General features: G+C 44.2%; 1 long non-coding RNA gene across 1 annotated transcript; it reads left to right on the top strand.

Annotated features, from left to right (window-relative positions):
* Window positions 1-29819: 29819 nt before the first annotated feature.
* On the top strand, window positions 29820-59294 carry LOC131511744 (uncharacterized). The gene is made up of 2 exons (XR_009261708.1): window positions 29820-30026; window positions 58219-59294. It is a non-coding gene; the product is annotated as an uncharacterized LOC131511744 (long non-coding RNA).
* The last annotated feature ends 12795 nt before the right edge of the window (window positions 59295-72089 follow it).

The following is a 72089-nucleotide window of genomic DNA, read 5'->3' as shown; positions in this document are numbered from 1 at the left end:
GGTGATTAAATAAGGTAATTCAGGCAAGCATCTAGAATACGGCTTATAGGTGTGATGTATTATCATTCCTTATAACAGCAATAATAATAATGAACAATGACACTGGAATTAAAAATTCTTTCTCCTTGTAAAGTTCATGTTTTTCTCACCAAGCTACAGTTCTCCCCTTCTTTAGAGAAAAGAGGTCAGACATCTCCTTCCCAGCCCATCTTGGAAATAACATATTTAGACTGTCACATGAACTAAATCATTCCTTATTCCTTACTTAAACAAAACTTCTCCAGCTCAACAGATTTGTCAGTTAAATGGGAACTCGCCAAAAGAACAAAGTGTACTGTTTTCCTTTCAACATCTCAATGCCAGACATGATTCTATGTCTTTTACCCAGCAGGGACTTTCTGGAACATCAAGTGGCAAAGCAGCCAATGAGAATTCAATGTAAATCATAGTGATTAGTATTTAAATGATAGGTGTTTGTCACAAGTCCATTATCAGAAACCAAACATTCATTAGGCAATAGATATGACCTTTAGAGATTCTAAACATTTGTGACCACTGCTTGAGATGTTCTCTGTCTGCCAGTGCTTAGAGAGGCACCTTGTATGAAAGAAATGATTGTGTAGTCCTTAAAAATAGCCAGAAAATGAAATGTGGTTCTCAGAAAAACTTCCAGATCATTGTGACATAAATAATATACTGTGTGTGTGTGGACGATGAGGATGAGCTAAGGAAAGAGGTAGAAAAGCTGTGGAAAATTAAGGGGTTTTGGGTGACTATGGAAATAACTTGAGCTCATCCTGCTCTAAAGGAGCTCTGCCCACCTTCCCGGACATTTTCCCTACAATTGTCTCCTGACCTCCCTGGGGTTCAGAAAGCAGTTGATTAAAGAGGTAGTGCCTTTTGTAACCTGCCTAGTTGGGGGAAGGGTTCCATCACTGAAATAATTTTAAATGACCACACTCCAGGTCACAATTTCTTAGTAGATGAGTCATGGACAAGAACCTAGTACTGGGTGTAGTGGCAGCAAGGTATAACAAAGAACATAGGCTTTGAAGCTAAAAAACCTAGGTTAACATGATTCTGGCACTCACTAGCTGTGAGTTCTTGAGCAAGTTACTCAGCCTCTCCATTCCCCTTTTTACGGAGTAAAATGAGGGTAACAGTGCCATTTATGAAAGTTGCTGTTAGAATCATATCAAATTTAGGAATGCCACGCAACACATAGTATAGATTTAATCAATAATAACTATTGTTATGCCAAGAAAATAACAGAAAATATGAGCAGAGCTGGCATGTGAGTAGACTCCATGGGAAATCGTTCATATACTACTCCAGAGCACCAACATGGGAACCACAACACCAGGATTCCAGTGTAATCACATTGCCAATAACTTACTATGACCTTGGGCAGGTCACAGTATTTTAGATGATAATGAGGGCCCTTGAGCAATTCGTAAAATTTTGGAGAGTCCAGTAGAGAGTATCTGATTGTTGGAGCTGAGGAGGCACATGCTCTGCCTTTGCTTTCAGAAGGAATTATTTCAGAGTCACATAACTGCCCTCAATATTTTAATTTTGATCTGTTATTGTAATTGACATTAGTACCTATGATTTCAATATAACTAAGAAAAATCAATGAATTGTTAGTGCCTGTCATCATCCATAGATAAACAAGGATATGAGGTATTGACTTATTCCTTCAGAGAAAAAAAAATGAGCACATACTCTGGGCCAGGTACTGTTCTAGATAATGGAAGCATGACAATGAACACAACAGAAGAGCTCCCGTCCCTTACGGAGGTTACACTGTAGTGGGAAAAGATAGGCAATGAACCAAGTCACCAAACAGATGGATTGTATGTTAGCAACAATCTCTTGAGGAGAAAGCAAGCTTTGGTAAGGTTAAAGGAATAAGGCAGTTGAGGAAATGTACAGTGAGAACGTGAAAATTAAGTCAGTACTTGCGGGTGAGGGACGGAGACATATGGGTAGCTGGGGAGAGTGCTTGGGGTAGAGAGCAGAGCTGGAGTGGGAGGGAACTTGGCACATCTGAGGAGCAGTTGGCCACTGTGGCTGGAGAGGAGCCAACTAGGCGTGGGTGGCAAAGGGAGGAGAGAGGCAGCCAGGAGCCAGACCCTGTGGGGCCTTGTGGACCATGGACAAGACTGTGGGTTTTATTCCAAGTGTGTGAGGGGAAACCATTGGAGAGTTTTGTATATGGAAGGGGCATTTTCCAAGGATCTCACCAACAACATGCCTGGGGCAGGGACACCAGTTACGTTCTGAACCAAATAATTGTAAAAATGTGGGACTGCCCCAGTAATGAAAAGCAGCAGAATCTGCTGCCCTCGCATCCCTGGGTTTAAACAGAATTCTTCCCCAAACAAAACAGAAGGAGTCTTTGCCTTGCTTGAAACCTTAGTTCTGTTCTTCAACCCTGGCAGTGGCCCAAAGTAATTAAATGTAAAGACCCATTTTTAATGTGAAGATTAAAATGACAGCAAAGAGTATTATGGGCAAATGCAAAACCCTTCACAGAACCACACAGATTTTAAACTAGAATAGTGAATATAACTCACAGTTTATCTATTTCTCAATCTCGGCATGTCTAGGTTTGCCAGCATTTGTGTGTTGGCTGGAATAAAGCCTCTTTGCTCAGAAGCAATGATGAGGGATGCATGCATTTAACAACAAAATCTCATTTTTCCTGCCTGTCTGCTTGAGACAAGGGCACGGGCATCCTTTCTCAATCTACAGTGTCTGCTTTTCACATTCTTATTGGGGATCCTAATTTTGAATTGTCAACCTTATAGATCCTATTAAAAGTCTCATATTTGAGAAAGTTTTCAGATTTTGCTTTCAAATCATTCCTAGTGTCAGCAGAGAGCAAATATAATTATCAGACAGTCTGGGGGTAATAGCCTGACATGTCCTGCTAAGTAAAGAAATTTCTTTAGAGATTTCATCATAAAAATATTACTGTGATTTTTTTTTGGTTATATACCATGCATCATAATATGTCATGTGTGTTTTAACAAGTAATATTTCAAGGTATCAGTGAAACTTCTCAAACTGCTGGTCCCCCCCCCCCACCCCGCACACCCCCATATTTGAATTAAGTGAGCATCCATGGTTGTGCTCTCTGTTTATCATGGGACTTTGAGCCCCCCCCCCCCCCCCCCCGCCATCCCAAGTTAATACCTGGAAGAAATGCCTCCTATAGAAATGCCAGTCACTCCTGCAAGTCAGACCAGACTATACTGCTAAGTTCCCTTAGCACTCCTTCACACCTCTGTAAATGTTGAGCCTTTTTATTAAGAATCAATGTAAAAAGTAGCCATATTTATAGTTGGTTGTCATATAATAACCCTTACACCAACTTCCTCTTGATGCTCAGGAAACTTCTCTCTTTGTGAAATGGCATACTTTTTAAAAATAAGAACTCATGAATCCATCTTTTTGGTTTTTTTTTTCTTTGACTGATGGGAAATTCGGAGGTACGTTTTGCAGGCAGTATTTGGTAGCATTCCTTAGTCTAAGTTTCTGGAATAATTATCCCTGCCATGCTACCACCTACACACATATTAATTGACTTTAGGGTTTTAATTTTCATTTAAATGTCTTTCAGATATATTGAGCCTGTGTTTTAATGTAATCCATTTCAAAAGCACTTGCTAAGTAGCTACTGCAGACAACTCCATGAGTGGGTGTGCATGAAAGGGAGAAAGAGAGAAGTTCATTTGTTCATTCATTCGGCAAACCCTGACAGAGCTCCTCGTCTGTCCCAGTCTGGGCTAGTCTGGACCAGGCGGTTAACAGGGGCATGCAAAGTGTTTCTTCTTCCTTTTCACTGGGGAGAGAATAATGGCCTCAAATATCTCCTGTAGTTCAATGCTTCTACTGTCTTTCCTTAAAAAAAAAATAGAACTTTGCTTTCAAACTACGTATTCTATATTCCATAACTGGCCTTGAAGAATCTTATTTTGGAGCATGTTTTTCCCAGGCACCTGCATTCTCAGCTCTGCCTTCCAGAGAATACCATGCTGAATGTTCTTCAAATTCCTCTTGCATTATTTGTCATTTTAAAGCAAATGCCTTCTTGGGGTGCCTGGGTGGCTCAGTCAGTTGAGCGTCTGACTCTTGGTTTGGGTTCAGGTCATCATCTCATGGTTCGTGGGTTCAAGCCCCACATTGGGCTCCATGCTGACAGCGTGGAGCCTGCTTGGGATTCTCTCTCTCCATCTCTCTGTGTTCCTCCCCCACTCACTCTCTCTGTCTCTCTCTCGAAAATAAATAAACTTAAAAAATTTTTTTTAACTTAAAAAAATGAATAAATAAAACAAATGCCTTCTTAATGCCAAAGGTGTGTGACAACTGACTATGAGGGAAGTATGTCTAAAGTTTTGTCTGGAAGCTCAGGTTTTGGCTGTGAAGCCTTCCTGTACATTACGGTACAGGCTGGAACACCAGACCCAGGAATCCTTGAGCCAAGTTCCACAGCACTAATTTGCTTCTGAGTACTTAAGAAGGCAACTTTCAGATGCCTTCCAGGAGGCATATACCAGTGAGCTATTGCCAGCCCCTGGGGAAAATGGTGACAGCCTTCACCATGCTCCCTTTTGGTTTTTTTTTTTTTTTTTTTTTTTTTTTTTTAAATTTTTTTTAACATTTATTTATTTTGAGACAGAGAGAGACAGAGCATGAACAGGGGAGGGGCAGAGAGAGAGGGAGACACAGAGCCGGAAGCAGGCTTCAGGATCTGAGCCATCAGCCCAGAGCCCGACACGGGGCTCAAACTCACGGAACATGAGATTGTGACCTGAGCCGAAGTCGGACGCTTAACCGACTGAGCCACCCAGGCGCCCCTCCCTTTTGGTTTTATGTGTGGTCCACATGATTTGTGGCATCTGTAAAACCTTCCTCTGCTTTCCACCATCTGGACATCCACTTCATACTAGATCTGGTCACTTAGGCCAAGGTCTTCCCACAACAGGAGACTTTCTGAGAAGAAATTGGCCATTCTCATTGCCCACAAAGCAAGCTTCCAAACATGACCAAAACGACGCTCCAACCACTGGTGACTACTCTCGTGGGAGCCTGGGAAAGGTTCCTAGAACAGCTGGTCTCCATCCTTCTCACTCCCACTCTGTTAAATACTCATACCTGCATTTCTCCCAAACAATGCCTATCACTTTGAAAAGCCCAGAATCCTCTGTTAGATCACATGGATGATTTAAAAGCAGGGTCATTAAATTACCTTCTAATTAGTCGGCTCTCATAGTGCCAAGCCAGATTGGCCAGAGGCTGAGTCCCTTTATTGTATGATTAGCATATTACTCAGGCCAACTCTAACAAACATAAACAGCTAGAAAGACAATGTTGAGAAGACCAGGAACCAGCATGAAACCATTTCTAATCCAGGTTCTACATTTGCTCCTACATATATCACAGGCTAAGAATGGGATTAATTTACACACAAAGCCAGGTTGGGAAAACTTTGTAGAATCACTCTCGGAAGAATGTATCATGCTTTGCACAGAGAGGTCACTCTACCAATATTAGCTGATGGGAAATGTTTCTTGGTGACTACGTTCAAATATTTATTGACTTGGGGACAATAATTCCTTCAATGGAGGCAATTTGGGTCCATTCTCTGGTTCAGCTTTGCCCTAATTTAAGAAGCAGCCCACTCTCTTACGATGAGAAAAGAGAACCTTCTCTTCATTGGTATAGCTGTGGTTTAGGAGCTCATTGTTTCTGCCGGTAACTTGCTTCAGAAACTTCCATTCTGTTTATTTTATTCCAAGCCAACCTCGGGGCTACTCTTTGTCATCACCCATCCTTAACTGATCCTTCTTGTCTCAGAGGAAGAGCCCCTGTTCCTTTTAAAAGCCATTTCAACCTTAAATCCCACCCTGCCAGCCCTATGTCTTCCAGAGCCTTTTGCTCTTTAAAGTCTTTTTTCATGATCTCTCAGTCCGTGAGTTTGAGCCCTGTGTCGGGCTCTGCATTAACAGTTCAGAGCCTGGATGTTGCTGCAGATTCTGTCTCGCTCGCTCTCTGCCCCTCCCCTGCTTACACTCTGTCTCTCTCTCAAAAATAAAATAAAAACATTAAAAAAATTTTTTAAATAAATAAAAATTTAAGAAAAAGTCTTTCTTTTCCCCTGTCTTCAAGGATGTTTCCCCCGCCACAAGATTTTACAATCTATCTGTCCCATTCTAAAAATAACTCTGCCTTGATTCTGCTTTCCCTTCCCAACAGAGTACTTTCTCCCTGCTCCTTCCCATGATGACAAGGCTTGCTACCTCCTCTTGTCACCTCCCTCTCTCCTCAACACAATGCCACCTATCATCTGCCTCCAACACCCCAGAAAACCAGCTCTCATCAAGGTTACCAGCAACCTCCCTGTCCCCACCTCCGACATATTTTACCTCTCCTCTTACTGCCACCTTCGGCATTGTTGGCTATACTCCCCCAACCACCTTCGGCTCCCAGCTCACCATTTCTTCCTAGCTTTTCTGTCCTCTGACCAACCTTTCCCTGTCCCTCTGCCTTGCTCTCTTCCTTCTAAATATTGATTCTGTCCCTGACTTTCTTCTCTTTTCCTTCTACTTGCTCTCCCTAGAGACAGTCAGGCACCCATCTTTTTTGTTTGTTTGTTTTTTAAGTTTCTTTATTTTGGGAGAGAGCGTGAATTGGGGAGGGAAGGGCAGAGAAAGAGGGAGAGACAGAGTCCCAAGCAGGCTTGGTGCTGTGAGCACAGAGCCCAATGCAGGGCTCAATCCCATGAACCATGAGATGATGACCTGAGCCAAAATCAAAAGTCAGACACTTAACCGACTGAGCCACCCAGGCGTCCAGGCACACATCTTTAAATGCAGACCTACTTGAATTCTATATGCTGGTTTTGCTACTTATGAGCTATCAGACCTTAGAAAACCACTTCACTTTCCCAGCTTCAGCTTTGTTTTCTATAAAGTAAGGCGGAATTATACCAACAACAATCACTCTTTGACTGAATTGTTCCAAGCTTGCAGAAGGCCTAACCCATTGTTGATAAATGGAAAACACAATACAAGGCAGCTACTGCTACTTCATGATTGTCTTTGTTGTCATGACCCCCCAGAACGAGCTCTTCTCATCTTCTCCCCTGACCTCAGCCCCTGTATTTGATTCATGTTGCTCACTTCTGCGTTCTCAGCCGAACCCATCCCCTGAGCTTCAACCGACAATGCAAATCATCTACTGGACAGCTTCCCTGGAATATCCAAAGGCACCTTAAATTTCACATGTTGTATTATGGGCTGACTTTGTCCTCCCCGAATTCTTATGTTGGAGCCCTGCATCACACTTGATCTTAGCCAAAAGGCCGAGAAGCAATAAGGAGCCCTGCATCACAATGTGACTATATTTGGAAATAGGGCCTTTAAAGAGGTGATTGAGTTAAAATGAGGCCATTAGGGTGACCCCTAATCCAATCTGACTGGTGTCCTTAGAAGGTGAGAAAATTTGGACATACAGAGAGATACCAGGGGTGCACGCACAGAGGAAAGACCGTTTGAGGACATAGTTGGAAGACAGTCATCCACCAGCCAAGGAGGGAGGCCTCAGGAGAAACCAAACCTCCCCAACACCTTGATCTTCAACTTCTAGCTTCCAGAATTGTAAGAAAAAATTCTGTTGTTTAAGCCATGCAGTGTGTGACATTTTGTTATGGCACCCTAACAAATCAACATATGTCCCAAGCTGAAACCACTGTGAGTTTCCTAAAACATGTTCCTCCTCCAGCATCCCTTCTTTTGGCTGATCAGTGACTCTTCCTTGTCCCTCATCTTCCACATGTAATCAGCCCCCGAGGCCCACTGATTTTCATTTCTGAATAGCTCACGAGCTATGCGTCACCTTTCTTAGCTCAGGCTCACATGGTATCCCATCTGGTCTACTGCAGTAGTCTCCCACATCACCGATCTCTCTCACCATGTTCCTCCATTTCAATCCAGTTAGATTAATCAGTAAAAAGCACAGTCTTGTTTGCATCTGCCTTCAGCCAAAGTCCTTCATTAACCCCCCACTGCTTGGTAAAAGTTCCTCAGCCTGACACCTGAAACCATCATAATTTGGCTTCAGCTTACCTGTCACTCTTAGGCCTTGCCATTTCCTTCCTTAGACCTTGACTCTAGTCAAACCAGGGAATTTACTGCTCCTGAGAAAGGGTTCCATCCTTTTTGACCACTGCCAGTACAAAAATCCCTGCTCATTCCTCAGACTGTCCTATTTTCCCCACTCTTTAAGTTCCAGCTCAAATTCCACACCACCTTATTCTTTCTTCACAGGAGGAGTCTTTGCGCTGGGCTCAGCCGCTGACAGCCCTCATCATGATAGCCTATGTCATGTGTGTGTTCTGCTCAGTTGTAAGCCCATCAAGGGCCAGAGGGCTGGCTCTCCTTCACCTCATTTCCCCCACTGTGCCCAGCACAGTGCCTGGCACATATCTCTTCCACAGTGTTGATTGATGAGCAAATGGAGAATATTGGTAGCAAGGCCATAAAGACAAGCAGGTCTTGGTACCCTAAATAAATCATTCTCAAAGAAGAGCTTCTGTTCCTGATTTCACTGTAGTCAATTGGGTTGTTTGTTCAACTCACCAAAATGAATCTATATTCTGGAATTTAAGCATCAGAGAGGAGGTAAATAACCAAAAATTTAAAAAGAGAAAACAATGGCAGGAGGCACAGGGTCTAGTTATGATGTCATTAATAGCCACCATGTCCTGACATTAACGTTTCTCCAGGAACAATATTTATCTTTATTAATGGTTCCTAAAGAGCTATCCTCACACCCACCCCAAACTGTTCAACTCTGTAAGCAACACTTACACCTGGTGCCATCTCATCTGACCTTTCTGGTTCCCAAATAACCCACCCCTCCCACCACTTTTTCTCCTTCATTGTGACATCTATTACAGAACACAAGCACCATGGACTTAGGTCAGTGATGGGTACCATGGAATCTGTTCTGATTGGTCCCCCCTAGGAGCCACTGCTTGGGCTCAAAGCATGACAGCACTCTTGACACTCTCCCAAAGCCATTCTCAAATGGGGCTGAAGCATCTGGGTTTGTGCCTTCTACTCATAAGCAGAGTGTGCGTTTGCAAGGATCAGATTGAACCCAATTCTTTGGGTTGTTTTATATGGTTTTTAAAATAAGAAAGAATGTATCCCATGTGCTATGCCAGTGTCTGCCTTTCCCACAACCGCACTGAGAGGGGGTAATCACAACATGGCTGCTTTGCCATGGCCCTCAAACACTATGTGTTATAGCTTGCTATGTCCATTCTAAGAAAAGGAGATTCTGCCAAGCTAGTTATTAGTTTGCTTTTCTATTTTGGCAAACAGATATAGTTCTACCTCCCTTAAAACAAAAAAATGAGCTTGTCCAAACAAAGCCTTAAAATAAATTGCAGGAGGACCTAAGATTCAGAAAATGTAAGGTCACATATTAACTAGCTAGAGACAGTCCTTGGCCTCCTGAGCCTCAGTTTCCTTGTCTGGAAAATGGGCTAACACCTGTTTCTCTCATCCTAGATATTGTGCAAATCCAACCAGATGAATACATCATTTGAAAATTGAAAAGCACCATGTAAATATATCACTTATTTTACATGTATTTTCCTATGTAATAACTCTGAGATTTCTTATCTACATATAAAAGTTTCTTATCTAATAACTCAACATGTGTTTATGCCAATTAGTCTCCCATCACTAACAAATTTGCGCACTAAGTATGAGCAAGAATGTGATATACTTACCATGTGTATAATACATGGTAGGTATGTAATCAATACTCACTGAATTAGTTAATTGGTTAATGCTATAAGCTCTTTCTGAGTTGCCTATAGCTAGCAGTGGCCAGATTCACCTCACTTGGTTCTGGGGTCATTCTACACATTTTTTTTACAGATTATTTTCCTTAAGATGTGAATAAAACATTTTGGTCCATTGTGCCGTATGTATATACAGTTTCACATTTAGAGGCTTCTTGGCTATTTTCTTGGAGTAAGCCTCGAGTGGGAGATGAGGGACACCTGGGGCTGAGGACTAGCAGGGAGGAGGAGGAAGAGGAGGAGGAGGAAGGAAATGTGTGCACAGGACTTTAAAGAGAAGACCTGGGAAGAGTCTCAATTCTGACACTTTCTATCCAGGTGTCAATTTCCTCACATTAAAAAACCAGGAGGAATAAGGTTTGTCATGTGGTAAGTAAGATAATGCCAAGGATTCTAATTTTCACATCACAAAAGACGTAAGCAAGGACCCCTGAAGTTAAAACATTTTTTCTTTGATCATCGAAGTATAAACATGACCCTCGTTCTTAAACCAAGAGTCACGCTCTTTTCCAATTCCTTTTCTCAACGGGCATTTTATCTGGGCCCATTGGGAGTCCAGTATAGTGCTAGGTGCTACAGATCCTTATCTTCATGGAACACTCCAGTCTAGCTCTGTTCTGACTTTAGTCAAAGTTCTGAGAGACACCTTCCAAAAAGCTGAGTGATGATGTACATGCAGCTTAAGGCAGAATATATTCTGGGAAAATAAAACTTTTAAAAGTAGAGTCATGTCTCATCACACCATATGGCCATGTGAGTGATCAGATGCATCAATCTTGTGCTATTGATAGAAAAATAGAGCGTATTACATATACTTATAACTGTGAGCAATTACATCATTAAAGAATTTAAAAATAGAAATTATCTCTTATTTGGTTAGAAAGAGCATTGGGGGAAAATTAGATTCATCACCATATGGGTAACCTTAATTCTAATTTGCATTTTAATGGAAATGAAGCTTCAAATGCCTCATTTTCTTCAGTAAGCCTTTTGTGGGTCTCTCTAGCTTAAGCAAACCAGATTTCAGCTGGTACCTGGTTTTCCACCTCAAAAAGCATTTCAGGTGAGAATATCACATATTGATATGTTAAGCCACATATATGCGGAATCCTTAAAAGTCGGCACTAAGAGTCCATGATTCTTTTTTGTAAAGGAATGTTTTTCTCTGATCTTAAAGGTAATCTATATCATCTGAAAGAGAAATGTAAAAAAAATAATAGATTGTTTGGAATCCCAGCATCCAAAAATAAACACACTGTGTACTACCTCATATTCTTCTTTTCTCTACCTACATAAATGATGGTAATTTTTATTGTTTTTGTTTTTGCAAAAACAGAATATAAGGCATTCTGTTTGTGGTCCATACGTGTTCCGTTAAAGAAGATTGTGAATATCTTCCTCTAGTCATACATGTAGGTCATTAGAATTCTTATGGGCTGCAATATTATATGAATATGCCGCAGTTTATTTAACTTTCTTTCTATTGGTAGATATTTAGTTTTCAGTTTTTTCTATTATAAACAATATTGTACAAATATCCTTGTACTTGGGGTAACTTTTTGCTAATATTCTAATTTTTAAAAATGGTACACAAAAATTTGCCACATCCTTTGGGAGGAGACACTTTGGCATAACTAAAAAAAAATAAAATAAAACATTCAGTTCTTAAAATTATCAAGTATGTCAAGGTAATTCAAGGATAGTATTCAGCAAATATTGCTGGATAAAAAATTAATATCCATGTACAAATAAAGGAATCTCAACCTTGGCCTTACCCTAGAAGATAATTAACTCAAAGTAATCTTAGGTATAAATGTAAGAGTTAAAACAACATAAAGTTCTGCAAGAAAACATGAGAGAAAATATGACCTTGGAGTAAGCAGATTCTTAGGTAGAATACCAAAAGAACAATCTCTTTTTTTTAGTGATAAATTGAACCTCATCAAAATTAAAAATGTCTGCTTTCCAAAAGATACTGTTAAGACAATGAAAAGGCAAGTCACAGATTGGGGAAAATAATTGCAGGACATATGTCTATTAAAGGACATTAGTGATATGTAAATAACTCTTATTATCTAATAATAAGACAAACAATCTGTTAAAAAATAAACGGGTAAAAGATTTAAGAGATGCTTCACCAAAGAAGATGTACAAATGGCCCACAACCATGTGTAAAGATGCTCAACATCATAGTGGTTTGGGAAATGAAAAATTAAATCACATGATATGACTATAAACCCATTGGGATGGCTAAAATAAGGAAGATCACCCATGTAAAGTCTTGTTGAGGATGGGGAGCTGGAACTCTCCTACTCTGCTGTTGAAAGCGTAAAATGGTTCAGCCACTTTGAAAAACAGATTCACAGTTTCATCAAAAGTTAAACATACACTTACTATACAAACTAGCTTCCTCACTCCTAGGTATATATTCATTTGAAATAAAAACATGTCCATGCTGTTACTTGTACAGGAAATTATTCATCACAGCATTATCCAGAATAACCAAAAAATGGAAACCACCCAAATGTCTATCAACTGGTAAATGAAAAAACAAACTAGGGTATCGTGGAATACTAGTCAATAATAAAAAGGAATGGACTACTGATACATGCAACCACATGGGTGAATCTCAAAATATGCTAAAAGAAAAAAAAAGCCAGAAATAAAGTCTACATACCATATGATTTCATTCCTATGAAATTCTGGACAAGGTAGAATTACAGTGATAGAAGGAGGCCAATGGTTGGAAAGGGCTAGGAGTAGTAGATAGGACTGTCCACAAAGAGCCATGAGGGACTTTTCTGGGATGATGGAAATATTTCCTATATCTTGATATGATGGTGTGTATCTTTCAAAACTCATTAAACCGTATAGTTAAAATTGGTGAATTATATTGAATGTAAATTATACCTTAAGAAACTTTTTAAAAAATCGTGGAACTATATATGTCAATACTTGCAAGAGATCTCCTCACCTCAATCCTGATCTTCATCTGATCCTTCATCTCGCAGGAATATATGGTGATTTACTCAATTCTTGGCAAAAAAAAAAAAAACAATTTTGAAAATTGTTTTGATTCTTCAAAATGTCTTTTGTATGACAAACCAGTTATATGAAAGTGCCTTGTCTGTTCGAAACCTTATTCAGGATAAGACAGTGTTGCCTGGTGACAGGCATCAGATTTCAGACTAAAAATGTCAGTCAATCCTCCAGATATTTAGAACAACCTAAGTGGCTGGTACGTGATATGTTGAATACCTGAGCATTTGATTGAGTTTTTCATTCCTCATCGAGGTGCTCAGGCGCGAAACAGACATAACATTCTGAACTGGGTGAGTAGACATTTTGGAGGCCCAGGCATCTGAAAAATATATTAGACAAGTGCATGACCTAAAGATGTAAATTCAGGAGACAACATGGAACATGAGAAAGACTGTTGATAAGACTTTTGCTCAGGAATTGATGATGGTAACAGAAATGCTGTTGCTGCTGCTGCTAACAATGGCAGCAGCCTATATTTCTTTTTTCTTTTTTTTTTTTTAATTTTTTTTTTAACGTTTATTTATTTTTGAGACAGAGAGAGACAGAGCATGAACAGGGGAGGGGCAGAGAGAGGAAGACACAGAATCCGAAACAGGCTCCAGGCTCTGAGCTGTCAGCACAGAGCCCGACGCAGGGCTCGAACTCATGGACCGTGAGATCATGACCTGAGCCGAAGTCGGACGCTTAACCGACCGAGCCATCCAGGCGCCCCAGCAGCCTATATTTCTTGAGTGCCCACGAGTGCCAGGCTCTGTGTTCGGCCATTTACGTGCATCATCTCATTTACTCACAACAGTCCCATGAGTGCGGGGCTGTCCACAGTCCCACTTTATGAAGGAGAAAAGTGGACAAGTGTGAGAATCTGCCCCAACTTTGTACAGCTAGTAAGTAGTGGACACAGGACTTTCATTCTAGAAAATGGTTCCAAGAGAGACACAGAGTGCAAGGAAAAATAGAGCCCTGACGAAGGTGGCCACAAGCAGCAGACTGGAGAGAGGAGGCAAACACAACAGGCCAGTGGTCAGGCAAAGGATGCCGGGAAGAGTAATATGACATCCGCAGTGACTATTAGAGAACCACGAGTTTCAGATCCATGTGGAGAGGGCACTGTGTTTTCCACTAGTCTGTGGTTAAGAGGCTGTAGTTTATGTTATTTTTCTTAAAGTTTATTCATTTATTTTAAGGGGGGAGGGGCAGAGAGAGGGAGAGAGGGAGATTCTCAAGCAGGCTCCATGCTGTCAGCGCAGAGCTTGATGCAGGGCTCGATCTCATGAACCATGAGATCATGACCTGAGCCGAAATCATGAGTCAGATGCCTCACCCACTGAGTCACCCAGGTGCCCCAAGAGGCTGCATTTTAATATAAAATGGTCTAATGGGAAAATCAATCCAGTTTCCCCTTACCTTACTGCAAACTGTAAAAAGAGGGTTTTCTTCTTCATAACTTCTACCAAAACCTTTTTCATCTTTATGTGTCTCCCACCGCTGCATGCACATCTGTGGCAGAACAAAGTCCACCATTGTCCCACAGCTCCATGCAGGGTGATGCCTCTGAGGTATCGATGCCATAAAATGGCAACTGGATTTTGGAAACTTAAGCCAGAGGTGTGTATGGATCGAAACACTAATCAAATCCTGGCCAGTTACTTCATGTATTCAAAAGCCTGGCAAATGTTGCATTCTGACAACCTAAAATACCCTTACGCTTTCATTGGAAAAATGGTGCTTAGAGCATAGTGGGAGCTCATGTTTATTAAGCACGCACCATGTGCCAGATGCTTTGCCCCGCCCTTCACATGCATCGCCATGTTTGAGTCCCATCCCAACCTTCTGAGGTGAATATTATCCTATTCCGATATTATACGCAAGGTAAAGATAAGACTGAAGCCGGTGACTGATACCCTAGCTCTTCACCTCTGCTCTTTTCTGCTCTCCTCTTCGAACCCTAGGCTGATGAGAGACAGAGGACTGAAACCCCAGGGGTCTGCCCTGCCTGTATTTATTTCCCTGTAGGTAGAAACCTGGGCCACACAGAAGCTGGCTGTACATCGGCTGATAGAGGACTTTGGGAAGTTCGGAAGCAAAAGTCCTCAGTGTAGGTGGTCATCACACGTCAGCTCAGCCCACCAAGTCTCCACCTCTCCCATCAGGCATGGAGGATCCAATTCCAGCATGTTCTATTGGAGCCCTGCACATTCTTTACCATCAGGTTAAGGCAGTCTTGTCCAAAGAGTTTCCTGGGAGGTAGACAAGGATAGAAAGGCAGCCACTAAGTGAAACTCCACAATGGATTCGGGAAGCAACCATAGTGATGCTCTTAACCAATCGTTGCTACCTGACCACTTCCCACACTGCTGGGGTTATTGGCTTATATTTTAGAGGAGTATGGCAAGGAGGGCAAGTACCAGAAAAAAAAAAAAAAAGAATTTTCTCTAGGAACCCTTTCCACTGCCGTTTTGTTGTGGAAGGCATTGGTGGTAATGTCCTGAAGGTGGACTCTTGTGAGTAGATCTCTCTCTTTATGGCTTTGGATACCTCCAAAGGCAAGACAAGCAGAGGTCAATTTACTCTGACCCCTGCTTCCCACAGAGACCAGAGCTATTCGCTCCTGCCCATTTTTCACACTTCGGTCCCTATTTGAGTGACTGTCAGCATGTGGATGCCTGTCACAGATCTGCGCCAGAGCTAACGGAGAAGGCAGGATGGCTGTCTGCACGCAGTACAGGGATTTCCAAGGCGCAGCTCGTACCATATGCATATAGCATCTGAAGCTCAGGGACATCCTGAACTGAAGCTGGAGAAGGCCCAAGAATAGGATATATCAACCGATTTGTTTTGTTGTAGTTAACAAACAAGTAGTCTAAAAATTCCAAACAGAAACAATGAGTTTTTTCTTCCTCAAACCTCAGCTTTATCACTTTCATCCCAAATTTAATGTGAGAGGCGCCTGGGTGGCTCAGTCGGTTAAGCGGCCAACTTCGGCTCAGGTCATGATCTTGCGGTCCATGAGTTCGAGCCCCGCGTCGGGCTCTGTGCTGACCGCTCAGAGCCTGGAGCCTGTTTCAGATTCTGTGTCTCCCTCTCTCTGACCCTCCCCCATTCATGCTCTGTCTCTGTCTCAAAAATAAATAAACGTTAAAAAAAATTAAAAAGAAAAAAGAAAAAAAAACAAATTTAATGTGAAACAACATGCTCTCTGCTAGAAAGAAAAGGGTGGACCCTCAGTGAGACATAGGAGAAGGCAGCAAGCATGCTCCCTCATTCCAGAAAATAAATTGGTGGAGAGCGGATGAAACAGGCCTGACCAGGTATGGATAATTGTTCAAACTGGATGATAAGTATTATTCCAAACATCTCCTCCGTGCAGATGACTCCTGAAACTCCAACCAAAACCTCACAGGCCATCAACACAGTGAGGTGTTGGACATCGCACTTGGTCACTGGGCCTTCACCTAAGCCTCCACTTCGAGGCCTATTTTTCACCTCTGAGCCCAGAATGGTCTCCTCTTCAGATTCCTCCACTATTCCAATCTCTTGAGACTGAAATCTCAATGTTATGTCTCCTCTCTCCTCTACAGAAAGTGTCTCATCGGTGACCACATGTTCTTATTTCCACAAAGTGATAATAGTTCTACCACCAACACAACTAACTTGGCCCCTTTTACTTTCCTAGTATTACTGAAAAAGTTACCTGACGGTTTCCTCAGCCAGTATCTGTTAACCTCCATTTTATCCCCCACCTCTGTGTCAAATCGTCCTTCCCCCAAACAGCTTGACCCTGCCACTCTGTCACTCAGGAACCTTCCATGACTCCTCATTGCTTACGTGATTACACCTAAAACCAGCTTGGTCTCCACAATTGGTCCCAATATATTTTTACAACCTCCTCTCCATCCCGCTCCTTTACACAAAACGTCAACCCCAGACACGTGTATTTGCTCATTCGCTTCCAAATGTGATTTGCTCCTTCTATCCATCTTGCTTTTTGTAGGTTGCTTTCTGCACCAGGACTGCCTTCCTAACCCGACTCTGACTCCCAAGGCTAAGGTCAGTTCCACCCTTCCTTAATGAGGTTCTTCATTCTCTAGCTTGAACTAATCACTCCTTCCTAAAACTTTCCTGTAATTATTCATATAATTCACTTGGCAATTAACCACGGACTGCCTACTAACGTCTCTTCAATTGTTTTTGTTTTTTTTTTTTTTTACTATTAAATGCTTTGCTGTGATTTAAGTTTTCATTTTGTAAATCTTATGTCTTTCATTTTGTCTACCTCTTCTTTGGAAAGGGATGAGCTTATCCTCTTATATCTCACAAAGCATTTCAGAATAACTTGTACCTGGTAAAAGCTCAATAAATGTTTGTTGATTTAATTTGTTGACTAGATGAATTGAAACGTGCTTGCTTACCTCAAATGTTTTAGACACGTTTAAGGTATCACTTCATATTCTCTCAGTTAACCTGCTTTCATGGTTGTCCTCAGAGCCTTAAGAAAGCATGTGCCAGGGGGCCTGGGTGGCTCAGTCGGTTAAGCATCCGACTTCGGCTCAGGTCACGATCTCGCGGTATGTGAGTTCGAGCCCCGCGTCGGGGTCTGTGCCGACTGCTCAGAGCCTGGAGCCTGTTTCAGATTCTGTGTCTCCCTCTCTCTCTGACCCTCCCCCGTTCATGCTCTGTCTCTCTCTGTCTCAACAATAAATAAATGTTAAAAAAACAATTTTTTTAAATAAAAAAAAAAAAGAAAGCATGTGCCTCCAAAACGTTTGTGTATCCAGTCATGATTTTGTATTGTGTATCCTTTTTCCTGGCTTCGTGCATCACTATATGGAAAATTAGCCTTTTACTCTCCCATTAAACTAATTAAATGTGATTTCTAAATATTGAGAGTAGAGAGCTAGATTAATTCTGCTATAGTTATGTCAAAGAAGAATTTCCACCCACCCCTCAAAGATCTCACTCAACAAAATTGTAAAAAAAAAAAAAAAAGCTTAGTTATCCACTCTTATTTTCCTCTAGTATTATTTAAAATGCTTTGAAAAGAAATGAGTGTGATATATTCATTGACCTATTTGAAGGAAGCTAGATATCTGCAGACCTTGAAATATAATCAGCTTGCTGTTATCCTCACACAGCCTCAGGGTTTTCCAGACAACTAGCGGCTGGTGATAAATTGCTGACCAGCTGTATTCCCCCTCCAGCTCACACCCAGCCCACTTTACCTAACCCTACTGAAAGTAAATGTTCATCTGGTCCAACTCACTAAGTATCAGTCTAAGGTTGCAAAATAAGTATCCTCTCAGGCACCGGTATCCGTTGATTTGTAGCGGCTTCCAGGAGCGCAATGAGTGAAGAATTCTAAAACCACATCCGGGCTCAACAGGAAGGGCTCCTTGGTGGTCTGCCATGGGCACAAGAGGCAGATGTGTTAGCACCTGAACCATGTCTTTGCTATCTCTGGCCCAAACCAAATTTAAAATGCTGAGTTCTTCACTGACAAAGATTCTGTTTTATTCATCTTGGCACCTGTCTGCCTCTTTTGTTCCTTTCACCCAGACTTCTAGGGTCCATCATGAAGTCAGCACCGTTTGAGCACAGCTACTGAGATGTACCCGTGCCTATGGTGGACATGCTTGTGTTCTCTGTCACACTCGGTTTCCACTTCCCCTTTTTGTGGAAACAGTCCCTATTTCCTTTGGAAACCTATTTATGTCCTACTTCCAGTCCATGGAGTTCTGGGGGAGATGATTTTCTACCCCAGGCTCATTTGGGCCAGCCCAACAGACCACTGCATTTCTCAATACTTATTGGCTTAGGAAGGGCACGTGATCCTAAGGGTCAGTGAGGTATCTTGAGATTTTTGCTGAGGTGTTTAACGGAGGTCCTGTCATTGTTCTTGCTTGCTGGATTTGAACCTAACTCCATGCTGTCACATGGAATTGAGAGTTTTAAGCTAACAAAATGAAAGACCAAGTCAAAATATGATAATGACAATAGTAGCCATGATTACATCAACTGAGTCCCAAAGCCTCTCATTCCTATACCCTGACTACATCTCATCAATAAATTCCCTTTTCTGCTTAAGCCTTTTTGAAGTTTTTGTTACTTGTAACTGACACAGTGCCCCTGAGATAAACCTTTTTAAAGGACTTCTTTGACTCTTGACACCTGCCAAAAATGATAATAATGTCTCGTGAAAATGGTGAGAAAAGGCTGCTTTGGTAGGATTTATGCTGATCTTAAGAAAGATCACACCCTACCAATAGAAAATATAGCAATTCAAAAACAAAACTTTTGGAAATTGGTTGGGTGTGTCTTTTGTGTTATGGCACTGCTTTCTTCTGAGTGTTGATAATTGAGAATGGGCTATTTACTTTATAAGTAATATAACAGCAGTTCAAATGGGTCAGTGAGGGAGGTTTGGTGGCTGAGTCACTATCAGAGCAGTGTTTGGGTGGCAATCTCCAAAGCAAGAAGGGAGGACTTCTCCAGAAGCAGGAGGACGGGGCCAGGCAGCTGTGGGAAAAGTTGACAACCATAGGCGTTCCAACTCTTGGAGCAGAGCCTCCCAGGCTCACACACCTTGAACTCTTTCTGCAGCAGATGAGGAGGTAACAGGGCGGGGCCATAGCATACTACTCCAAGCAGAAAGTTCTCAAGAGGAAGGTTCTTCCTAGAAGTGTCTACACTCACTGGATTTTGCCAGCTTTGTTACATTACTTGAGTACCTAATCATGCCAGAAAATTGCCCAGAGGGCTATGCCCATTGCTTAGCAAGTATCTTTGACATTATTAACCTTGAGTAACCTGAAGAAGCAGTAGAGACTTGGCCATGACCCAATTCTCTTCATCTTATGTTGATATTTTTCCCAACTAAAAATAGTAGCTTCCTGCTTCCCTGAGATCAGGCTCAGAGGGAGCCTTAAACATCAATGTTGAAATGCTTATTTCAGCTCCAGGAAAATGAGCCTGTTGTGTTTCAACAGAATTGCTGTCTGAAGCAAAGCTATCTTTTGCTGCAACACCCCCACAAAGCCCTACAGGAAAGGGTCACACAAGCATCTACAAAGAGAAAAATCAGCAAAAATTTCCTTTCTTCTCTTTCTTTTTTCCTCCCTTTTAGCTCTGAGCTATGAATGTGCTTAAAAGTCCAAGTGATGAGGCCAATTCTGAATGGCCCTTGTTCTTCAGAGCAAGTTCAAAGATACTGAAAGTCAGTCTCTGGGGCTGACTGGGAAATGATGCTTTATATTTAGCCGCCAAAAAAGTTTAAAGTCTGGAGTTTTCATAGAAATTCAAAGGTGAGAGTGAAGAGGGAAGTTAGAGATTGTTCCATGACGTTGGAAGATATGGCGCTTTTTTTTTTCCTTCAGGCACATCAAACTCACACAGCTGTGCCTTTGGAACAATTAGACACACCTAGATCAGACTGGGATGCCAAGAAAATGCCCCAGGAGAGGAACAGTAAACATTCTGACATCATATGCTCTGATTGACTTTTTAAAGTCTGAGGTCTTTTCACATAGATTTTACTAAGATAAAAATGCAAGCATCTGAACCATATGCCTAAGTGTTTCCTCTATGCTGCTGGCCTGAGCAGCTGGCAAAACATGATCCAGGACAGATAAACCATCCTGACAAAAGCATTTCAGAGGAATCTGTGGGACAGGGTCTGAAAGATGTCTGAATTTTAAAAAGGTACTAATTGCTCAAAGCATGAAACAATTCCTCTGAAATCTAACCCAGTACCTTAATAGAACCCAGAATGACAGCAAGAGAAACTCAGAGGGAAAACCTGCTTGCTTTCTAACTCCTCCAGATAAGGAAGAAAAGTATCCCCACAAAGCACAGGGTAATGTGGAAAAAGGCACTGGCTGGAGCTTTTCAGGCACTGATGAGTCCTTCAAGAACTTTAACAAAAGCTTGACTTTATCAACTGACCAAGAAATGAAGGAGAAAAAAACCTATTACTAAGGAACAGCTAGAGAGGAGGTTATTGGTCTTTGTGCAGACTTCTAATGCCTATCAATTCAGTCCTTCCAACAGCCAACACAAAGGGGAGGGATCTGGGCCCAAATGGCATGAGTGGTTGACTCACTCAGTACCTCTGACCCTCCAGGGGGAACATGAAACTCACAAGTGGGGCCTGGTCTGCTTCTTTGGCACATGCAGTATGGATTCCATACCACCTATCAACAACTGTCCAATAAGAATTTATAAAACACATAAACTCCTACATTATTAGGCAGTGAAACCAACTAAGTATTGAAATGGCCAGATGCCACCTGAACCAACCAGGGCCTGGGGACTTAGGTGTCCATTGCCATGTCTTATATGGCCATGGTGTCTTCACATCAGGAGTTCTCAAAGGTTTCAGGCTGTCCAATGATCATTTCTCGCCCTTATTTTTTGTAAAAATGTTGAAACTTAAAAATGAGCAAACATCTCAGTATCTCACACACAAAAATAGGTTCAAGTAGGACCCTCAGCTCTTGGTCCCCATTGTCAATGGCATTTGTGATAAGAACTAATGAACCGAATCAAATAAAGAATGATAGTTTCAGGATAGCTATTCTATGCCTCCAATGAATACTTAATATAGTACTGTTGTCTGCAAAAAATATGATCTAAACAAATAACGACAATAAAAAAATCCCAAGCTTATTCAGTATGCACATATCAATCTCTGGTGATGTCTCCAGGAATTAATTGAGTATAAAATATGGTGCAGAAATAGGGTTATTCTCATACCCCTAGGGGTAACGAAGGATAACAATTTCCTGAAATACAACAATGAGCCCAGCATCCCATTACCCTCCCCTCCGTCCCCTTCTTCTCTGCCTCTTCCTTCCACTGAGGCAGCAATGCACAACCAAGGGAGTTGCCGAATTACTAAACAGAAGATGAATCACGGCTGTAGGGCCTACGGCTCTGCCAGAGTTCAGGAGAAAGTCACTCTCGAGTGGTAAGGGCCTCATTAATGATGATATGGAGGCAGCAGTGTATCTTCTTTAAAAGATAAACTGGTGTTATCTACACTTCATAGGGTAAGTTAAAATCCCTTGAGCCTATCTACCAACTTGAAGATGGACATATTCTTTATGAGCAGACGTTTTAGAGGGAAATTGTGCTAAAGCCTTAGCCTCGTGTCTCATTGGTATAGCCCAAGAGGGGTCACCAGTCACATGGTGTCTGTGTAGATGATGCTCTCTCCTGTCTTCAGAATTCGCTGGAATTCAACCTTCTGCTTTGGCTGGATTTCTGAGTTTTGGGGAATTTCTTATGCTTGTTTTGGGGGAAAGAAAATAATGTTATCACCGTTGCAGCTATCTACTATGGAGGTCTTCGAGCTTCTGGTTCACCTGCTATGTGCCAGGCTCTGTGCTTAGTCCATAGCACACACACGATCTCATTTAAAGATAAGCATCACCTCTTCAGTACTCCAAGAAGTTAAGTCTCTTGCTCAAAGTCATGCGCTGGTAAATGACTGAAAAATTGGAAGCCCCATATGTGTCCTTTCTCTACAAGCTCAGGACTGTAGCTTGGCCCAGTGCATAAGAATGGGGAAGAAGCCGCCACTGCGCATATAATCTGCAGCAACATAAACCTGCCTGCAGTGTTCCCATGTGAAAAATAAGAACACATCTGCCTTTGCCCAACTTGTCAATGAAGAGCCTGCCACTCCTCCCAGTCAATGGAGAACAACGGACATGGGCCCTCTTTTCTTGCTCTGCAGGTGAGAATCAACAACTGAACCTCAGTGTGTAACTGGCTGATCTGGGTGGCCGAAAGAAGTATCTAGAGCTTGTGAAAATACGAAACATTCACGTGGTATGTGAACCACCCAGTGTTACCAGCTCCCTGGTACCCAGTGCAAACCTTCCTGCTTGGGCTCTTGACAAAGAGATAAAGATCAAAGAAATCAATTTTACCACACATTAGAAAGTTCTCTGAATGGTATGGTTGCACACAGACACAATATAATCATAAATTAACACATATTTGTGCAGTATAATTCATATGTGAATGTATATGCTCTGCTTAGTGTAGAAAATTAAAATCTGGAGAGAACCATGTTGAAGAACACTGGTTCTCGGCATACGGGCAAGCTGACCTCATCACCATTTCTGGGCCATCTGTATTTCTTTTATTACATTAAAGCAACACTGACCAGCATGGTGGGAATATAACTATGATTACATAACTGTGTGTTGGAAATTTTACCAGATTAGAATCTCATCAGCATTTTCTCCAAATCCCTGTCTCCCAGTTTGCTGGGCATGGGTCCACAAGAGATCACTGTTCTTCCAAGAATGGCTATAGAGACAGTCAAAGTCAACAGTCACCAAATCACAAGGAGCACTTCTTAAACTTTTCTACCATAATCTCCTAAAGACAGAGTTAGCACATCACCTGGATGGTTAGTCCAAGGCAAAGATCTTGGGTGACTTATGTATTTAGAACTAAAGCTTCAAAGAGATGCATCATATGGACCCAGTATTTCAGGTGCCACCTTGCATTCTGAGGGTGCAAATAGAGAATCTAACATCCTTGCTTCTTAAAAATGAGGGCAGAGTTCAATTTATCGTAAATCAATAACGAACCGCGGCATGCCCGGTTTTAAACAAAGATGTGTAAATATGCATGGGTTCTGTGTCCCAGTTGTGCTGGCAACACAGTCACCACTTGACAGAAAGGAGCAATTGTCATATCGCTACTGAAGGGCTTATTTCCCAGGCAGGGCTCCTGGTCTGCAACCAGAAAGCTGACTCATTGGAATGCTTCTGCACTGACCCCGCCTGGGAATCCCCAGAGAACCCTCCCAGGCTCTCTTTCCTTCCTTAGCAGTGAGCTGGAGAGGTGAGTGTCCCACTGTTGTTCTCTGGGACCACATCTCAGCTGCTCCCGGCTTCACAGAACAGATCTTCTGCCTGAGTGGGGTCCCCATATGAAATGGGCACCAAGGTGTAGAAGCAGTGGCCTCCACGTGGTGAAGTCCTGTTACAGCACTGCAGGCTGTTGTCATCAAGCCTTATCTGGCCATCTGGGTATATTTGGAAGGGTGGTTGCCAGGCACCAGGCCCGTGGGCAGAGACTGAGGTAGTGCCAGCAAGTAGGGCTTCTCGCGGGACTGACACTCATACTCACGTGGGACGCATTGAGCGGTAGGACCTCAAAGAAATCGTGGGAGGTGCTAGGAGGGAAGTCAGAGCCTGAAAGACCCCTGAGGCTGGGGAGGGAGAGGCAGCCCACAGAGAAGCAGAGAAGGTTCTGGAGGTTCTGGAAGGTTGTGTCAGAGGTAGTGCTATTATTCCCTAAAGCACCCTCAGAAAGAGCCATCAGTCTCCTCTTGCCAGAACTCCTTGGGCCACCACAGTTGCCTTTGGCTCTCAGACTGGACCAACTCTAGAGGAGGATAACACAAATACATGAATGTGTGTGCAGTGCGTGTCTCTGTGTACTGCCCTAATTGCAAAGCAGCAACTTTTTCCTCTCCTTTTCCAGAGATGAAAAAAAAAAAAAAAAAGTACAGCAGATTTAACAAATATAAAGCTAAATTAATTTCTCCAGTTTTCAGGTAAAGAAAAGCGTGTATACTGGAGTTAAACTTCTGTTTCCTCCAAAACCCTGGGGCATAGAGGGGTGGGGAAGGTTGTAATATATTCTGGTGTGAGGGTACATCAAAAAAAAAGAAGACAGAAAAAACCAAAGTGGAAAATAAATAAAAGGAAAGAGAAGAATAACTCGGGAGTAGGTAGAGAAGAGGCCTTTAAGGGCAAATAAACCTTCAGACTTCACCTCAGTGGAATATGAAGAGATTAAAAGTGTGAATTAAGTACAGATCATAGAGTTGGATTTTATACTGTCCCCTGTGCAAGCTGGGCAGGAGGAAATGGACCTGAGGGCCCAGGAGGGCAGTAATAACTAATAATTACATGGCACATACACATGTACATGCTCTTCTGAGTGCTTCTCATGATTTAGTGCTCACAACAACCCTGGGGGTCCTGGGGGGAAGGGGCAGGGCACAGTATCACTCTCCTTATTTTATAGATTTGAAACCTGTAGCCCAGAGGGTTTAGTGACCTGCCCAAGGTCACACAGTTTGTGAGATAGGGACCCAGGATTTGAGCACAGGTGCTCAAATGGGTTGACCCAGAATCCATCTTCTTAACTACTACCCTATATCACTTCTCCAGGATCGTAGTTCTTAAGTGTATGTTCACTGTTATTCTCAGAAGTGGTTTCCTAGAAGCAAAATTACATTTTTAATAAAGGAAAAAACGGGGTAAAGAGAAACGTCAAGCAGTCTTAGAAAATAATCTGAACCAGAGCTGAGTGTGGGAGGGCCAGTGAGGCAGCCTTTAGAAGGAAGTCCATCTGCATAGTTGGATGGTTAGCAATGCTCCACACACAGGAGACTGGGACAGACTGAGCACAGAATCTCTGACTTCCCTAGGTTCCCTAGGTTCTCTTCCCTAGGTAAGTAGAGGAAGAGTTTCCCAGGGGTGTCATGATCTCATAGCCCTATCGTCTGCCTTAAAATACTCAGCCTCGAGTTTCTTAAAAATTCAAAACTCAAATCTTTCTTAAAAACTCAAACTACAGCTGAAGACAAAAACAAAAACAAAAAACAATTCCATTGTCATTACCTAAGGGGTCAATGACTACAGACAAAGCAGTCAGGTAGAGCAATACTGGAAATCATGCAGACACAGAATCCACCGGACTATTCTTGTTGGCCTGACATCATCCTACCTACATACCTTGTTTTCTTCCCCTTGGTTTGAGGAGAAATTGCTGGGAAAAAGTTGTCACCAGATAGATGCCCTGGCCAAAGGCCTATCTTTTTTCTATTCCATTTTTTTTTTCTTTTTGCTATGTCTAGCACTTTTCATAGTCTTTGCAGGGCCAGAAAAGCCACTGTGTATTTGGAATACTATTTAATTGGTCTATAGCACTCTTCAGTTGTAAATTCCTTGCTGGAAAAAAAAAAGCAAAAAAAAAAAAAAAAACCCCACATAAATTTCCATTAAATCAAACAAATTCTATCCCAATGGATAACACCTCAGAAAAAATTAAAAACTTTTTTTATTGTTATAATTTTTTTTCTCTCTGGATGCTATTATATGGCCAAGTTGGACAGGTAAGTATCACTCCCCCAAAATATAATTACTAAATAGTGACATGAGAGGAGTGATAGATGCTCTGATGTGGGTTCCAAACCTTCTTCAGAGTTTCTGTAGCTGAAGAGGGATGTTGTTCCTGATAAGTGTCTCTGACTAAACCGCTTGGGAAGAAATAAAATCTTGTTACGTGATTGGCTCTTTTTGCTTTTCCCCTTCCTTTGTGTAGCATCAATCTAGGAGAGAATGTGTTGTTTGCACTGGGTGTGTAAGAATTCAGTGAGGAGTGATTCTCAGTGTGATGTCATAATGTCATAAATGTCATAATGTCATTATGACATAATGTCATAAATGACTGCTCTGTCTCAATCATGGATAAGGAAGATCACAACTAAGTTATTACTCATAAGAGAATACCAAAGTGTGGGAATGAGTTCCCTTACAAAAAATGAATTAGAACCAACTAAATTTTCTTAGCCTTTCAAAGTCACTCAAAAACCCATGTATTCCACTACACTTTCTTAAATGGCAAAGAAAGAGAGTTACAGCTAGTGAAAGAAACTGCACATCCTCTATATACAGCGATGGGCCACCTCATACACTCTGGGATGGCTAAAGCAGACAAACTGAAAATAAGCGTTGCCAAGGATATGGAGAAATTGGAACTATTTATTTATTTATTTATTTTTTAATGTTTATTTCTCATTGAGAGACAGAGCATGAGCATGGGAGGGGCAGGGAGAGGGAGAGACCCAGAATCCGAAGCAGGCTCCAGGCTCTGAGCTGTCAGCACAGAGCCCGACGCCAGGCTTGAACTCAGAAACCACAAGATCATGACCTGAGCTGAAGTCGGACGCTTAACCGACTGAGCCACCCAGGCGCCCCGAGAAATTGGAACTCTTATGCACTGTTGGTGGGAATTTAATGGTGCAGCTGCTGTCTAAAGCAGTGTGGAGTTTCCTCAAAAATTGAAAGGAAGATTACCACATGATCCAGCAATTCTACTTTTGGGTATATATCCAAAAGAATTGAAAGCCGTGTCTTAAAAAGGTATTTGTACACCATGTTCATAGTAACATTATTCACAATAGCCAAAAGGTGGAAATAACTCAAGTGTCCGTCAATGGATGAATGGATAAACAAAATATGGCATGTGCTTAGAGCAGAATAGTATATTCAGCCTAAAAAGGAAGGGAATTCTGATAAAGGCTACAACATGGATGAATCTAGAGGACATTACGTTAAGTGAAAGAAACCAGTCACAAAAACAAATGCTATATGAGAATGGTCAAATTCATAGAGGCAGAACGTAGAAAGGTGGTGTCCAGGGGCTGGTGGGAGAGTGAAATGCAGCTCAATGGCTAGAGAGTTTCAGTTTTGCAATAGGAAAACAGTTCTGGAGATCAGGTACTCAACAGTGTGAGTGAGCGTTACTGACCTGTACATTCAAAAAACAGTTAAGACGGTACATTTTATTTTATGTGTATTTTACCAAAAATTTTTAAAGATGGGTTTTTTTTAATTTTAAATCTTTTTTCAATGCTTATTTATTTTTGAGAGAGAAAGAGAGAGAAACAGAACACGAGCATGGAAGGGGCAGAGAGAGAGGGAGACACAGAATCCCAAGCGGGCTCCAGGCTCTGAGCTGTCAGCACAGAGCCAGACGTGGGGCTCAAACCCACAAACCTGAGTCGGAGTCGGACGCTTAACCGACTGAGCCACCCAGGCACCCCTAAAGATTTTTTTTTTTCAGAATACTACTTTGGGATCATGAGTTGCACATGAATTGTCACCCAGCAGGTGTGCAAGGTGGGAAAACCGCTTTTGAAGACAGAGCGCTGGGAAGCTGCAAGGTGACGCTAAGATCAAGGCCTGCTCCATACCCTCCTCCTTTTTGTTCATAGTCTCTCTCATCCACTGTGTACATTGGTCGTCAAGGCTATTACTTGCAAAATCTTGCTGATTGCCCTTTTTTTTCTGACTTTGCTGTCTCTACCCCCTCCTACAACCTGCATTCTAAGCCATCTCCCTGACTCTGGCTTCCTCCCTGCCTCCAGTCCTTTTAGTAGGACGCTTCCATTCAAGTATATCTAAAAGGCTTCTTTGCCCATGTACTAGCCTGCCCAGCAAAAGGTGCTAATCTCCCCTAATCACTGCATCATGTCAAACCTCGGTACCCTTTAGCAGTAGGCTACCACCCTTCCCATCAAACCTTGGTTCCTATTGCTTTCTTATACGAGCTTTCCTTTCTAGCCAGATCAAACTCTCAATCAGAATGCCCTCTGTGCTACATGAAAATCTCCCCATCTTGAAATACAATAGTCCTGATTTCGTCTATTCAGGAGAAAGCTGGAAAGCCCATAGCCTGTACTTTTCTGTCACGGATCTGAGCCTTGCACCCCCGGGGTGAAGGTGTGAGTCACCAACTGGGAGGGAGCCTGCCATCATCTGTATCTCGACATGGCCTTGTGTTCTCTGCCTGTCACTACAGAGGCAAAAACTCTCTGTATTCCACGGTTCACTCTGGCTGATGGGAGAAATGAAGTTCCACCGTGGCATTGAGGAAATTGGAAGTTCACAAATCTAAAGAACCTGTTAGACCTTTCTTTTCTCTACAGTTCAAGCCTCTCCTCCTTCAAGAAGCCTTCCCTGGTTATTCTGAGCCTTTATGTTCTCTGCCCTTTCTCTGTTCTGATGGCAAGAGAAGAAACTCTGACCCATGAACACGTAGCACTGGTTTATATACTATCTGATAGTTTTCTTAATTCATTTGCATAAACCTTACCTCTCCAGCCAGACTGGAGATGTTTTTAAAGATTAAGAATAATGTTTTCCGTCTCTTTGCCACATCATCAAATACAAGGCTGGACACATTTCAGATGCTCAAGAAATATCATGGATTGTTGATCTGGAAGCAGAACCCTAGGGTCTCCAAAGATGGCCATGGAGAGGTGATGCCCTATGTTGATCCTCATAGAGAGAAGGTGTCTTGAGAAATGGCCAACGTGCACTGGGATAATTAATCCTTCTTGAACTCCATATCAAAACTGAATCATGAATGGAGAGATTCTAAGAGATTTAGTTCCTTTTCTCCTGTTATATTTTCTTCATTTCAAAGTGGTTCTAATGGAGGCTCCCTACTAGTCTGTGGCTCTGTAAAGATTAACTCTCTTATAGAGTTCCATCATCTTGCAAATACGACATATCACATTATTGGCACGTTCTTCTGACTTACAAGATGAAGGGGGATGGTTACAAAGTCAAATGTCCTGGTGGCAACATGTAGGTACCTCTACCAAGGAAAGAACATCCGAGAATTAGACAACAGATTTTCCAACAGCCTAATACAACTTTGATAAATGTCCTTGAGTCCTGACAGAAGCAGATGACTAGTCAGAAGACTGTCCGGGTAAGCCCACACCCTGGCAGGGTATGCTTGATGGCTCCCAATTAATTGCGCAGAGGCCTTACTGAACATTCAGGGCTGGCTCCTATTGAAAACGCTGAAGGGAATGAGAAACAATCAAAAAACACTCCTTCCATCCCTGGCACAATGGCCCTTTGTTTTGTATATTCGCTGTGCAAGAACATGGCAATTATTTTCTGAGCCAACTTGTTTGAGCAACAAAGTGTTACAGGGTGAAATGTAGAGATATAATTAGAATATAAAGACTAATGAAACTAATAGTTTCAAATTAAGCCCATATACAACCGTGGCACCACAAAATTGTCTTCTCTTCTTTGCTATTTTAGGGAAACATCCCAGATGTATCGGGAAAAATTAGTCGATAATTCTAGGAGCTAAAATAGAAAAAAGAAAAAAAAAAAAGCCTGGCGCACAGGACACACTTCACAATTTTTAAGTGAATTGAACAAAGCTTTTATTGCCAAGGATGACCTTTCACCAGATGGGCCTTCATCCCCAACGTGCAGGAGGAAATCTTGCTGGCACCCTACAGACAAGGAATATCGAAGTAAGTCCCTTTTCCTTCTTATTCTTTGCCTCCTCCAACCACACACTCTCTCTCCCCTTTGTAACACCTGCATCAAAAGGAAACCATGATGACAACAGTGCTTCTGCTGAGCGTAGTAGCAGTTCCAAAGGGAGGAGAATGGGTTCCGCTTATTATTTTAAGCCAGGAGTATGATTGGAGGAGATATCCTGAATATTCCGTGATTTAAAGAAGTTGCTAGGGGGCTAGAACAAGATGCTTGGTGGTAGTTACAAGTTACTAACTACAGTGTTGGTTGGATAAAGATTCTCACCATGTCTCTTAAATTCAGGAGCAATGGGGGGTCTGGTTGTGGGTTAAATTCCCAGGGGAGAAGAATCTGGTATGTAAGAGTTGGCAGCACCTTTGACCTCGCCATGTAATCTGACTGGCTCCGGTGGCAGTGCCTAGTGAAGCCCCAGGGATCTTCTCTAACAGCTTTTATCGCCTACCATTTCGTACTCATGTTGAACCGCCACGCACAGGCTGTTGAATTCAGCTGTCCGTGGAAAAAATTATACCAACCACATGCTTAGGCAGAAGGAATACAATATATTGCTTATTTTGTATCCACAAAGCTGAGCGATGTGGAAAACACCAAGCCTTGCTCGGTCACCTTCCATGAGGACAAATGAAATTGCATCACGGCAACCTGATACCAAATGCGTATCAATCTATAGTCAGATGACATTTGAGATACCAAGAGACATCAACTAGAATCTTCAGAGTTGAATGCTTACTGAATGTGTCGTGTTAGTTTTCAGTAAGAAGGGAGTTATTTCGAATGGCTTGGGTTTGCCAATCTGAAGTCTTGGTATCAGTGCCTAGCTTTCTTTCTGAATTTAGGTACTTTATTTGCAAAAGCAGACTCCTACTTTGTGAAGATAAATTCCTTAGTAGGGATATTTCTTCCTCTTCTTCCTCCCCTTCCTCCTCCTCCCCCTCCTCCCCCTCCTCCTCCTCCCCCTCCTCTTCTTCTTCTTCTTCTGCTGCTGCTGCTATACATAACACAAACCCTTGCCCATAGTTGGACCCAGTAAATATTTCCTGAAGGCACAAATGGATGAATGAAGAAGGACAACTTAGGATGTATCATAAGGCTGCTGAAACGAGGATGAAAATGATGCAAAATCACTTTGAAAAAGTTAAGAGATAATAAACACAAGAAGTTTTATTCATGATAAGGTAGATGCTATTAGTTTATTAATGTCCCAGAGACATAAATATGTCCAGAGAACATTTATTTGGTGAATTCAATCAAATAACCATAAATTCAACTGAGACATCAGCTTGCCCAGGTATTGAAGTACTTGGGTAGTTTAGTTGATCCAGTTGGCCCTTTTGTGGTCAATGTCCCATTGTGCTTATTGGTGACCCAGCATTCCTGTCAGGAATCAGAAAGAAAGGAAAAGGAAGGTCATTGCCACTGCTGCAGCAATGACATGGTATGGTCAGGAACATATTGGCTGAGCGCTGGTAAACTTGGTTTCTACCAGATCGTAATTAACATCTCTAGAAACAAAGCTCCTCGGGGGGGCCTGGGTGGCTCAGTCGGTTAAGCGGCCGACTTCAGCTCAGGTCATGATCTCACTGTCCGTGAGTTCGAGCCCCACATCCGGCTCTGTGCTGACGGCTCAGAGCCTGGAGCCTGTTTCAGATTCTGTGACTCCCTCTCTCTCTGACCCTCCCCCATTCATGCTCTCTCTCTGTCTCAAAAATAAATAAACGTTAAAAAAAAAAAAAAAGAAAAGAAACAAAGCTTCTTTTTACCAAGCTGGCCTAGGCATGAGATGTCCTGGGAAAGTTCTGTTCTCAGAGGGAGTAGAGGGATGTGGAGCAGGAAGTAGACAGCGGCTGATGATCAGTCAAATTCCAGAGCTGGACACTGCTCCTGGGGAGGGGTCATTTCTCTGCGGTGCTCCAGTCATTGGTTTGCCCTCCCAGGACCATCCGCTGACCGATGTCTCTTAGACTAGCCCCTCAGAGGACGATTGTCTGCTGTCCCAGATGCCTGCCCCTTCTTCCATGATTTCCTCTCAATGACAGGAGACTGGGAACCTGTCCCCTGGAAACAAGGGAAACTAGAAGATAGGGGGAAAAAGCGGCTTTTTTGTGTGGTATTGGTGGTACCACTAACAGCAGTAGTAATGGGAACGGCAACCATGGGGTCCGGAAGCTTCCAGGTAAATCTGAGCCCTGGCAGTGTCAGCCTCATCTCACCAACATCAAAATGCGGAGTCCTGAGTTCTTGTTCAGAGCAAACAGCAAGATCCGATAGCAGCGGTGACGGCAGCAGCAGCTGGGCAGAGAGTGTGAGCTTCGAGGTTCCAACGCCAGGCAAAACCAGCCTCCTGATCTCTGGGGAATATCTCCCTCCTTTCGCGCTCCCTCCAGCCCTTCCAGCACCTTTGTAAGCTTTTTTCTCTATTCATCCCTCTCTGTCTGAAGCATCCAGAGCAGTTTCTGTCTTTCTGTCCAGATGTTGAGTGATACCTCTCCCACAGCCCACCTCTCTCCCAGAAGAGGCTCCAGGACAGGGAGCCACAGCCTGCTTCATCTCTAAGGCAGAGGAGGAAAGGAGGACTGAACAAAGCACCACAGCTTAGAAAGCTAAACTCCATTTTGAAAATCATGAAATTCGACAAGCCATCGTTCAGTCAACGAATCTATTATAACAGGCGTCACGGTGGATGCTGTGAAGTGCCACCCAGGTCCTTCCGGAGGAAAGAAGGACTGACTCATGCCTCCACCAGCTGGGACTGCTCCCAAAAGACCGTTCCCACTGTCAGCCCTCTTCACGGATTACCTCAGCTGAAGAAAACTGCCTTAGCTAAGGTCATACCTCCTTCCAGAGGAAGGCCACACCCAATGATAGATCGACAGGAGCCCACAAAGGCCCAGACCCATGTTCCAACTATGAAGGGCCATCCTAGATCTGAACTTCCCGTGGAGTCAGCTGAGGCCTTCCCTGGGACTACAACCCAGTTTGATGTCTCCTTCTTCCCAGTCTGCTTCTTTCTCTTCCACAGGAATGTATCCCCAGAGCACTCCCTTACAAACCTCCTTCGTGCTAACCCCTTCCTCAGTCTGCTACCCAAGGGACCTGTTTTAGTTTGCTAGGGCCACTGTAACCAAGTACCACAGACTGAGTGGCTTAGAAAACAGAAACGTATGGTCTCCCAGTTCTGGAAGCTAGAAGCCCAAGGTCAAGGTATGAGCAGGGTCGGTTCCTTCTGAGGGCTGTAGGCAATGATCTGTTCCAGGTCTCTCTCTTTGACTTGTACATGACCACTTTATGTGGACATGGCATTCTCCCTGTGTGTGAATGGCCCCCAATTCCCCCTTTTAATAAGAATACCAGTCATACTGGATTAGGACCTGCCCTAATGACTCCATTTTAGCTTGATTATTTCTGCAAAGATCCTATCTCCAAGGAAGGTCACACTCCGAGGTACTGGGGTTAGGACTTGAATGTGTGAATTTGAAGGCCGGGGACACAACTCAACTCACAACAGAACTCAGCCTGCAACTACATTCAATTATGTTTTCAAGCAGGAGGTCCACGGATACAGACCCGACAGCTGCCTGAGCCCTCTCTAAGATTCAAGCCCTGTCACACCAAGTTGTTTTTATTAAAGGGTCTGCCCTCTCAGAAAGGTGAGAGAAATAAATGCTCAGGAAGGTTACACATGGGTTCTTCAACACAGGCTGGCAAGATTTAGATGAAGGACAGAGTCTGGTTCCCAGGCTAGAGGGAAACCTGAAGTGGGGAGTCTATTGGGAAACCTGCATTTACAAGGAAGCTATTTATTACACATAGCTAGGTGATGAGAAATGTGGCTGATATTTTAACCTCTGGAAGGGTGTCTGGGAATCTCACATAATTAGCTTTTTATGTCCTTTGTTCTCAAAATTAATAACAGTATGATGATGGGTAGAGGTGGGAGGAGAAAGATGCAGGCAGATAGATGATGGATTTTTCACCAGAGAAGGATAGATTTTTTTTCTTCTTAATTTACTGGTAGAGTCGTAATGACATCGCTGAGGTTTTTCTCCATCATGCATATTGCATTAGTTTCAAGCTGGAAATGCAAAGACACATTGCGGTGGAAAGCAATGTTGCAGTAAAACCCCTTAAGCGTCAACATTTTGTTAGTGGGGGGCAGGGCAGCAGGAAATGTGAGTTATCGAGAAATTTATACCTAAATGCCCAAAAGCGACTCAAAGCCAGCCTGCACTTTGGAACTCAAGGATAGTCTTTTTCAAGTTGATGTTACAACCCGTATCTGGAGCCATCAAAACCATGTTTGGATGGGGCATGTGAAGAGGCACAAACAGGCAGGGTTACAATCTGGCCCCGGGCCCTAATTCCCAAGAACACTCGCCTCAGAAAACATCAGAAAGCAGTGGAGGTCTGAGAATCAAGTGCAAATGTGCTCATGTGCCAAGAGAACCTAAGACGGCTATTTTCACAGCATATTGGGGCTTGGCCAGGTTCCAGAAACCATCAGCAAAGTAGCCTGCCCTGATACTTCAAAGGAAGAACTCTCACTGATAAATCCTGCCCCACACTTTCCACAGCACACACTTAATCTTGAGCCATATAATACCACAACAGTGAGTCACTGGGCTGAGCCTTAGGCCTATCCGCAGGACAGGGAGAAAGAAAAGAGTCCCACATCTGTTGTCTCGGGCAATTCTCCTCCCTCCTCAAAACTGCACTGAAACAGAGCAATAAAAACTGTCGTGAGGCAAGTGAGTTATGGGCTGGTTTACCTGTACAGAGCCCCTCCCTGAATGATAAGGAATTCAGACCACCATTTTTCATTACTATGTTTTCTCACGTTTTGATAAAACCCATCAGACAGGGTAACCAATCTGCCTTATTCCTCAGATTGAGCTCAGAGGTCTCAGGAGGCCTTTCAGTGATGAGACAAGCTGAGAACTTTTCTTTCACTCACACACACACACACACACACACACACACCTTTCTCAGCAGGTCTGAAATTCGGAAAGCTTCAGCCTTCTGAATTTCATTCAATCTAAATTAAAATTCAGCAAATATTCACTGGAATACCTCAGATAAAGAAAATCAAGCGTAGGTGTCACAGAAGAGAAGACAGCAGCAAGGGAATGCCAAGGTCAAGAGTGGAGGCTTTTGTTTCTTCATGGGAGGAAAAGGAGTAATAATAATTCTTTTGCTACAAATCTGCACCGTCTGGGACACTCATGGGCTGCTGGCAGTTAGGTCAGGCAGTAGGCTTTTTCCCATCTGGTCATTTAGCCACGGTCTCTGGAAGGATAGTGGAAATAGTCTAAATCTTTCCTTGAATTAGACAAGCAAGCCCACAAATTCAGCGATTACATAATAAGCTGGAGTCTAAGTCCTTGGGGACACATTTGTTTGAGGTGTTTGCATGTGGCCATGTGTGCGTTTGGGTGGATTTCTGGGCACACAGACACTTCTCCACCCCAGCCCGCCCCTATCCTCTTCTTGAGGCTATTTTTATGCATAAGTCCTAACGGGGCACACTTTCCAGATGACCTACACAAAAGTCCTGTTCCAAACTCCTCCTGGTTTCTCCGAATCCCAGTTTTCCTTTCACTTAGGTTTTCGCTCCTCTCTCCCAGGGCACCAAATGCGGGCAGATCAGCCTCTGGCTTCTGAGAACAAGCTGCCGATCGGCCTATTTCCAGGTGCCAATAAAATCCTGCCCGTGTCATGCTTTGGACTTTTCAGAACTTTAGTCCACAAAGTGTTGGGTGGCCAACAGTGTGGCTTTTCCCCGGTCAGGCCACCTTTTTTCGTCACCTAGGAAAAGCCTATCAAGTTTTGTGGGGGGCCCTCAGTAAATCTCATTGAGTGATTCCACGCACATTAACTACCTGAAGAAGAAAGGGAAAATCAACCGTGTTCATTTTCCAAGGTGAGGAGCCTAGATTGTGTGACATGAAGTGTTGAGGCCCCTTAGGGCATGGTGGACAGTCCAAACCATAGGCAGAGGTGGAGCAGGAGCACGGCTCTCGTCAAATACCTCCAGAGTCCCAGATCCTTCCACCTCTCAGAGCAGAGGGGTGGTGAGCATTCAGGAAGCCCTCAAGTGCCGAGTACGAGAGGGGCCTTGAGGCAGGGACTACACTGGGGTTCCCGAATCCTGGGTGAAGAGACTCAGATCCAGATTGTTCACTGGCATTCCCCCTGCCCAGCCCACTTTGGGAAGAAATAAATCTTCCAGCACTGAGACCTTTTCCAGGACATCCTCCTAACTATAGGGGGTGTTTGAAGCAAAAAGACCACCTAACTGCAGTAAAAAAATTAGTTCCCTAGTCTAACTCCATCCTTACTATGTTCTAGAAATTAAGCAAATTACTTCATGTCGTATGAGCTGTGTTCCTCATAAACTTCTTATGATGACTAATTGAAATGGTATATATTACTAGGCAATGTTTATTAAGCATTTCCTATAAGCCAGGCACAGTGCTAAGAAAATAAATACCCCAGTGTTCAGATGAGAAACAAAGTAAATCATGAAGACTAGGTAACTTGCCCAAGGCCACACAGTTAAAACAGCAGATACCTAACACACATCGTGGTTGTTTTGTTTATCACTTTAGAATAATGAGAACCTTGGCTACTGTTATAATACCTTCGATTATATATATATATATATATATATATATATATACACATATACATGTATATATATATATTCACATATACATGTATATATATATATTTAGATTTATATAATATGTAAATTTATATAATAATTTTTACTATAAATAATTTATATAATATACATAAAATTTTTTTTTTGGCAGAATGCAAAACTTAGAAAAAGGTTCGCCCAGGATAGCCATTGTTGTGTGATTAAATTTGAGAGTTTGATTAAGCCAGCAGGAGCATTTTGCTATTGCTGTTTGGTTTGCTTTTGCTATGAGGGGCCACAGCCTTCACAAGCACCCGGAAATCAAGATGGCTTCCTCTTCTAGACTTCCGGTAACAACTTTGAGGCTGAGTATTGGAGGCGAGGATGGGACATACAGAAATGGCATGTAAACACTCAAGAGCTGAAGGCAAATCATAGAAAATATGCCACACTCTTACAGGAAAAGCAGATTTCTATTTTATACGGGCGATATTGACAAGAATTCCAGGCCAGCTGCTCCAAACGGCAGGGGTAACTTTTTCAAGCCGATGATGTTTTCATCTCTACAGGGGCCCAAGTGGAATCCAGCTGACCAGAGTTAGCAGTTCTAGGGCAGAGAATCGCTCGGTTGAAATCGCTCCTTTGTTCTGCTGTCCCAGAGCAGAGGCACCCTCAGTTTGCTCAAGCCACTCAGCCTTGGAGACACTCACTTCCATTTCTCTAAGTGAAGGGGATAGGCCATGCAACATGAGGAGGGGGTTACCTTGAGCTTTCTTTCTGTTCCAAAATTCTGGGATTCTTAACAATGTCAAAGAAGCTACTTAGACTCTACTTTAGGTAAAATAACCAGAATCCAAAATAATGCTTGGCTTTGGCCAAGTACACCATTCCTAACACTTTAGAGCACGCATTTCCTGTCTCTTTCCAGAATGGCTTTCATAGAAAGGCTTATCCCACAAGATACCTCAGAAGCCTCACGTTGTTCTTCCTTCTCTTTCCCTCCTCCTTCTTCTTCACCTTCTTTACTATTGTCGTCATATTTTTGTATGGGGAAGGGGGCGTTTCATTTGTTTGTCTTTACAGAAAGTTCCTCGCACTGCTCCGATTGACTTAGTAATGAGAAGTAAACCGCAGAACTCCTAGCTCCCTCACGTACATACTGAAGCTTTGGAATACATGCCCGCCAACACACCCCTGATTCATACAGATCCAAGAGGGTCCCACTAAGAGACCTGAGCTAATAGGTTCTTGAAGCATAAATTGCTATATTCCTATCATGTGACTCTACCTCCTAGACCACAGGTAACTGGTCCAGGCACAGATGCCTGACCTAAGAGCAGTCAGTCTGAGCTGGCCTGATACAAAAGTCACAGCCAGTAAAGACAATGGGGACAAGTGGAACCTCTCAGATTCTCATGCCTGAAGAGTCTGTGAATTAGAAAAAGAAAAAAAGAGAGAGAGAGAGAGAGAGAGAGAGAGAGAGAGATTCATGAGTTGGAAGGTGGGAAAGGAAACAGAAGCTGACAGCAGAAACCTAGAAGAGCAGAAGCCACAGGCAAGAGAAACCTTGGGTAGGCAGGAGCGAAGGTAAGTCTGGAGTACTAGAAAGCAGAAACCAAGGGACATACAGAAGAGAAGATGAGCTACTCGGTTGTGTAGTGACACGAACAGCAGAAATTAGACAATTCCTGCCGCTCTAGGGCAACAAGATAATCCAGTTCCTAGAGTTGCTTTTCATCCTGCATAACCTCCTGGTTCCTGCTATACATTCCATTTGCCATGAGACTTGGCTCTTTGTAGTTTCCCATGAGGTGTGGTACAGATTTCTGCCTGCATCTAGCCATCAATGAATCTCCATTTCTTCCTTGTAACCTGAGTCAGTCTCCCTTTCCTATGATCAAAAGTGCCTATTAAATATAAGATGCCACATGGACTCAGCTGAATGATGACTTTTAACCTGTGTACAGCTCCGTTGACACCGATGCTTCCGTTCTGGAAAATTCCAGGGCTCGTATCCCATTTTAAAAAATGCTCTTAACTTTTTATTCCCACAATGCTCTTCTGCCCTCTTTAACGTACTTCTCACAGTATCTCTAGCCCCCCATAACTAAAAGCTCTGATACTGTTACTGCAACTACCACCTCATGTTTCTACCCTTCCAGACAGGTTTTTCCAAGTGATTTCCTGTACATAATCTCTTTTGAACGTTGCAATAACCTTATGAGATAATAATAATAATACCTAATATTGTTCAGTGCTCTATAATTTAAAGGTGACTTTTATATACATGATCTCCTTTGATTAGATTCACTTAACACTATGAGGCATTTTTCTCATTGTACACACAAGCAAAGTGAAATTCAGTGATGACGAAGAATGCATCCAAGTTCACACAACAAAGAATGGTTTCTACTGGGATTTTTGGGCCTGCATATCAGTGTTAAAATGTTTGGGACCTTTCTTTCCTACCATGACCAGGAGCTACTCTTAGACGTGCTCATATGGCATTGCAAGTGTCTCGTTTCTTGTCTCTATTAAGTCAAAGATCCCTTAGGTTTGCCAGGCACCAACCATCTCGTGTGACTGTGGTCTGTCCACCTGTGTGGCTGCCACTTCTTTGCCTTCCATAGGTGTGCCAATAACCCACTGATAATATTAATTTAGCATATAGACCTGTTTCTTCCTGGTCACCGAATCCAAGGCGCACGAATCCAAGGTAACCAGGTTACCTGAGGCAAAGCCTTGCTCAAATTCAGAGGGCTTGTTTTTAATACCCGAAAATTGACAATGTCAGAGTAGTGAACCAAGCCACCTGCTATAAATGCATTGTACCGTTTCGGCTTGTGGGCCAGAGTGTTGAGATCATTTTGGTTTAAGAGTGAGACAGAGAGAGAGGCTCAACACATAAATTGTTGTTTGTTCTCCTCTTAATAAATGCGGTTGCTCTAATGAGAGCACGCAAGGCTCAAAGCTTATCGTTTTATCATTCCTTAAATAAGACCTGACATTCAGTACCTCCTCGTCCTGTCATTTGAAAGCCGGGGGAGGGGGTCAAATTTAGTTTGCCCCAGTAGCTGTTCTTTCCAGGCACACAGATGGCTGATGCCATTTGTAATGGCAACTCTGGTGAATAGAGCAGCATTATACATGCAGTAAAGTAAACAATATGTGAAACAGCATGAGCTGTTCTGAAGCGCTCCTCCGCAGTGCCCGAACTACCGCAGAGAGGGGCATTTGAATAAAAGTCAGCACATCCGTGACACATGACCTCCACACCATCAGTCAAGACTTTCTGGCTGATGCCCGACAGAACCTCAGACTCTTCAAAACGTCGTATTCTGGGCACCTGCTTACCAGCTCAGACCTGGCTACAAGATGAATGTCGTTTGCCATTTAAAATCTGATGATCCCTAGCATAAAAGACTGCCCAGAATTGATCTTGGTCCCACAAGAACTGGGTCAAACTACATGGTCCCCCTTCACACCATGAAGACTCGACATGTGTCTATTACCCTGGATTATAAATGCACCTGTAACACTTACTGCCGTGCTCAAACTGGGAACTCTATTTGGAATTACTCGTGTCACACCCCAATAATACAGGACTGTGATTCCCCCAACATATCATGTGGTTTCACTCTTCTGTGCTTTACCACACCCTGTTTCCTGTGCCTGGAATGTCCTTTCTCTTGTGGGGGCCTTAAAAACTCCTCCTGATCTTTTAAGACTTCCAGATCAAGCATCATCAAGACTAGATTAAAAATCCTAGAGAAACACGTGTACCAGGAAACAAACACAAATGTTCATAGCAGTAAAGAGCCAGTGGGAGTGGGTAAATTGTGGTACGTTCATACACTGGGACACTACATGTGGACTGAAAGAGGCCAAGACATGAAATAATATATACTCTTATGATTTTCTATATATAAAGTTCAAGGCAGGCAAAATTAAACTATAGCATTTAACGATATATATATATAGATAGATAGATATAGATATATACATATGTACATATAATCAAACTATAAAGAAAAGGGCAGCTGTGATCCCCATAAATGCAAGAACAGAGAAGCCTCCACAGAAAGATGAGAGGGTTGGGGGTAATGCAACATGGGGACTTCTGGGTTGTAATGCTGTTCCATTCCTTGAAATAGATCAAGGCAGTTTCCTCTTCATTCTTTGTTAGACTGTACATTAATAGTTTGTGCACTTCTCTATAAGTATCTATATTTAATAACTTTTTAAAGAGGTAAAGGGGAAAAAAACTGAGGACAGACACTCATGGTTAAGAAATGTCATGAGGTGCCTGGATGGCTCCGTCGGGTAAGCATCCAACTCTTGATTTAGGCTCAGGTTATGATCTCACAGTTCATGAGTTCCAGCCCCACATCCGGCTGTATTCTCTCCCTCTCCCTCTCTCTCTCTCTTTCTCTCTCAAAATAAATAAACTTAAGGAAATAAAATAAATGTCACAAGAAATTCAGACATCATCGTCCTAATTAAAGAGTCCATTTTAATGGACAGAGGGACCCCTCTTGCAGTCACTTATTAATAGGGAAGACCCCTGAATCAATGTAAAACTTGTCAGTTTAGAAGAAGGGTATACCACGGCTACTGTAGCATAAAATATGTGTTTATGGAAAATAAGTTGATTCCGCATGTATTTTTTTGAAGATGCTAAATTCTTGCTTTGTTTCGTCTGCCTGGAGCAGGACCTTCAGAAATGCGGTTCGTAGTGTTTGCTTTCTCCTTCCCGGAGTCATATCTTCTACAGAGGCAAATTTTAAAGCTGGTCTGTAATCCAGCTTTGCTTGACATTATGACCACATGCAATTTTTTATTTTTTTAATGAGAAGTAATTTATAAACTTCCTCGATGTTAGAGGGAAGAGAGGTGTATCACAGGTGATGACATCCTGTCTACTCCAGTCCCCCCCCCCCACCAACCATGGCTGCAATTGGATATGGTCCACTTCTTCTTTTCCCGTCCTAAACTGGTGTGCACTACTTTGTGTATTAAACAAGGCCCTGTGAAATGAGTCTAATATCCCTGCCACCCCAGCACATCAGCACTAGGGTCTATGACACGCTCCAGAGTATAGGTAGAAATTATATGTTCCAGGCTGGAGATGCGCTTTTGGTCACTTCTTTTGTAAGCACCAGAGATCCATATTTTATGGGGAAGTTCAAGTTGGGGATGGATGGGTGATATAATCAGCTGAGTGGCTTGAAATTTTGCCTGTGAGCCAAAAAACCCGAACCAAAGGAGGTGAGATAGAAGGCGGTACCAGGACTTCTCTGAAATCTTGAGGAAAAATCTAACCACATGGCAAGTGCCTTACTCTGGCTAGAATTGGCAGGATGCCTAAAATAAGGCACAAGGTGCTGGGAGCAGGGGCAGTGGGGTGAAGTTTTGTTTTGTTTTGTTTTAACTTCTGGAAGACTTTACTTAAGTTATTACATGTTGTAATGTTATATCGAGGAAGAAGGATTTTATAAAAAGAGAAAGGAATCTGCTGGAAAAACAAAGAGAGACGGAGATATAGAGAGAGTGAGATTCAAAGAGACCCAGAACACAGAGGAAAACAAAGATGGAAAGAGGTGCTGGAAGCAGAGATAGACTGAAAGAGAGACCGATGGGGGTGGGGAGCATAGACAAGAACTTTCCTTGCCATTATTCAGTTTTTTAAGTTGGGATGTCAAAAGAGCACTCTTTGTGTCTCTCCAGGTTAGTGCTGTACGTACTTAACCCCGTTTAATTACTATGATGGATTGCATATTTGCCACCAAAAGCCTTGTTCTCACTCGCCCTGACTACTAATGGGCTGTAAACATGGCCTTTTAAAAAATAGCCAGGTTTGATGTGGATTTGTGTTCACCTATGTTAATGGTATGCAGGAGGTAGATTAGCTGCCGGCTGTCAGTGACTCGATGCATCCCCTTAGCCTGGCCCAGGACAGCTTGACAGAGGGCACTGACCTGGCTGCATGCAAATCCAGGCTTCTATCACCCAAAGAGCCATCTCCAGCAAAGCAGAGCATTGATAGCAGGGGCAGAAAGAGCTCCGGTTACTGTTGGAGGTGCAGTTGAGTCCTAGGGACTCTTTCAGCGTGATGAGCAGCTTCAGCTGCAAATAACTAAACAGCTTGGAAGGGAAGGGGCTGAGGAGGTGGGGAATTAATGAGCTCCAAGCAGCAAGAGTTACAGCATAATTAACTCCCAGACGGTCTCGTGGATGGTACAGCAGGGCCACACAACTCAACCCAGAGCTTCCTCCCCAGATAGAATTAAAGTTTAATTCAGTGTCAAGGGGGCATTAGAAAAACAGCCCAGCACAGGACCAGAGGGAGCAATCAGTGAACTTCACTGAGAAAGGGTCACGCTTTGGCCACTCCTTCCTGCATAGATGGCTGAGTGGGTGGGTTTTAAGGTGAGACTGTTAGATTGTCTGAAAGAGACTAAAGGAAGTCTGAGTCTGGGCCATTTGGGAAAGAAAATGATGGAAATATCTGCCTGATGCCTGGAGAAGCTATTTGTTTTGACTACTGCTGCTGCTATTTTCCTTAAGGTTAGAGTCTACAGGACTGTGAAAAACCAGTGCCCTGAAACAAGAAAGAGTTTTCTCTCCAAGCAGCTGGGAAGCCCTATGCTTTTGGCCCCAGCAGCCACCTCGGGTATTCCATGCTCAGGACATGATCACTGGCCTTACCTGGTGTATTTAATCCCCCAAACAGATCATTGTTAACATCCCTTCCTCCATTCAACCGAATTATTTTCATCAAAATCTTGAAATAAAATTAAAAATAGCATTGCCAGAAAAGCCAGTGAAAATCTCACAGGCAGTGAAAATTTTCCTTTATTATACTTTATAATTTGCCAGTAAAAAAAAAAAAGAAAAAGAAAAGAAAAAGTTTACTGTATGTACGTAAAAGGAAAAAGCACTTTTTGTCCAAGAATTTTACATTCAAATCACAGTTTGAACTTTGATCCTTTCTTTATAATATGTGATAATATTACTTTACATAAAGAATCATTCACTAGCTTCTAAATAAATTTTAATCAAATCAAAATGTTTGCAAGAAGTACAAATTGGCTAACTATGAAATGATAACATTGTGATGACATTTTATTTACTGGATTCACTCTTTCATTTAAAAACAATCATACTTTTAAAAGAGCACATTTCAGGGCGCCTGGGTGGCTCAGTCGGTTGAGCGTCCAACTTTGGCTCAGGCCATGATTTCACAGTCTGTGAGTTCGAGTCCCGCGTTGGGCTCTGTGCTGACAGCTCAGAGCCTGAAGCCTGCTTCGGATTCTGTGTCTCCCACTCTCTGCCCCTCCCCTGCTCACGGTCAGTCTCTCTCTCTCAAGAATAAAATAAACATTAAAAAAATTTTTTTAAAGACCACATTTCAATTTTAAAGATATTGTTCACATTCAGTAAGATATTTCAGGTACAAACTAAAATTTACACTTAACAAAAACATTATACCCCACAGGTTTATCAGTGTCCTTGTTTCAAATTTCAAACAGAAATAACACTCAAAATGCTCAAAGACAATGACAGAAATGAGATAATTCAAATTGTTTTCTTATCTTCTGAAATCATTATTTACTTCAAATCTAGTGGGTGTTGTTTTTAAATTCTTTTTTTTTAACGTTTATTTATTTTTGAGACAGAGAGAGACAGAGCATGAACAGGGGAGGGTCAGAGAGAGAGGGAGACACAGAATCTGAAACGGGCTCCAGGCTCTGAGCTGTCAGCACAGAGCCCGATGTGGGGCTCGAACTCACGGACCGTGAGATCATGACCTGAGCTGAAGTCGGATGCTTAACTGACTGAGCCACCCAGGCGCCCCTCTAGTGGGTGTTTTTAATTTAATTTTTTTGAGATGGAGAGAGAGAGGGGGCACTTGTGATGAGTGGGGGAGGGGCAGAGGGAGAGAGAGAATCTTTTTTTTTTTTTTAAGTTTATTTACTTATTTTGAGAGAGAGAGAGAGAGAATGTGAGCCACGAGAGGGGCAGAGAGAATCTCAAGCTGAGAGCACAGGACCTGACAAGGGGCTGGATCTCACAAACCAAGAGATCATGACCTGAGCCTAAATAGAGAGTCAGACACTTAACTGAGCCACCCACATGCCCCGAGAGAAAGAGAATCTTAAGCAGGCTTCACGCTCAACACAACTCAGGGCTTGATCCCACTTCCCTGGGATCCTGACCTGAACCAAAATCAAGAGTTACTCGACTGAGTCACCCAGGCACCCCAAATCTAGTGTTGTGACACAGGAATGTGTGGTATGATGGTGTAGGGAAACAGATATATATAAGTTCAACCGATTCCAAACCATTAGGAACTGGTTCATGAAATAAAAGCATGTAGCTTATTCCCACAAAGCCAGGAAGTCTCTGAATTTACTTTCGTATAAAGTATAATGTGTATGAAAGAATACGTAATAAAAACATGCTGATTTCAAGCTTACACATAGCATTAAAACTTAACCAACAATAATCGCAGCTATTGTTTCAAATTTAGATCATTACAAGATTTTTTCAGGGAGGATATTTTATCGTGACATTATTTCGAATCGGGAGCCCAAGGTGGTAGCAAAGCCCATTTTAGCTGGTTTAATAACTGTTTTTAAATTCTTTGCGCATTTCAATCCCCTGTCGCGGAGATCAGGGTGGAATCTCATGGCCTCACCCTTATATGCCTCTGCCTGTTATTCTCTGCCCATTGAGTCCAGACTCGGGGATCATCTCAGTGGGGGCAGCCCAGGGCATGTGCACCAACACAGGACCAGAGTAAGGAGGAAAGGTACTGGGCAGGAGTCACATTATTGAGAAGCTGCTCTGTGTCAAGCCCACCACCAGGCATTTCCACTCACAACAGCGCCTTCATGCTTCACAACAACTGTTCGCATGAGGGGTTCATTTTTTTCTTTAAGTTTTTTAATGTTCATTTATTTTTGAGGGAGACAGGCAGAACACAAATTGGGGAGGGGCAGAGAGAGAGGGAGGAACGGAATCCGAAGCAGGCTCCAGGCTCCGAGCTGTCGGCACAGAGCCCAATGTGGGGCTCGAACTCGCAAACCATGAGATCAATGACCTGAGCCAAAGTCGGATGCTTAACCAACTGAGCCCCCCGGGTGCCCCCCGCATGAGGGGTTCTAATCCCAGTATTTGGAAATGGGGGAAAACATGACAAGAAGCTCAGGGGCCTGCCCATGGCACAAATGGCAGCATCTGAATTAAAACCCAGATAAGGCTAAGAACAAGGCTCAAGTTACCTCCTGAAGGTGAGCACCTCAGATTCTGTGGCACCCCTAAGAACATGACTTAGAATCCCCTGTGTACAGATGCAGTTAGTCCCACTGCTCTAGTTAGAATAAATTTCACCTCTCCTGGGCTCTCTCCCCAATTCAGGGAAATCACCCTTTGAACATCAGTGAACCACTAAACCTATGTCTCTTCCATTTGATTCAAGGAAATGGAGAAAGTTGATCAGAGCTCCTGGACCTTTTCTTCTTTGCTTCGCTTCTTGTCGCTTTTCATTTCTTTCCTTCTTTTCTTCCTTCCTTCCTTCCTTCCTTCTTTACTGTTTCTCACTCTTTCTCTCTCCCTCTGCCTTTCTCTCTTTCCGTCTTTTTGCCTACTTTTTCAATATACTTGCTTACCAACCTCTGTAGCTTGGGGAAAAATGCTGGAGCTATTGCATTTGGTTCCAGAGAATTGCTCACAGGAGACCTTGCATATTACACACATGTCCAAAGAGCTGATGGATCTTTTTTATGTCCTCTTTATTACTAACGCTTAGGGAAATATCTTGTGTCTCTCTTTCTTCTTCCTACTATATTAAAAAATGATAATCTAGCTCTCCATATGTCCTGAGTATAGCTGAGGTCTTGCCTATTGGTTAATATTGATTAGTATTCCTTTATAGCTCCCTACAGGGTACATTATTGCCATTTCCAGAATCAGGTCACAGAAAGCTTTGGATCACAGAAGTGTAAGATTTGACAAAAATGAACCTGTAATCATAGTCTCTCCTCACCTTTCCACTTCCAGGGAGAGCTATCTTGTCTCCTGTTGTCTTACCCTTGAGTATGACCTAGAGAAACAAATAAAACACTGACCACCTCAGACTCCTGGGAGAAGGGTTCCTCCTCACTCACCAACAGGCCAAGAATGGTCTAGTGGGAGCTAATGTGCCCAGCTAAGGTACACTGGGCCTGACACAGTCTTCCCTGAGCTTTGTCTCCTCTGGAGGCACACCCTTGAGAGCCTTCATTGCAAAGAGACAGGTGAGTGAGGAACAAGGAGAGTGATTGAGGGCTTCCTGTCCTTTCCATATAGCAGAGGGACAGGTGTTGTGCCCTTATTTTCCTCTTTATTAGTTTACCTATTCAAAATGCATTGGAGGAAAGCAAACAGCTTCAGAATGACAAAAATATATCAGGTAGGATTAGGTTCGGCTGCTTTTAACAAAAACTCAAATAAGTGACTTAATAATATACACATTTCTTTTCCCTCATGTAAAAGAAGTCCTCAAGTGGGCAGCCCAAGGCTGTAATGGCAGCTCCACAGTCATCAGGGATTCAGACACTTTTTGTCTTTCTTCTCCATCAGGCCAAGCATATGTCTTACATGTTCAAGGTCACTCCAGGATTCAAGGTGGCTGTTGGAATGTCAGCCATCATCTTTACTTTCTGAGACAGAAAAGGGAAGTAGAAAAAGGGCAAAAAGAAACTTCTCCCAGCTGAGGGAGCATTCTTAAAAATTTCGAGAAGCCCAATCAACAACTCCTTTTCATAGGAGACTTGGCAAAGTATTTCTTTATCCAGGCACATCACCCAGAATAAATTCAGACTCGACTGGTGAGGAAAAGGAAACACTCTTTGCTGAATAGGCATCCAGCAGTCTCTGCTACAAGCTATGTGTCAGCTCCTGGGCTAATAGCTTTGTATACTTTATCTTGCTTCTTCCTCAAAACACCTCTACTAGCTTTATGCCATTAGAGTTAGGGAAGTCTTAGGAATTATCAAGCCAACAACTCAATTTTATTTTACTTAACATGTGAATAGAGCCTTAACATTTATAGAACTTCCCCCAAATATCATTTAATTCTCAACCCCCTCTCCCTTGAAATAAATAGTATTCTTAACTTGATTTTTCAGAGGAGGAAACTAAGATCTTGAAAGGTTTAAGTCAATTGGCTCAAAGTCATTTAGAGGAAAATTGGTCCTAGCACTCAGATCTCCTGACACCTGGCCCTACTTTTGTTCATGTCTTTTTAAAAAATTTGAAATACAGAAAAGTTCGGAGAATATTCCAAATGTCTAGCCACAAACTCAGAATTAACAAATGTTGAATTTTTGTCTTTTTTTGAGAATTTTTTTCATTTAGGTTAAAAAAAAAAATTAGTTGAAATCCATTTGGTACCCTACAGACTCCCCAGAGATAATCGGTATTCATTTGGTGGGTATCCTCCCGGTCCAGACCTTTCCATTTTAACTTCCGATTTGCATCCATAAATAAATTGTTTTTGCAGATTTTTTTTTCACTCAACATGTTTTTTGAGCTCTATCTAGGTTAGTGCATAAAGTTCAATCATTTTAACTGCTATGTGATATTCTCTTATATAAATATACAGTACCTTCTATTTATTCGTTTCCATTTTCCTACTGTATATATTGAGTGCTTACTCAATAAGCATGTGGGGAAGTATTCTAGGAGCTTTTTATGTATTAGCTCCCTTAATCTTTGTAACAAATCCATGAGAAATGGGTTGTTATAACCCCTGTTGTACACAATGAGGAAACTACAGCCACAGATAAGGAATTTGTCCAAGGTTTCACAGCTGACAAGCAACAGATCCAGAATTCAACCCCAGAGGAGATGATTCTGGAACCCCTACCCTCGACTTCTACTCTACATTACTTGGGCTTAATGCTCATGCATCCCTACCAGTACAGCCATACCTGTTGTGCAAATACTGTCCTCAGAGCCCTGCCGTCACCTAGTAGGACTCTCCTCGGGCCCATGGCCAGCGTCTGTTCTGACTGGTTGGAGCCTGTATCTACTCTATGGCTAAGTATTTTGAAAATCCCTCCTGTTCTATATTGACTGGAACATAGGTTTTCAATTCTTCACCCCTACCAAGAAGAGAACCTAGATACAGAAATGCTAAGTCTTAGATTATATGCACCAAAGGTTTTACTAAAAACTGGTGATTGCTCTCGATTGTTAAACTAATGAAGTAATAAACTATACTAATACACTTATGTAATTTGTGTATTCTTCACAAATGCTGTCTATCATCAGTCTTCTTAATTTTGCCAGTTTGTTGGATGTGACGTGGTATCTCCTTGTATTTATTTGCATGTTGCTGATTACTGGTAAGGTAGAAAAGGTTTTATATATATAAATATTATAAACATGTATATATATTTATTAGCTATTTAGGTTTAGTCTGATCTGAATTGCCTTTCTCTTTGCTCATTTTTAAAGTGGCTTCTATTTTCTTTTATGTACTTTTTTCTTTATATAATTGGGACATTAATCTTGTGCCCATTATATCTGGTGCAAATTCCCTGTCCCTCCCCACCACCGCCCCCCCATCACTTCTTGCCTCTGACCCTATCTTTGTCTTCTGTCATATAGGAGTTTTCGATTCAATGTTGTCAAATCTATAAATCTTTTTCTTTATAGGACACACTTCTGGTACTTTAAGGAAAGCCTTCTCACTTTTGAGGTAGTAGAGAAATTCTAGGTTTTCTTCTAATAGTTTTATAATTTTATTTCTTGAATTTACCTCTCTGTATGATATGAGGAAGGAATACAGTTGAATTTTTCCTACTTGGAAATCATTCCAACACCATTACTTTAATAAGTTACCTTTTCCCCACTGATTTTTTTAGTACCACTTCTAACATAAACAACCAAGTTCCATATGTACACTGAGCCATTTGTTTTCTATACCACTGCACTGATCTATTTCTCTATTCTCAGTTTTTTCATTTTAATTCTCTAGCTTAGAAATAATGCATCACTGAGCCTAATACATTCTATCTACTTATACATTTTTTATCGTCCCGATGTGAAACACAAGCCTACAAAGTTTGGTAAGCGCCTTATGGTTCTTTAGGAAGGTAGGCTAGAAGGCATATGGTGCCTTTGGTTTCTATGTTGGAGATCCCACTTGCACTGCAGATGGATCTAAGTATTTGGAGTACAGTTAAAGGAAAAATAAATTCTAAGTACAGTGAGTAAAAAGGGATGAGTCTTGATTTCTCCATCCATAGAGATACCCCACTGTTGATACCCATTCTCTAACATCTTCTGAGTAAATCCCAGTGACCATGCATCATTCATAATCAACGTTCTTATTAATTTAGATGGACCAAATATCCCAGTTTTTGAAAGGACAAATGTATAAAGAAGACTGGCGGGGCAGGGGTGGCTTGGGGTGGAATCAGTTTCAGAGCTTAGAGGACAAATTTTTATTTTTTATTTTTTTTTAACGTTTTATTTATTTTTGAGACAGAGAGAGACAGAGCATGAACGGGGGAGGGGCAGAGAGAGAGGGAAACACAGAATCGGAAGCAGGCTCCAGGCTCTGAGCCATCAGCCCAGAGCCCGACGCGGGGCTCGAACTCACGGACCACGAGATCGTGACCTGAGCTGAAGTCGGCCGCTTAACCGACTGAGCCACCCAGGCGCCCCGAGAACAAATTTTTAAATTGCATTGCTTTTTGTAAATGACTATCCAAACTATATAATGACCTGTAGTTTATAGTACTTTTCAGGGTTCGGCTGTCTCTATATATTTATGGTGTAGAATTTGACTTGGGAAAAGTTCTCTTCTGGAACAGTTACAAACACCATAGACAGAATGTGAGGATGGATCGATGTCCTGCACACAACACTCTGAAGTACAAATGAGCAAGGACGAAATAGACCCCTCACAGTCATCCTGAGATTGGCTGTAGCAGCATCTCTGAGAAACCCACCTCAGGCCTGGGAGTAGGGGGCGGGGAGGATGGGGGAGGGGTGGGATTGGGGAGGGCGGGGCCAGTCCAAGAACCGGCATTTCATGGAGCCTAACTTTGGATCATCCCCTCAACCCAAACATAATGGTTAAAAACACGGCCTTCTTCTCAGTTAATGTTAAGAAGATCGTAGGCAGGCCTGATAATTTTTTTTTTTTTAACTCAAACCAACAGCTTTATTTTTCGTATTCTATAAACCATAAATTACCTGATCTGTAGAATCTCAAAGCTCCTGCAAAAGACCGCGGGATGGCAGCTTTGACAATCAGCCACAGGCCAACCAGAATATTGTTTTCAATATGAGAATGTATTTCTCCCAACAATTTGACTTTCATGGGCCAGTGGAAGGTGGGGGTGGGGGAGTGGAGAGGAGTAATCTCTACAGACATGCTAACTTTCCGGTTCTACCGCTGAAGTTGCATAAGAAATGGCAAGATGTTCATTGCACAAAGCCAACATTCAAAATTCAGTCTCTCTATTTTCTGATCATCCTCCCTCCATCGTCCCCCTCTTCCCTTCCCCACCCCTGTCTTTTCCCAAATAAAATTTTACCAAAGGGAAGAGAGATCATTTTTAATAATTTAAGGAAACTTGAGGATATTTTTGATTTCGTGGCCTCCAATTTCTACAATTAAAATGAAGTATTTCTCGGTTTAAATTTAAATAAAAGAGCAGCCACCGTATACCCAAGGAAATTTCCCTTTAAAAATTTTTGTTCCGTATTCGAGCTGACATGGCTCTTTTCATCTTCACCAAACAAAACAATTGGTTTTAAAAAGGGGAATAATCCAGGCTACTCATCTCTTCACTGCCCCAAGTTGAGCAGAGAATGAAATCAGAACTCTATCCCTGTCTTACAACTATCCTGGAGCCTCCCTGAGACATTGCTCCCTGGATCCATGGCTGGGACCATGTTTTAGGTAAAGCTGTGTTTTCACAAGATTCTCCTGCTTCCTCCAGGAATAAACCACCTGGGACAGGGTCCAAGACTAAAATGCCATGTGTTGAATTATGCATAATCGTGGGTCATGTTTGTGCAGGGCCCTATTGCAATTCTTCATAAATTTTTATTTCTTTTTAGCCTACTTCTTAACACGCAGCCCTGACTGGCATGCTTACATCAATTGCTCTGTTTTTCTTGCTTTGTTGTGGTTGTGTGTTTTAATGAAAACCCTTCCTCCTGAAAGACATCCGGCTGCATGCCAAACCTACGGAATCTATAGATTTTCTTCCCGGTATGTACAACAAGAGCTCCGATTCAATTGGCCCACAAATACGTCTGCTAAAGGAGACTTTTCTCAAGTGTCACTCTGTCATTGGACGGGTATTTACTGAGCCCCACAGGCTGTAGGCACCGTGCTGGTCTCTGAATACAAGGGTGAGTGAAACTGATGTGCGGAGTCCCTTCCTGGGTGATGGCGCGATCCAATGGGGGAGACAGTGGCGAACAAATCCCTAATTGCCCCTTGTGTTAAGTGGGGGTAGGAAGAAGGAGGAGACGCTGAGACAGGGTGGTGCAGCGGAGAGTGCTGCCACTTTGCCACAATGGCTGAGGTAGACCTCTTGGAAGCGTCACATGGGAGCCAAGTCCTAAAAGAGGAGGAGGACCCAGCATTCGAGAGAGAAGGGGTATTGAGGGGACGTATCGGGAGAACAGCAGATGACGAGATCCTGCGGAATGCTCAGACCATCTCCACGGCCGCGTCTGCCCATCTGCCCTCCGGCCAGCGGTCACGGGGCAAGTCCAGTCCTTTTGCGCCTAGGAAGGCTTCCCGCCCGGCCCGCAAGCGTGGTCCTCTCTTTTCCGCAGCCTCCCGCGGCACCTCATCTGTTTCCCGTGACTTCCCACTTAGCCACATGCTGGGTTGTATTGTGTTCGGATGGTTCCTGCGGTTAAACTTGCCTCCCCCACCGGTCTCGTAAACCCACTGAGGACAGAGGGCGTGCGGCCCTTTGTGCCCCGCACCACGTCTGCCGCGGCACCGGAGCGGAACTGCCGTGGGCTGCATTGAAAGGAACTGAAGATGTTTTAGCCTGGCGGGGCAGGTGAACAGCCGCGGCTAAGCCGCTTTTCTCTCTGCCCCTGCTCACATTAGACAAAATGCAAATAGATAGGCCCCCATCTCTCTCTGTCCTATTTAGCATTTATATGACACCTTTCAGCACAGAGAAATGAATAAGTGGAACCAGAAGTGGCTGTTCCATGTGCTCATCCCCCAGCCCGGCTGCAGCCAGGCATCTGGTCCCCACCTGCCCCCCACACGCCCCTCCTCCCCGAGGGGGCAGGCTGCAGGCACCCCCGCTTTGCTTTCAGCAGCGCTCTTCCCCCTGAGCCGCACACTGTTGAAAGAATGCATTGTCTGGGCTAAAGGGAGAACGCGGGTAGCACATTACAAATCTGAGCTGTTAAGTGATAAATGAGCAATGAAAAGCATCCTGACATCATTAAGGTGTTCCCGAACACGCTCTCCCCTCGCAGCCTCACCCCCATGCAACCGCGTGCAGACAGAATGGCTTGTAGGGTGACCAAAGCCTGGCTTAAGAGTCACCAGATTGGGCCGTTCCAACCCCATGGGGTTTTTCTAGATTCTGCCAGTTGGGAACACAGTCACTTCAAGAAACCGCTAGACTCGCATCTCTGCCAACGTTCTTAGAGGCATGGCTCTTTTCACCCATATAAAAATGAACTTGCCTTTTCACTGCTCATTGTATTCCCAGAGTCTGAAGTAGCCCTTCAGGACTACCTCCCACCCCCACATTCAGGGAGCCCTCCCCCAGGCCCCCAGGGCGCACACATCTGGACCGGGCACTCTGTAGAACCCACACCCCATCCCCCTGCCCCACCAGGACTCAGCACTGACAAGGAGTCGGGACAGACGGCCTGCAGGGTGACAGAGCAGCTTCTCTGACATTTATGAGATGAAATTCGCCAGGGCCAGAAAGGGCATCCCTTTAAAATCATTTAAAGAGCATCTTAACCCCTGCAATGCTTCCTGGGGGGGCTAAAAGCAACCCCTGTACTCTGACTCACCAGTGTTGTAGAACTCTAAGTTTCTAGAGAAGACCTCCATATTGGTTTCTAGAGAAGTTTCTAGAGAAGACCTCCATATTGGTCAGCACTGTCGGGGAAGGGAGGATCAATTAATTTCCTCACGGGTCGATGTCTGCTATTCTGCTCCCAGGGATCCCAGAGCCACTGGAGTAGAAGAAGGTACATAATTCTACAATAACATAGTGTGACAATATGGGAAAAGATGCTGATTCCATAGGTTACTAGATAAGTAACCTTAGACAGCTCACTTAGCATCTTGCTTTCCCTCTCTATAAACTAGGGGGGAATGACACCTGTCACATAAAATATAATGAGGATCATATAATGCCAAAAATTACATGTTTAGCACAGGGTCTGGCACGTAGAAGGGGAATGGTAAATATGTGCTGCTTATTGAGACCTACTCAACATATCCCACCTTGCTAAATGACACTTTCTGCGCTTTATTTGGTCCTCCAATTTAATCCTATAAGTCTCAAAGGTAAGGCCGTATTTATAATCACTGTGCTACCCTGCTCACCTTGTTTCCCTATGAGAAATATTTTCATGTCAGTGGCTATTCCCGTCTGCAATTTTCCTTTGAAAAATTGCTCCAGGATGGGTACTTCCTAAGGGGAAGCTTTCCCCATTAGCTAGACAGGAGGGGGAAATGTAAGGGCAAGCCTTGACCCACCATTACCAAGAAATCAACTGTGGAAATGAGTCATCTTTCTCTCGCCACTGGGCTGGACTTGGTGATTAATGGGAGACATTTAAGATAATACACTTTCTTGTTCAAGTTTTGAAAATTAAAGCTCCTAGAAATGTGAGCCCAGAGAAGGAAGAAAAAAGAATGAAGTAGAACAATATTCTCTTTCTAGTGGCTTGCTTTTAAAAACTTGGTTCCCTCCTGCCAACATTTACAGAATCGTCTGTCCCTTGTCTATGTCACATCACTTTCCTTTTTTCCCTCCTCACCTCCAAAAGGACATTAGTTCCAGCCAAAGTGGTTATCGCAGATCCCCAGCACAGTTTCCAAGTTACCAAACGAGACAGAGGGACAATTGATCGTACTGGCACAGGCCAGCTGTGGAAGATACTGGAGTAAGATGTGGGCCCAAACAAGCTGTTGTTGCTGTATCTCTTTCAAAGCATGAATCCACAGGCCGTGCTGGCCTGAGCGCTTCAGATTCTTGGGAAAGAGATACCTCAGCCGGAGTCTCACAAAAGCCAGCCTCCTGAAGTCTCAGTCCCTCCTTGCCACCTTAGCAGAGCTGACCCACCTTATCCAAAGATAGCCTCTGAGCCCCAGCCACCAAGAGCAGCACCTTTTGGCCTCAAATATCCCCACCAGAGTTAGGCCACATGAGTGATCGTGAATGACACTGATGGAGCAGTGTCCACTGGATTAACAGGACTTCTCAGCCTTTCATTTCAATATCAAAAGAGAGGCATTTAACGTGGGACTTGAAAATCCTCATTCATAAGGGCAAGGAAGCTGAGAGCCACTGGGAGCCTCACTTTCCATTGTACAGCTGGTAGGGAGCAGAGTCAGAATCGGAGCCTAGGTCTTTCTCTCAGCCTCTAGCCATGTTGCTGGAGAATGAAGAGACAAAAAAAAAAAAAAAAAAAAAGGAGGCCCAGAAAGTGAGGAAGAAGGAGACAAGAGATGCGGAACAAGACCGAAAATTAAGATCCGGAACTCTGTGCTGCCTTGGAACGTGCTAAAGAATGGAGAGCCTCGGGGCGCCTGGGTGGCTCAGTCGGTTAAGCGCCCGACTTCGGCTCAGGTCATGATCTCGCGGTCCGTGGGTTCGAGCCCCGCGTCGCGCTCTGTGCTGACAGCTCAGAGCCTGGAGCCTATTTCAGATTCTGTGTCTCCCTCTCTCTCTGACCCTCCCCTGTTCATGCTCTCTCTCTGTCTCAAAAATAAATAAATGTTAAAAAAAAATTAAAAAAAAAAAAAAAAAGAGAGAATGGAGCTCCTCAATAGTGACCCACAGGTTGTTGTCCCATTTTTGCTCCTGAGGACAAACCCTCTAGCCAGGCGACTCCCCCTGACCCACACGCTCTGGTGTTAAGTACTTTGAAAGTGCCACAGCCTTTACGAGACAGAGACGCCAGAGTTTGTCAAACCGGCAGGAATCACAGACATGTTGTCAAGCTGGGGCACAGGCTACCAGGGAGAATATTTGAATGTTTATTCACCAAGAGGAGCGCATGTGACTGAGTGTTTGCCCTGTGACAGCACCACAACCGGCCGCACACGCCCACGGCTTATCACCCCAGCCCTCAGAAACCGGGCTACATGTGTCACCCTAATTTTGCGGATGAGGAAACTGAAGCTCCGAAGGCTCATCAGTCAATCCGCTTAAGGTTCGGAAACTCTGTCGCCGGTCTGGGGAAAGGGCCCGGGCAGCAGTCTGTTTTCAAAGCACAACCCGTGGGGTCTTGTGATCAAGAACTTCTTGATGGAGCCGGCACAAAGATCCTGTGACCCCATCATCACATAAAGCCTTGCTTCATGAACTGTTCCCCCACAAATGTGCTTTAGGTGCCTGTTTCCCCTCCCCCCCCACACACAAATGTTTTATGTCTCTGATCACAGGATAAAGTCCCAGGAGTGATAAAAGACGTGAAGTCTTCAGACTAGGATTGCGCACAGTGATTGGACTCTTCTCATGTTTAAAGCAGGCTTTCCGTCAATTCTTCCATTTATTCTATGAAGTCAGTATTACTATGATTATTTCCATTTTACAGCCGAGGAAACACGGGCAGACAAGAGTCTAGAGACACAATACTAGTAAATGGCAGAGCTCTGAATTGAACACAGTCTGATTCCAGAGCATGGTCTAATTTATTATGATGTAATAGGAGTTGGGGAGAAGAGGGAGGGAAAAGGAGGGAGAGAGGGAAAAACCATAAGTAGGAAGATGGAGAAAAACATTAGTTTTCTAGGACTGCTGTATCCAAGTGCCACAGATCGGGTGGCTTAAACCACAGAAGTCTGTTGTCTCACAGATCTGGAGTCTAGAAGTCCAAGGTCAACGTCCTTTGACCTAACAGGGTCAAAGATGGCAGTGTACTTTCTTCCCAGCCTGTGAGGAAGAATCTATTCCGGGCCTCTCACCCACTTCTAGCAGTGTGGTGGAAGTCTTTGGCGTTCCTTGGCATGTAGAAACACCATTTATCTTGCATTTTTCTTCCTGATCTCTGCATTTATCTTCCACACGGATTCCGTCCTGTGTGTGGGTCAGTCTCCAAACTTCCCCGTTTTATAAGGATACCGGTCACATTGGATTAGGGCCCACCCTCACGACCTCATTTTAACTCGATTACCTCTTACAAAGACCCTGTAGATGAGCAAAATTTGCCACCCTCAAATATGTCTCTCTGTCATGTGGACTATTTTAGGCTGGTTATTTTTAAGAAACAAAATACTCAGGAAGAAACTTCGACTTTCCTCCTAACTGCCTGAAAGAACGTAGATAGAAGTCCTGCTCCAGGAAGGGAGCTATCACCACAGATATAAGTACAGTATAACATGAACTAGGGGCAGTAGACAGGGAGGAACATAGCCAAGTCTGTGAAAATTCCTCTCTTTGCCCCATTGTGTCTGTACGGCCCAGCCAACATTTGTTCACCAAACATTTACTCTTTTTCATCTTTCTGTGGATCGTCTTCCTTCCCAAATCCCTACACCCTTCTCTCCTTCTAAGCCTTAATTGCCTGACTGTCTGTGGGCCTTATATTCTTATGGAGCCCCTGCACATACCTAATTAAATTTCCTTTTCTACTGTTAATCTGTTTTTATGTCAATTTGATTCTTGGACCAGCCAGGAAAATCTTGAAGGGCAGGGACAATTTTTTTCCTTTCCCAAAACCCTGTGTCCAAATAAAGTCCCAATCTGAGGGACTGGCAGTTAGGACTTCAACATATGAATGTGGGAAGGGGACATAATTCATCCCATAACACAAGTTTAGGGCCACACGGCCTGTTGGTTAAGAAGCCAGAGCTCCACAGGAGTAGGGAGGAAATGAATTCCTGAGAGGTGAGACTCAGAGCTACCTGGAGAACAGCTCTGGTGTCTTCAGATAAGGGTGGGTCAAACTTCAGCAGAGGCTGAAGGAAAGGCCAGCTCAGGCTTTCTCTGGCACCAAGAATGAGCGCTCACCCACTGATTACTGGCATTTCCTGGCAGTGCCTTGGGCCCTGGGTTGCACAACCCTCTCATCAATGAAAACCAATAAGCTTTAAAAACGGAAAAAAAAAAAATCCTAAACAACAACAACAACAACAAAACCACACGCAAAAAAAGAGTAACTTTCTGTTGTCTGTGAAACCCTCAAAAAAATGTCAACAAGTGCTGAGTCAGGAAATTCTCCCCTAATAGCTTTTGTTGGAAACGTTTAACATTTCAACTTTATCTCTTCTTTTCTTTCAGACAGCTTCTCAGAGGTATTCAAATGCAACAATACCATCATTCAGGACTTCTGGCTCCCAGAGGACTCGTCTGAGGCAAGGCCAACACATACCCTTATGGAATCAGACCTGCTTAAACACCCTGAGGAGCTGTTTTCCTTCAGCCTTTCTGAGCTGGGGGAGAGGAGGACAATATGGCTGATACACCAGTGCCTTGTTGGATCTGGCCACCAAAGAGAGCATCCCCTACATAGGGACTCCTTAGCAGACACACACCCAAAGCTTAGGTATCGTCTCCGGCAGTGGGCAAATAATACCAAGGAACCTCCAGAATGGGCCTTTCCATACCACCCAGAAACTCATGGTCACCCTCCCATCACAGATCAAAAGTTTAGCTAAGGAAGGACCACGGCACTTATTTATTTCAGCTTTCCTCACACCTCAGTCTTCCATGTGGGGTCCCAAGACCATTCTGATATCCCTGCCTCCCTATGCTATTTGCTACCCTGTGATTTTTAGCTTCCTGGCCACCTCCATGGTCTTCCCATTCATGTCTCACAGAAGTGGGGTGGCCATCTTCTTCTGAACCAAACAAGCAAATGGGGACAGAAGCAGAAGTGGTGAGTAAAGTAGGCAGGGAGAGAATATCCAGCAGGAAGGGATGTAAGGCAATTTGTCCCCTCACAGAGCAGCTAGCGATTTGGTGTGGCCTACGCTGGTTGCTGCTGGCCTAATCAATATGTGCTCCGTCTTAATGAAACACCACTTTCTGGTCAAAGGGGTCAAGAGGCATTTTTTTTTTTTTTAATGCAGAGCAATAAACACCAAGGAAAATAGAAGCATATTCCCTTCCCACCAAACTCAGGCCCAAAGGCACAGCCTGCTCGCAAAAGTGGATTCACGAACTTCCAGGTAGGCGTCCAGTGAGTCTTCGATGGAAAGTTCATCCTTCCCATTAACTCGGATGGAAAAAATGAGCCCAATGTTCTCGACCTTGAGCTGAAAAGTAGTATGTACGGAACAAAAGAGGAGCCAGTATCAAAGGTAATCTTTGGCCATACAGTAATCATGCTAAAATAAATACTACATTAACATCCATTGATTAGGATATTTATTATCTAAATATGTGAGAGTTGAAGGAGGAAGCTGAGCTAGCAACCTTCGCCCTTTTCAGCATGAGCATAAGACATCGCTGAAGACACCGAGGAAAGGGCTGGGCTCGCCATCTAGACACAGACTTGCGAGCTCAGCCCAGCAGTCAGTGGGCTGGAGCCACCCCAAGAAAGGCTGGGAGACTGAGTCACAGGCATCACTCATGCAAAATTGAGAATTTTCACATTTTTCTGACCGTGCCATATTTGTACGCTCATTGGCCCGTAAAGAAAGGGCAGGGAAGTAAGCGTGTGCTGGACGCCTGAGCATTCTCACCTTCAAGATGACGTTCAGAGAGGATGGTCCCATACTCAGAGACCAGTTACCAAGTCAACATCGTTTTCCTTGCTGAAGAATGTTCGGGTAAGATTCAAGGCCAAGGCAAAGGGTTAGTAGTTTGGTGTTAGGTTGTGGTGAGCACACAATCTCTGGCACATAAGCAGCCTAAAGGACTCGTTGGAATATAAAAGAAATCCCGCTTATCCTTATGCCAATCCAAGCTCTCTGAGACCCCCCTCACCCCCATACAGCATCCTGGGTTCACCTTAGAACTTTCTGGGCTGCTTCCACCTCTATCAACAAGCCTCAGGGTGGCACTTAAAATCTTTTCAGGTATTAAAAACAAAAGTTTTATTTAAGTCAAAACTTCTCTCTCCCTCCACACTGAAGCTTTCTTCTTCCTATAGCTGAGGAGTGCTACCACTCAGGTCAGAAATGGCCAAGGAGAGGTGCCGGGGTGGCTCCAACCGTTGAGTGTCTGACTTTGGCTCAGGTCATGATCTCACGGTTTGTGAGTTCGAGCCCTGCATTAGGCTCACTGCTTTCAGCACAGAGCCCACTTCAGATCCTCTGTCTCCCTCTCTCTCTCTGCCCCTCCCCCACGTGCACTCTCTCTCTCTCTCTCTCTCTCTCTCTCTCAAAAATAAACATTTAAAAACAAATAATAAATTAATAAATGAATGAATGAATGAATAAATACTTTTTTAATGGCAAGGGATGTGAGAACTTTCTTCCCCTTATTCCAGCTAGCTTTCTGATTTCAGGGTGCTCCAGGCAAGCTCCAGGCTGTAGGGTCTCATATCCTCCCGAACTTTCGCGGGGAAGTACAAACCTCTCCCAAGGGCTGGGTGAACCTCTGCTCTTCTGTAGCTTAAAGTCAGCCAACCAGAGGACAAGGGGTGAGCCTCTCCTCCTGCAGGCCCCCAGGTCTCCTTGAGGCAGGCCCACCCCTAATGTTGCAGGGCCCAAGGCAAGAGTCCAGATGGAGGCCCACATACCAAATATCCAAATGTTTTAAAAAGTTACAGATGTAGCTAACAATACTGTTAAGTAAAAGTACCTTCTAGCCTCCTACCTTGACATGTACCCTTTCATGATGGCCTGGAAGGTCCGTTTGAATTTAGGATTCTCATTCTCCTTGGCATTTAAATCTGTGAGAAATGCGTCTCCCATCCCAGGGCCCTGCCCGTGGCCAATAGCCTGTTCTGCTTCTCTTCCTACCCTCAGTTGCATCCCTTACCAGAAGTGTCTCACTTCATAACTGTCTCACACACTTATGGCCACCCAAGCTGCACATCCAGGATCCTCCCACATCCCCCCAAAACTGCTGCCCCCTGGCCATGCTCAGGCCCAGGGCTGAGCACATCCACCTTGGACTGATGGACCTCAACAGGCCCTGGAAGGCACTTTGGGAGAACTGGATACCTGGAATGTGCTGGGGAGGGGCTCCAAGAGGACATGTCCCCTAATGCCACAGATTGCCTGCTCCATAAGGAGTGTGCTAGGAGAATTCCTGAGATCCTCTTTCTAAAATGTAGAGGTCAGGGCAGGGACCCCACTTTAGGGTGGTTCTGATAAGTGTTTTCTTGGCCTTCCCTCATGAGACTTGAGGGCACGCCATGGGAAAGTGAGGGAAAATACCACAGTCTTATCCCCCAAAGCTCTTAGCCCACCACTCAGGGACTCCCCTTTCTATGACTCTGCTTATATGGACTACATGGGATGGTGCAGGTGGAGGGCCCAAGGCCAGTTTGGCCCCCTCTGATAAAAGCCTAGAGGGAGCTGTTCTGCAACCCCTTGACTGATTTCTGTAGATTACGGACACAACTTTTTGCCTACTGTCCTCACCTTTGGGGCTTCAGCCACAATTCTGAGACCCCAGTTCCATCAGGTTACGGAACGGACAGGCACATAGTACTAACGTGACACAGACTTGCAGTTAAGCAGAAGTGTTTTACACACCTACATTTTAACACTATGTGAGGTAGGGGGGGAAAAAAGAAAGCATGGTTCACATATGGGCAGCTTTAAAACCAAGCTCTATTCTGTGACAGAAATAAGTTTATGGAAATGTGTTCTGCAGTGAGGAAGGAGACACCAAGTTGCTGCTAAAGGAAACTGCACAAAGACTTTGGGAGAGAAATTTGCTGTTTCCTTCATCTCGAAGGGCCTGGTGACGTCCGGAGGCCCCGAGTCGATCACCGCCCTCATGTCCTAACGCCAACACTAGGTCAACAGCAGCACCCTCGAGCACCCTTTCTCTGAGGAGAGGTGAGGTATAAGAAAGCATCATTTTCTTCCATCCAGTCCCCAGCCTCCCTGGCCTCAGCTTCCCACACTTAGGAATAGCTGGCCTGCTGCTATCTGTAGACTCAAACCTGGTCAAGGGAGAGTTGAGGACGTTAGCCTAGTAAATGCCTCAGCACACAGAAGGGAGCAGAGAAAATAGAACTCATTAGGAATTGGAGGCCCTGGATTTAAGTTCCGATCTGTGTGCTTAGACCTATTGGCTCTAAGATTTTTAGACGCTGGTGAATTTTCTAGGCTTCATCTGGAAATGGGGGCGATGCTGAGTATCTGCTTGCCTTCCGTGGAGGTTGAAAGATCTAACAGTGTCATTTGGAAACTGATAAATTGCGAATTATTAGCGGTCCAGGATCGTGCTTTGGGGAGAGTATCACGGTCTTTGTCTCTTAGAACCATGCTTCTGCCTAAACTGGCAGACCAAGTAATGGCAAGAACCTCTTGAAGAAGGAGAAATCTTTCATGCTACCCATAGTCTTTTGCCACTGCTGTAGTCCCTCCCTACGGAATGTGGTAAAAAAAAAAAAAAAAAAAAAAAAAAAAAAAACCTCAAGACCCGGGAAGGCAACCTGGCTACGGATACATGCACAATATCCCTCACAAGTCTGTAACGTGGACCGCCCGTTCAGACTGGATGTTACCATATACGGGAGACAAAGGAGGAAAAATTGTACAAAAGGCTACACCCCGCTGCGCTCAGGGCTCAGGTTTTCGGGTGTGAGCCCAGTAAACCCGAGCCGGTGCAACGAGTCAAGCTGCTTCCCAGGCAGAAAAGCCTTGGTGTCCCATCTCCCTGTGCGACAATCCTGCGACACTATTACAACCAGTACCTGGATTATTAGTGCTGCTGCTGCTTCTAGTCCCTTCCAGCTGAGCCCTGTTCCGGATGATTGCCACGCTGACCACAACAGACACACCGTCTTCCTAATCTACACCTGGCCAACTGAGAGAGTCCACTGCCACTCCCCCGTAGGCCCTTTAATGCCTCCTACAACATCCATTCCAGTCTGAACTGACTTTGAGCTCCGTCAATGGCCTTTGAGGGGGCACATGTGTCATTGCTCCCTCCCAGGAGGGCAAGTCCCTTTGGCCACCGCTTCCTAAGAGCTCCAACTTCATGTTGGCCTTGCTCTTGTACCCCTTCCAAATCAGCATGGAGCTATTTGTCTTACCCATTTATGCCACTGCATTTATGACACCCAATGTGGGTCTCACCAAAGTAGTTGGGCCAATCTCTAGACTGCTCAGTACGACGACATTTCAACAGAGAATTCCAGGGCCTGGGCCATGAGAGGACTCCGCTGTGTGATTTGCTAGCACTGTGAACTCTGGGCCTCCCTTCCCCTCTGAATTCCTGTGAGATGAAGTTAAGAGATTCTGCTGTGTTTGTTGCACAGGCTTATCCTCCGGCTCAAATTAGGTGTATGTGAAAATGAGTGGAAGACTGTAGCATGTAACATGTAGTCGCCATTGCTTACAGCTGCCCTCACACCACTTCCGTATGCTCTTCCCTGCCAAAATATGCCCATCCCCTCTCGGCCACCCCACTCAAAGCCCAAGAGGTCACCGATTCCTTTTCCTCCTGTACATCCCTGCAGTGAGACGGCTATAGTGGGCACCATGCCGCCCCTCCTCTCACCGGTATGACATGAGCAGTGTCAGCCTCCTTGCCACATCCTACTAATGCCAACCAAGGATGAGGTGATCTCACACATGTGGACAGGCTACACTGTTTGTGAGCAGTCAGGCCATGGCGGGGCCTCCCACCATCTGGGCAGAGGGCTTGCTCCACATCGTGTCCCCCACCCCCTCCAGTCCTGCCTCCTGGGGGGGGGCAGGTGGGAACCAAGTCCGTGGGGACAGGGTAAGGCCACCGGAGCGACCACGAGTGCGTACAGATGAGGGAGCAGAGCCCAGTTATGTGCCTCATTCCTCTCCCACAAGGCTCTCACGGGCCACGCCTGGGACCAATTCCCAAGAACACTGCATTTTCTGCCTGTGTGGACAACACCTGGTGGGAAGGAAGCCTTTTGAAGCTTCCGACTTGATGCTTCTGGGCTCTCGGCTTTTTCCCTCGTCCTCATTTTTCCCACACAAGGAAAGGGGATGCTGGCCCAGCTCTCAAGATCTGGCATGGTTGTGGTATAAAAAGATTGATTCCCAGCTGCGGAAGTGCCAATCGTGCTGGAGGGCCTGAGAAAAAGATGATGGCACTGTTTATCTTTCCAGAAAACCCAGAGGGCAGAAACAGTCAAAAGATTAGACCGAGCAGCTGCGCCGCCAGAGACAGGAGGGCAGGAGGGAAACCTGCCTTAGAGGCCACCAGGATTCAAGGTTTTAAGACTTTTACAGACATGTGTCTTTCCTCCTCAAAGTAGCTTCAGGGAGAGGAAGAGTGGCTGTTGGATCTTTCTATCCTTGCCAATCTGTATTTCCTGCTCCCAAACCACCCCCACTGCTGCCCACCCTGCCTAGAAGGGCCGCCTGGTGTCGACGAGGGCCAAGCGGTGGTTCATGAAAAGCAGCTGGAGTGCTGGCCACAGCTGACGCTTGCTTAACGTAAAGAACCTTGGGAGGTATTTAAATGGGAGCCAGTTGGCTGACTCGCGGGTGATGGTTTGTGTGTTGGGGGGAAGGAGCAGCCGGGGCGAGGAACCAGACAGATCCAAAACAAGTGAACAGGCTTGGAAGGAGCGGGAGGGAAAGGGCCAAAGCACACAAGCAGAGGGAAGGTGAAGAGCATGCCCTCAAAGGAAAGACAGGGGGTGGGGGGGGGAGATGAAGGGGAAGAAGAAAGTTCTCGTAAGGAGGGAAGAGGAAAAACAAGAAAAACGCTTGGGGTGGGAGGGGTTACAAAGAGATGGAACAATAAGAGAAACAGGCAAGGAGGGGAGAAATCTCCAAACTGTAAGCGGGCGGAGGCCTGTGAGAAGCTTTTTCACGCAAGTTTAAAACTACAAACTTGAGTCCGTCCGAAACCTGGAATCCCGGGTTGACTAATGCATCCCCCAAAACAGGGCCGATTTGCATCGCCGTGAAAGTGAACACCTCCTTCAGTTTTGCCCCCAGATGCCTCTGGTGCCTCCCTCCAGTCTTGGCCTGGCTGCAAAATCCCAGGGCTCTTCCCCCCCACCACCTCCCCACCGTCTGCATTAGAATTTCCAGAGAAGATGGGGCGCCTGGGTGGCTCAGTCGGTTAAGCGGCCGACTTCGGCTCAGGTCATGATCTCAGGGTCCATGGGTTCAAGCCCCGCATCGGGCTCTCTGCTGACAGCTCAGAGCCTGGAGCCTGTTTCACATTCCATGTCTCCCTCTTTCTCTGACCCTCCCCTGTTCATGCTCTCTCTCTGTCTCATAAATAAATAAATGTTAAAAAAAAAAAAAAAATTCCAGAGAAGCTTGTTAAAAGCACCTGTGCCAGGGCTTCTGCTAGGGGTGGTTGAGCCCGACTGTGGTGAAGGGCCCCAGGCAGCGTTTAAACGCACCCCCAGGTGATTCTAATGTATAGTCATGGTCTAGAAACCAGGAATGTAGCTTATACTACAACGTTTAGCGCTGTGAAGGTAAAGGGGGCTTGCAGGCCTTCACAAGTAATATTGTTCTGTGGGAAAATGCATTTAGACTTCACTTGTCAGACACAAGCCAGCCCCCAGCCCACCCCCGTGTCGCACCCACCCACAGAGTCCAAAGCTTACTCAGCCAGTGAAGGTGGGGGACAAATAGGCTGGGGGATCTACCCCCTCCTGGGACCCAGTCCAGGGCCATTCAGTCACGTATGGGAAACCTCTCGTAAGCTGTTTACAAGTCAGGGGGGAGTTTGATTCGAGCTGAGCTCCACTCAAGCTGAGAAGAAAGGGGGGGAAACTTGTCAACAGAACCTAGGGATGGAGCTCTGTAAGAAATGGCAGAGTCTTCGAGTTAATAAATAAAGAAGACACATGCCTGGAAACGAAGCTGAAATGTGGCTTAACAGTTCCGTGGTCGGAAATCTGCCGAGCCAAAATGTCAGGGAAGCTAGTTCTTCAAGCTGTGTTCCCTGGTGTCACAGCTGCCAGACAGCACGAGATCCTCCTGAACAAATACCCCCATCTCTCCTGGGGTGGGGGGGAGGAGGATAGGAAGAAGCCAGAAGGAGAGCGCTAAATTCTGCAACTTGGGGGGCCCTTGAAGGGATTCCTCAGGATCCTCTGTGGCCCGCACACCCCACCCACATGCCTGCAGCTGAAGGGTTAGGTCCCTGTCCCACGTCCTAGGGATCCCTTGGGAGATGGGCGCATGGGAAGCAGGATGCTGCTTGTGAAAAACACCCGGGGAGACAGTTGGCAGCGATGCAAAGCTTCATGAAATCCTTAAAGCCAACAAGACCGAACAGAACAGGCCAGAGGGTACAGCCAAGAACCTGTTGTTTCTTCACCTCGTCCAGCATCCTACAATATGAAGTCAATCAAGTAATTGAACTACACAAGCAACAGCCTAGGAAGGATTATGTAAATGGAGCCAGGGTAGGGTGGCAAAGCGGGTCTCTTGAATTCCCTCCCGATGAGACTCCTGGTCCATCGACAGGGGGCCGTGGGGCCCTGGGGCGCAGGTTGATGAGCCACTGGGACCGCACAAAACAGAATCTCAGCCCGTGCTTGGAGAGGTTTCTCCCACCGTGACCGTGGCTGTTCGATAACAGCCCACAGGTGTGGGAGAGGCTGTGCATTGGTCTCCCTCGCTCGTTCTCCGTTAGGAGCAGAATAGCACGCTTCTCCAAGTTCTTTGAATTCTTTTGTGAGCCAGTCTCAGCAGTTACAAGGGTTGGAGACTTTTGCAAGTTACCCCAGACTGGGGGGCGGCTAACATAGGGACATGAGGGGAGCAAGGAAGGTGGTACCCAGCCAGGGTACAATTGGAACATGGCTCAGGACACAGGGTAGCTCCAGCAACCTTGGGCAAAGCAGCAGCTTCAGGTGTCTGATCTTCTTGTCCCTCCAGTACCAGCTGCTGTTCCCATCACGCTAACTCGGCCCCTCTCTGTTCTGTTTCCACAGATTCTGCAACGACCTCAGCCATTTGCCTCCCGGCTTGCCCCTATTCATAGCTTCTGTTCCTCATGACCTCTGCTTACTTGTCCCCTCACTGTGCCCCTTAGCTTCTGCAGAACTCTAAAATCTTGAATTCAAGGAGTGACTCTAAGATAAAGGGCCTGGGACGCCTGGGGGTCTCAGTCGGTTAAGCGTCCAACTTCGGCTCCGGTCACAATCTCCCGGTTTGTGGGTTCCAGCCCCGTGCCAGGCTCTGTGCTGACAGCTCAGAGCCTGGGGCCTGCTTCGGATTCTGTGTCTCCCTCTCTCTCTGCTCCTCCCCGCCTCCCAACACTCTGTATCTAAGAAATAAACATTAAAAAAACATTTTAAGATAGAGGGACTGATTTAGGTTAATTCCTGAGCCGAGCATACACAGGAAAGTGATATTACCGTAAGGGGAAGAAGTCAAACAGTACCAAACGTCCATGATTCCAGGTTTACACCTATGGTTGAAAATCACTGTGGTGAGGTTGAATCCGATGCAAAGGAAAGAAGCTCTGGGTCAGTCTCTGGGCCAAGCCCTCAACTAGAATTCGCTGTGATCCCCCTGTGACCTCCTGCCATCACGACGGGGCCGTGTGTCACACCTATTTGCTGGCCAACCCCGTGGCGCTCCCAGCCACTGGTACAAAAGCTGAGAAAGACTTTGCCACCTTCTCTCACAGAGGAGGGGCCTTGTGGCCCTGTTCTGGCCGATGAAATCAAAAGAGAAATCATTTGGGAACTTGTGGGAAGGTTTCCTTCTTTTTGGAGGAAGCAGTCCTGAAATACGGACCTTTCCTCCATTTATACCATTTTTTTTTTCCCTAAATCCTGCTACCACCGCCCCCTACTTCTTCTTATGAAAGAAAACCCTATCTGGAGAGACCTCCATTGTCTTCTAAAAGCAACAAATAGGCAGGAAAAATTCTTAAGATCGTCAAGTTGACATAAAAAGCCTGGATCCCTAATAAGTCTGAGCCCCTGAATCGATAGCTGCTACATATCCAAACTGAAACAAGAAGTTGTTACTCTCCCCATCTGACAGTAAAGGAAACTGAGGAACAGAATAAGCAAGTAAGAGTCTAAGATCTTAGCTGCAAAAAGGCTTAGTCTGGATTCAAAAGCGAGCTTGCTGATGCCAGATTCCCAGTCATCAAGACCCACTACTCTCCAACCAGAAGAAATCTTATAATTAAAAAGTCCATATTTGGAAAACCGTTAAGGACTCTGTTGCTCAATTCCTTTTAACTAATTGATAAGGCACACAGTGGTTAAATGCTGGGCCCAGGTCCTATTGGCTTTGCCCTCTCGCAGTATTAGGACTGAAGCCTGACTCCCCGGCCAGGGTTGTTCACATTAATTTATGCTTTACGTTGGTCCGTGCTTTCTCTCTGGAGAAAAACAGTGGACTATAAATCCTGTATGGGACCATGGTAGCTTCTATGTTGCCCTCGCTAAGGATTTATCCTCTTGACTCCTTGTGGACCTTTGAGGCTACAGAAACCAGGATAGCAGTAAAGACCATAGCTTTGTATGTCAGAACACTATCGTGTTGACCACATTATAGTTCAATGTGTTTAGACTATATGAATCCAAAATATTTTATGCCAGAAAATGTTACCTGAGAAGGACCATTATTAGTGGTTTTTATAATATTCACCCTGGAAGCCTGTGGCACAGCCCCTTGGGGGAACAGTATTGCATGGAAAAGCAATGACAGACCCCATTCCTGAGGCAGTTTCTATTAAGTTGCTCAAAAAACAAAACAAAAAAAAAAACCTCTCCAATTTTCTAAGGGTCTCAAGAAAATGAAGAGTTCTGTTTACACGTCAATTTGCCATCTTTCCAAAGGGTGTTGAGCATGGTGGAGACTTTGGTTTTGAAAACCAACTCTAACAATCTTTTTATTCTGTGCTCTGGCTTCTTTTCAAACATCTCTTAATGTTCCCCAAAGGCTGCCATCATCCTGTGATTGATGCGTTTCTGGAGATTCAGCTGAACTTGTCTGTTCACATTACCCAGCTGCTCAGCGCCTGTGGTTTTCACTCAGGGTCGTTACATTGGATCATTCCCTCCTTGCCCCTAAACTTTCTGGCAGTGCTCAGGAAAAATCTAGAAGGCTACTGGTACTGAGAGCCTTGCGAACTTAGCGAGGTTTGGGATAAGAAAAGGCCTCACACTGGAAATAATAGAGAATCAAGGTAGCAAATCAGAAGAACCATATGTTCATTTGTTCTACCAGTATTCACTGAGCATTCCCACTGTGGTAAGCTCTGTGCTTAAAACTCGGATGCATTAGCCCATTTCACAATGCCTCAAATGAATGAGTTAAGCACTAATATTATACTAATTGTATTGATCTGGAAATAAGGCTGAGCAAGATGGAGTAAGCTATAATCTAAAAGAGAAAGCAGGTAACGCACAACACATAGGCACATACAAACTCCAAAACAAAGAATTAATCTGATGATCCAGATGTCAGGGCTCAGACAGAGAAAAGATTGCATTCAGATCTCAGAGAAGATTGCGTTTTAACGAGGGTCTAGAAAATGGATAAGATTGCAACAAAAAAAAAAAGGGAAATCCAAGAAGACATATGACGTAAGAGATCAAAGCAGAAGACTATGGAGCATACTTGGAAACGATGAGCCAGCCAGTTTCATAAGAGCATAAGGCACAGGAGTAAAGGTGTTCAGATTGGTCAGGTAGAGCATGGGTCATGGAGGACCTAGAATGTCAAGGTAAATCTGGAATTTATGAGTATCACAGAGAGGATCCGCTTTGCCAATTGGAAAGCTAAGAAACTCCCAGTCTGACCTCAATTAAAGTGTAATTAAAGTAATTGGGGGTGGCGGTGGGGGGAGAGACTGGTGGCTTGGATCCCAGCAACCGCAGAACACTTTGGCAAATAGTGAAGACCTAAACCACCCATGGTGGAAACAGTGAGGATGGAAAGATAACCACACAGAAAAGAAAACTTGAGGTGTCTGGAATGATTCTGCTCCTAGAGTGCCATCGACACACATTGAGGCAGGCTCAGTGTCTGGGAGGAAACCTTGAGCAAAAAAGAGCAATGTGAAGACTTCCCAGTTTAAAACGATCCCTGGGTGGGGGCGCCTGGGTGGCTCAGTCGGTTGAGTGTCTGACTTCCGCTCAGGTCATGATCTCACAGTTTGTGGGTTCAAGCTCCGTGTTGGGCTCTGTGCTGAAAGCTCAGAGCCTGGAGTCTGCTTTGGATTCTGTGTCTCCTCCTCTCTCTGCCCCTCCCATGCTCATGCTCTGTTTCTATCTCTCAATAAATAAACATAAAAAATAATGATCCCCGGGGAGGAACACGCGTGGCTCTGTCGGTTAAGCATCCAACTTTAGCTCTCGTCACCATCTTAAGGTTTGTGAGTTCAACTGAGCCCGCCACATCAGGCTCTGTGCTGACAGGTCAGTTCCTGGCACCTGCCTCAGATTCTGTGTGTGTCTCTCTTTCTGCCCTTCCTCCACTCAATTCTCTCTCTTCTCTCTCTCTCTCTCTCTCTCTCTCTCAAAAATATTTTTAAAAAATTTTTTAATAAATGATCCCTGGCTAGCAGCCCCTGCCGCAACTTCTCCCAATTTCCCACTAAACCTACATAGGACTACACATTTGGAAGAATGAAACCCGAAAACTGCACAAAAGTGAAAGATCCGTTGCCAGAATGCGAGAACAATCTCCCCCGGCTCCAACGTGGCTGAAGGTAGATTTGGAGAAAGGGTGAGCAGCCAGGCTGTCGTTTGCTCTCCCGAAGTGGAAAAGCACACACAAGGCGAAGAAAGTGAGGTGGGCCCTTGTCCTCGCCCACCGTCTGCCCTTTCCGGCAGGTCCAGGTTCAATGCCAGAGGTAAAACTGCATAACTGTCCCGCTGCTGTACAGGTGTTTCTTTCTAAGGTGCCTGGCCCTCTCTTCTGCATTGTGTCCTCTTTTCCTAATTCTAACCCACCCAAATGTCTGTCCCATCTATGGACTGAACACAATGATCAGGGAGCTGCGGGGATCTACCTGATGCTTTGTATCCTAGGGACTGGAGCCCTGACACTGAAGCCAGATCGCAAGAAAGAAGGCTGTATGGAGTTGAACAGCAGTGCCTGCTCAAGTTGTACGTTCTCAGAGCCCCCGGGCTTCAGAGTGCCGGAGAAATCAAGCAAGAAGGTGAGAAGATCCCATTTGTACATGGCAGAGCCACAAAAATCTGTTGGCAAACCTTGAATCCAGAGGGAACTCGTCTAATCTGCGGGTTAGAAAACAATAAGCTGCACAGGGAGGCCTGTGAAAAAAGGGCGAAAGCTCAAGGGAAAGAGAACAATACCCTAAAGATCCAGAAGATGCACACACCTTTGAAAATGATTGACTCTTCATAAAAAGAAAGTATTATGAAATGTTCTATATCTTCACTAGGATCTAAGAACTTATGGCCTCTTAGAAACAGGTGCAGAATGCCAAGCAGCTGAACTGCAAGAGCGTGAGCAAATGAAAAGGCAACTAGATGCAGTGGGGGAGCCAGGGGAGCTGGGGGCAGGAATTAAAATGCAAGACCTCACTGAAGACAGTGAAACAGACACCGGGAACTCAAGTCTGTCATGTGCAGAATGAACTTGAGAAGCTCTCCCAGAGAACAGGGAAAAGGTGGAGGCAGAAGAGGGAGGCAAAAAAATGTGCTGGTATTTTAAGTCAAAAAAAAAAAAAAAAAGATGGCATGTGCAGAGGATGAAGAAAAGAAATTCTATCAACAAATGATTGTTGTCAATAAAAGCCAGACACAAATGCTGCAGGACCGAGGCCGGGAGCACACGTAGAAATGGCAGTCTGCAAAGGTAACTTTCTCATACAGGAAATTGGCTTCATTTCCCTGTGTCTAAGGGTTGTTGTCTCTACAATGGGGTGTGAAAACAATAGAGTTTTTATTCAGAATGTGAGGTGCCTGGTGCCTGGCCTGGTGTCTAGAAAATGCTAAGTAACATCGATCGTCCCTTATTGTCACCCTGTAAATAGCTCCTACGAATCGATAAGCAAAGTTAAGTAAACAAATAACGGAAAGCCTGAGGAGTTCATCCGTGCAAGAACTACAAATAGCATAT

Source organism: Neofelis nebulosa, chromosome 1, assembly GCF_028018385.1.
Source record: "Neofelis nebulosa isolate mNeoNeb1 chromosome 1, mNeoNeb1.pri, whole genome shotgun sequence".
NCBI classification, from domain to species: Eukaryota; Metazoa; Chordata; class Mammalia; order Carnivora; family Felidae; genus Neofelis; species Neofelis nebulosa.
The sequence above is the reverse complement of the archived record's forward strand: the minus strand, read 5'-3'. Positions and strand labels throughout refer to the sequence as shown.